A 59,072-nucleotide genomic window follows, 5' to 3' on the forward strand; every position below is an offset into this window, starting at 1 on the left:
CGGTCCTCCTAATGAAATTCTCAGAATAGAACTCCCTGGGGATTGGCCAAATCCCCGCCGTGGCCCAAATGGAACACTCAAGTTCCTCCAAATGAGGGTCTTGGATCCCCTCCCAATGCCTAGGACTTGGGATCGCCCCTGCTTTCTCGCGGGCAAGTTCTGTCTCTCGAGAAAATGGAATATCGGTGGGACCTCCAAATGTTAGGAACAGGAATCCTATTCCCCCAAGAGACAGAGAGCCAGGCGTGAATGCAATCAACAAAGCAGAGTTTATTGGGCTGGCTAGCCAGGGTCGAGCTCCCACACGGACACGCAGGACCGGTTAGGAAAACACGACCCTGAGCCTCTTTAGGGGAAATCTTATATAGACCACTACCTGCCGTTACAGCAAAAGCCCGCGCAGCACTTAACCAATGATTTTGTAACACAGAGTAAAAGGTCAGCAGTTGCGCGCGTATTTTCGTTATCAACATTGAGCAAGCAGGCAGAGCACATCTTGCACGTACATCCTGTCACCTTTCGCAACCTTCTCACATTCCTCACATTCTATATCCCCGAGCCGAGCCCTGCTGCCCTGCTTATCTTATCTACATGGGGCATCTGGTACCGGTTTCTCCAACAAGGGGGTGGGGTCTGTTGAGACATCTCATTCCTTCTTATCCCTTTCAGAAATACTTAGGATCAAGTTGAAAAGTCTGATTTATTCCCCCAGAGAGACTCCTTTGGCAGCCTTGTCTGTGAGTCTGTTCCCAGAGTCTCACTTAGGTCTGGTGTCTGTTTATATGGACAACGGCCACTTCTGTTGGGAGTAAAAGACTTTTGTGTGTGTGTGTGTGTGTGTGTGTGTGACTGGGATTTGAACCCAGGGCCTACACGTTCAGCCACTCCACCAGTCCTATTTTTGTGAAGGATGTGTTTGAGATAGGATCTCACGAACTATTTGCCTGAGTCTGGCTTTGAACTGTGAGCCTCCTGATCTCTACCTCCTGAGTAGCTGGATTACAGGCATGAGCCACCAGCACCCAAGGGAGAGAAATACTTTCTAAGATTTGCTTGACTAATTCTCCATGGACCAATTCCTTTCTCTTGATTTTTACGAGACCCTGTTCTGTCCATATTTTTCTAAAAGTTTGCACTACTCCATAAACATCTTTAGAATCGGTGTCTTCTTGGCCTTCAGGCAAATTTAAGGCATGGTTAAGAGCATGTAACTCACAGGTCTGAGTCAGCCAGCCATTAGGTAATCTACCTTCCTCACATAAGGAGCGTTTGGCTCCATCAGTAATCGCACACCATTATGTCTGTTTCCCTCTATTATCCAGGATGATCCATCAACAAACAGCTTGGACCCATCATACAGTGGGACCTCACTTAGGTCTGGCCTGACCCTAGTTTGGTATTCTATGGTGTCTAGGCAGTTGTGTTCAGATGCATCCTGGCTTTCTTCTCCCTTCCAGGGAAAACTGGTGGGATTCAGGCAGGTATCAGTGGTCAAAACCAAATCATCCCTTTCAAATAATATGACCTCATACTTTAGAATTTGGGAATCTGTGAGCACCTCCTGGCTTTTTGATGTACTCCCCTGACCAGATGTGGAGTGCTTACTATTCAGACTCCTCCAAAAGTTAATTCAACAAACAACATTTGATTGACCTAACAGTCACATATAGAAAAAATGAACTTCCACTCTCAGACCACACACAAAAGTAATTTGTGAGGGTTCCACAATATGAGTCCTAGATCTAAAAACAAGATTTAAAATTATGAAACTGCTAGGGAAAAAACCCTACAGAAGCTTTTGAGTTAGAGGGAGATTTCTAAAATAGCACACAAAAAACACAAACTCTAAAAGGACAACTAGGAAATTGGACATTACCCAGATTTTAAAATTTTGCTCTTTGCAAATCATACATCAGCCATGTCTAGAGAACAGCTTCTTCGCCTTGTTTTATTCCTCCTGGCCCCAAGGAGCCCTTTTTATTCTTTTTTAATTGCCCCCAAAGAAAATGTACTGAGGCAGATATCGGTTTCTGTATCACACGTAAGCACCATGTTTTACATATAAAAGGAATACAAGTTTTTCACTCTCCAAGAAGCAATCTTCACCCCTTCAAGGCAATCTTCCCCCACTGAAGAAGCGTGCCGTAGAATCTACGAAGATCTATCATCACTGGAGATGAGAAGACAAACAGCCCTTGGCCTGGGATGCACCTCAGTGGTACTGCACACGCCATGAGCCAGACCCCGAGTTACATTTCCTACAACACACATGCACACATACAAACCCAATATTTTGTTTTTAATCAGCAAAAGATTTGAATAAACCAGGCACCGAAAAGGCAAAGGGATGACAAATGTATGGAAAGGAATCCATCATGATGAGTCAGGAGGGAACAGCTGCCACCCACACCAGCGAGCCCACACTTAAGACTGAGCACAGCAGGTGTGGGCACATTAGTCAACTTTCTGTTGCTGTGACAAAATAACTGAGAAAAACAACTCAAAAGGAGGCAAGGTTTGTTTGGCTCTTGATTTTAGAGGTTTCAGTTTGAGGTTGGCCGGCTCCATTGCTGAGATGAGGCAGAACATCATGGTGGCAGGGGTGTGTGACAAGGGAGGCTCACCTCATGGTGGTCAGGAGGCAAAGAGAGCAAGAGGAAAGGGGCCAGGGACAAGATGTAGTCCCAAGGGTATGCCCCAAGGACTCACTCCCTTCACCTAGGTCCCTCCGCCCAAGTTTCCATCACCTCCCAATGGCGCACCATCCCCTAATGAGGTCACTCTTCACGGTCCAATCTCTTCCAAACCCCCATCTCTGAGCGTTGCTGCATTGGGAACCAAGCTTTCAACACATGAGCCTGTGGGGGCATTCCAGATCCCAACCATAACAGTGGGTGAGGTATGGCAGAACGGAATCCTCACCCACTGCTGGTGGGAATGTAAATGTTCACCCACTTTGGAAAACAGTTTGACAATTTCTTAAAAAGTTAAACGCATGCCTACCCCATGACCCAGCCATTCTACTCTGAGATACTTACCCAAGAGATATGAAAGCATACATCCACACAGACTGGACCAGGAATAGTCAGAGTAACTTTCTTAATAATAGCTAAAACAAATAGTGTCTGTCAACAGACAAATGGATCAACAAATTGCATAACCTTACAATGCAGCACTAGGACTTACAATGCAGCACTAGGACTTACAATGCAGCTGGATTAAAGGACCCAGGTCCCCTCTAAACCAAATACAGCTCCCCATTTCCAGAGCCCGACTCTCCTGGTTTCTGTCCGCTGGTGCACTGTACTCACAGCATCACCTGCTTTGCTCCATGGCAGGTGCATTGGTGGCCTGACTGTAAAGCCAGCAGACACAATAGAAGCTGGCAGGGGGTCAGAGTGTGTCAGGGGTGGCACAGATTTGTCCCTGTAGACCCTTGTCAGGGGGCCCAGCCCCTAGTGTTGTCAACACAGCCCTGAGACTGTGCCAGGGGCAGCTAAGGACAGCCTTCAAGTCCAAAAGCTCCTAGAACAGCCACGGCTGAGTCGGTTCACAGCAGACTCTGTGCTGTACACTACCACATAGAGGAGTGCCAGCATCCCTGTTTTGAGGGGGTGGTAGGGGGCTGTCTGAGGGTAGGATGGGATGTGGTGGTGAAGAGGACACCGGGAATTGTCTCAGGACCCCTTTTAATATGACCCCAGGGTTGGGGCATTCAGCCTGTGGTGCAAAGCCAGAGCTGGAGGGGACCCCCTCTTCTTGGGAGGGGAACACACAGGAGAGCTGGCCTTGTCCATGGCTATAGCACAGTGCTTCAATCACGCTGGCCAATGAGATTATTTGAAAAACTGACCTGGCTTGTGTCTTAAGCTGGAGCCCTAATGCCTCAGTTTCCCCAGCTCTCAGTGGGGGGAGGGGCTTGATGCTCTTCAAGGTGGGGCTGTTCCTTGTGATGCACGTCTCCTCTCTGCTAATGAATGAGTCTCTCTAAACACGTTCCATCCTTGTGACCCAGAAGGGCTCTCGTTCAACCAAATCCCCTCCAGGATGACATTGTGCGGCCCTGAGCACTTTCGCCTCCTTGGGACTGTTCCTCCATTATAAAAAGTAACAATACACTAAATGAAATTAAAATTATTTTACCGCTACATTGGCATAAAGACAAACGTATCAAAATTATATGTTAAAATAGCTTCTTTCTACCTAAAAGCTCATTCTTTTCCTAGTAGAAACTGGGTGAGCTTCCCGAGGACGCCGCCAGGGGGCGCCCGGCACCGGCGCTGGGCTGCGCGTGGAGGGCGCGCTGGGCAGGCGGAGGGCGCCCGGGACCGGGCCCCCCGCGAGCCCCTCTGGGCATTTGCCCATGCCGTTCCCTCTGATAGGAACAGTATAACGTAAGAACTAGAAATCAGAAATAGTAATACAGAATCATGGATCATCCTGGCTTTCATATTTTAGATAATTTTATTTAAATAAGTTATTTGCCTTAAATTTATTTGTATTTTACTACAAATTCAATGCGATCTCCATAAAATTTAAGTGATATTTTCCACAGAAATAGAAAAAACTATTCTAAAATTCATATAGAAACCCCCAAAAAATGAACATCCGAAGCAATCCTGAGCAAAAAGAGCGATGCTGGAGGGGAGGGAGGAAGCAATTCTGGAGGTGTCAGTGCCTCACTTCAAACTACCCTAGACAGCCACAGTTACAAAACTAGCATAGCACAGCACAAAAACACACAGAGAGACCAATGGAGGAGAACACCCAGAAATAAACCCGTGCAGCTGCTGCCTGGTTGGCCACAAAGTTGTCAAAATATACACTGGAAAGAAAGACAGGCTATTTTAACAAGTGCTGCTGGGAAACTGGATATCCACAAGCAGATGACTGAAACCAGGTTGCTATTGCTCACCCTGTACAAAACTCAACTCAAGCTGAGCATGGCAGCCCATGCTTGTAACCCAAGCTTCTTGGGTAGGCTGAGATCATTAAGATCACAATTTGAGGCCAACCTGGGCAAAAAGTTTGTGAGACCCCATGTTAACCAATAGCTGGGTGTGATGGCATGAACCTATCACTCCAGCAATAGCAGGAGGCATGACAGTCCAGGATGGCTGGGTAAAAAGCAGGACCCTATCTGCAAAGTAACTAGAACAAAAAGAGCTGGTGGTGTGGCTAGCAGAAGAGCACAAAGCCCTGACTTCAAGCCCCAGAACTGCAAAACACAAAACAAATAAACAAAAAACCCAATGGGCATGGTGGCTCATGCCTGCAATCCCAGTTACTTGGGAGGGTAGCCTGGGCAAAAAATTAGGGAGACCCAGCTCAACAAGCCGGGTGTGGTGGTACAAACCTGTGAACCCAGCTGTCATCCGAGGCAAGCCCCAGGCAAAATGCAAGACGCTATCCTGAAAAAATAACTAAAGCAAAAAAAAGGGGAGGGGGGCTGGGGATGGCTCAAGTGGTAGAGCCCTGAGTTCAAACCCCCAGTACTTTAAAAAAAAAATCAAAAGAAATTTCAAAACAAAAGTTTTGGCTGGGGGCGTGGCTCAAGCAGAAGAGTGCCTTTAGTTCAATCCCCAGTACTGTCAACAACAACAAAAAAAGGATCGAAGCCCTTAATATAAGATCTGAAACTTTGAACCTGCTAGAGGAAAACACAGGGGAAACACTTGCAGATCTAGACATAGGCAAGAACTTTCTAGAGAGGACTCCACAACTCAGGAGACATAGAACTGATAAATGGAACTGCATCAGATTACAAAGCTTCTGCATAGCAAGAGAAATAGTCAACAGAGCAAAGGACAGCCTAGGGAATGGGGAAGACTCTTTGCCAGCTATTCATCTGACAGGGGACTAATATTAGTATATGAAGAACTCAGAAATTAAACAGCAAAAGAACAAATCATTTATTGAAATGGGCAAATGAACTGAACGGATGCTTTTCAAATGAAAAAGGACAAGCAGTCGATAACATTTAACTTCTGTAGCCATTAGGGAAATGCAAGTCAAAACTACATTGAGATTCCTTCTCACCCCAGTAGAAATGCTGTCACCAAGAAAACAAAAAATGACAAATGCCAACAAGGATGGGGGTGGGCAGGGAGAAAGGAACCCTTATACACTGCTGATGGGAATGTAAATTAGTCCAGCCTCTATGGAAATCAGTATGGAGGTTCCTCGGAAAACTAAAACCAGAACTATGATATGATCCTGCTATACCACCTCCTGGTATATACCCCAAAGCATCGAAGTCAACCTACAGCAGACACTGGCACACCTGTCACAATAGCCAAGTTATGGAATCAACCTTGGTTCCCATCTGCAGATGAATAGATACAGGAGTGCCAGAGGCTCACGCCTGTAACCCTAGCTACTTTGGGAGTCTGAGATAGGGAGGATGGAGGTTAGAGGCCAGCCCAGGCAAAGAGTTCTAGGGACTCCATCTCTAAAATAACCAGAGCAAAATGGACTGGAGGTGTGGCTCAAGTGGTAGAGCACCTACTTTGCAAGGGTGAAGCCCTGAGTTCAAACTCTAGTCCTACCACAAACAAAAACAAAACCCAGTGATCTGTATACACAGGGGAGTATTAGTCAGCTACTGTGTGATTTGCAGGAACATAGATGGAACAGGAGATCAGCACATCACAGGAAATAAGTCAGTCTCACAGACACATGTTTTGTCTCATTGTGGAATTTAGGGAAAACCAAAACTGGACATGAAGTATATGGGAGGGAAAAGGAGGGCAGCAGGATAAGACAGGGCAGCAAGGCTGGGGGTGTAGCTCAGTGGTAGGCCCTGAGTTCGATCCCCAGCACTGCAAAAATAAAAGGAAATAGAAGGAGTGAATATGATCAAAGTGTGTCATGTGTATGTGTGAAAATGTCATAATGAATCCCACTATTTGTGCAATTAATATTTTATATACTTTTAATTATTATTCAAATAACATAATGATTTTAAGCAATTATATTCGTAACTGTCTTTTGTCTATGTATCTCCCCATCTATCTGTAAGACACCCTCCCTATGTTTTGGCCAGGAGCCACCTGGTCATCTGGAACAGCTTGTTGAGCCCCAGGGCCAGCATGGTTTATTTTGTTTTGTTTTTTTCTGTGCTGGGGCTTGAACTCAGGGTCTACACCTTGAGCCACTCCAGCAGCCCTTTTTTGTTATGAAGGATTTTTTCAAGATAGGGTCTCATGAACTACTTGCCTGGGCTGGCTTTGAACAATGATCCACCTGATCTCTGCCTCCTGAGTGGCTAGGATTACAGGTGTGAGCCACTGGCGCCCAGCTGCCAGCATGCTTTTAAGAATAACTGGGACTGGAGGTGTAGCTCAAGTGATAGAGAGCCTGCCTAGCAAGCACAAAGTCCTGAGTTCTAATCAAAGTACTGCCAAAAAAAAAAAAAGTTAACTGGGGCCAGGTCAAATGGATATAAGAATTTACTCAAAGGGATCTCACTGGCCAAATTTTTCACGATGTGAACACCAAAAGAAGAAAGGTAACTGAATTTGATTGAATTTATAATTTATGGCAAACCATGGCTCTTTAATGCGAAGATAAAAAGCGCTGCGAAGGCTGGCATGGTGGCACCCTCCTGAAAGCCCAGCTACTCAGGACAGAGGGAGAAGGATCTCCGTCTGAGGACAGACCCTGGTCAAAGTGAGAGGTCCTGAGTTCAATCCCCAGCACCAGCAAAAAAGAAGGAGGAGGAGGAGGAGAAGGAAGAAGGAACGAACGAATGAACAAACAAAGGAAGGAAGGAAAGAAGGAAGGAAGGAAGAGAAAGAAATGAGGCATGAACACAAGAGAGGCCAGGGCCCTACTTAGTGGCTGCACTTGCTCTTCCCTGTGAGCCTTGGTCTCTCCACCCAGACCACTACGGGGTGGATCTGGATGTCTGTGGAGGACCCTTGCAGCCTGCTGGGCAAGGCCTAGGGTGGACAAGAGTGGGGGCAACAGTTCAAAGCCAAGGAGGCCTGGAGCCCAGGCTCCCAGTGCCAGTCACTGCCCCACCCATCCTCTGCACCCACAGTGTGCCCAGCAACCCCTAAAACTGCATTCAGGGGATCAGAACTCACAGAACCATCCAGCAGCCCAGTCCCGGGTTCAGGGTCTGGCAGGACTCTGTTTTTCTCCTTGACAGGTGGGGTTGACGGGGTGAAGCAGGACTGCTTTGGGAACTGAGGAGTGCTCCTCCCCCAACCCAGGACCTGCACTAATTTTCCTGGCTCAGAGTGAGGGATCTGTGGAAGGGGAGCCCCTGCACCACCCGTGGCTCTGTGCAGAGGGAAAGGCTGGGGTCGGGGCTCTGTGCAGGAAAGCCCTCAGGCTTCCAGACCTCACAAATAAAGAAGAATTAATGTCTGACCTGGGCTTCATTCCAGACATGGACAAACCAGTTTTGTGCTGTTTTCCCAGAAAGGCAGTGGCCCAGCCAGCTAGCCCTGCCCCCCACCGCCCCATGCTCTTTGGCCTTGACTGAGGTGTTTCCAGGACTCCTGGAGGTCTGATTGCCCTCAGGTCCCTGTTCTCATCATGGGATAGGACAGCAGGTAGTACTGGGTTAAAATCAGGTTGAACACTCGTTCAGTCACCTACAGTCACCCCTCAGGTGTCCCTGAGTGGGACAAAACATAAACCCCAAGCAACCTATGGTGGTATTATAGTTGTGTAATAATGAAGGAAATTTCATCATGTGTGTATCTATGAATCACAGTGATGAGATGTTAAGATTCTGGAGTGTGAGGGTGGTAGTGTGGTTATGTAAGAGGGGACATCTGCTGGAGTCACATGGGTGACATGTCACACTGAGTAAGGAACAAGAGCGAGTGTGGCAAAATGTTAGCAGTGCGAGTAAGTGTGTGTGTGCATTGTTCCATTCTTGAAATGTTCCTATAGGTTTGAAGCTTCCCAAAGTGTTGGGAAAAGTCACTAGAGAGAGCGCTCATCTAATAGATCTGGTGTTCTCCTAAGAAGAGATTAGAACAGAGACACACACAGAGGGAACAAGTGTGTAAAGACACAGGAGGAAGACAGCTGTCTACACACCCAGGAGAGAGGAACCAACCCTGCTGAAACCTTGATCTCAGACTTCTGGCCTCCAGAATGGTGAGGAAATGAACTTCTGTTGTTCAGGACGCCTGGAGCGTGATGTTTGTAACAGCACACTTGCACACTGATACACTGTGCCAGGTGGTGGTAGCAGGACCAGAAAGGAAGAGATGATTCCAGAGCCATTAGGGGATTCTAAAAGGTGGGATTCTAGTAGGAGGGGACTGAAAGGGAGGAGATGGGACCAACCTGACAGAACCCAGGCAGAGGGTGACCGCTGGCCTGCGAGACTCTGGGTCTGCCCAACACCCAGTCACAGCATGCCCACCTGTGCACTTCACCCTCCACTCTGCAAGGGGCACTTAAGTACTTGTATTTTACTGAGGAAAGTCCCAGGCTGTGGAGAGGAGTAGGAGCTGACAGGGGTGGAAGTGACTCTTGAGTCCTGTCGTGTGAGCCCTGAGGTCTCCCAGAGGTCTTGCTCTGCAGACCAGGAAGGCTGGAAATGCAGGTCTGGGGCTTGGGAGAGAAACAGGGACGTGAGAATCAGGGCCACAGACTAAGAGCAAGATGTGTTCATGCCTGAGGGCTGGGGACTTGGATTTTGTTGTTTCCTATCATTAGAAAGTGGCAGAGTCTCAAAGCTCCCAGGACACCTGGGACAGAGCTCTAGCAACAAAAGCCAAGCCTTGCTGCTGCAAGAATTTTCACTTCTCTGACTTTAAAGAAAGACCTCGTAGAAAGTGACCGGGTCAGGTCTCTCTGATGCTTGAAGAACATTCCAGGGTCATGAATTTCCAACCCATAAACTCTCATGTTTCAAGTTCACTGGAGGCCTGTGAAGGGCAGGGCACTGCTTGACCTTTCACAGCACGAAACTTCCTGCTCTTGACTCTTGACAGGCATGTCCTGTCTTCCAGGCCAGGGTTCAGAAAGGCGGCCTGATGGTCCAGATATGTAAATGGAACTAAAGTCAGGTGGATGCTGGGTGCCTTGGAAGTTGTCTAATCAAAGGGAAAAATGTTTTAAATTTTTTTTTTCGGAAAACTTTTGGGAGTGTCTACATGGAGGTTGGACTGGGCACATTGGCAGGCATGAAGTTTGTATGCTTTTTAATTTTTTTAATTTAATTTATTTTTACTTTATTTTATTACTTTTTCCGGTGCTGGGGATGGAACCCATGGCTTCGTGCCTTGTAGGCAAGCCCTCTCCCATGGAGCCATGGCCCAGCCATGGTCCTTTCTTTACCCCAGCTTTCTGTCCGCTGACAGCAGCCTTGGTCCTTGCCTCAGAGTCATTTCTCCTGGGAGTCTCGCCTCTTCAGGACACGCCCTGCAAAACTCAGCAAGCTTTGAAGTGGAGGCTTGCTATGTTCTGGGGTTTTTTTCAGAACATTTTTGAGGCCTTACAAGTTATTGTTTTAACATTTTCCCCCCAAACATTCTCTGCATATTTGGGCAAATCAAAAGCTGAGAAGACTTTGTGTTTGTTTTTCTCATACGAAACAGGAGCATCTTGGAGAAGACCATGTTTCCGGGCCTCACCCCTCTCAGGAGTGACTCCAACCAAGGCTGCGCTCATAAACAATCTTGAACCTGAAATGTCAGCCCATAAAAATTCTTGGAGGAAAGCCCCACCCTTGCTCAGGAGCTCCTATCTGTGGGGCATTTTCTGTATCCAAGGTAAGCTTCTGACCCCACTCCGCAGGTTACAGCTGACAGGCTATGAACTGTGGCTCCATTTTACATGAGGGGAAACAGGCCCAGGGAAGGTAGAGCACAGAATTTTCACCCCAAAACTTTTTTTTTCAATGCTGGCAATGGAACCTAAAGCTTTAAGAATGCTAGGCAAGGACTGGGAGCATGGCTTAAGTGGTAGAGCACCTGCCTCGTAAGCACAAGGCTCTGAGTTCAAACCCCAGTACCACCATAAGGCTCTGAGTTCAAACCCCAGTACTGCCACACAAAAAGATAGTTGCTTGGCAAGTGCTCTATCACTGAGCTTTACCCTTGGGCCTTATAATTCTTAGAAGTTAGCACTTTGATCTAGAAGCTGGATCAGAAAAGGGAGGAAGATACGCTTATTTTAGCAATAGCTTTTTTTTTTTGGCAGTGCTAGGGTTGGAACGCAAGGCTTCACACTTGCTGGCAGGTGCTCTTATCACTTGAGTCACTTCACCAGTCCTTTTTTGTGATGGATTTTTTTTGAGGGTCTTGCAAACTATTTTCCCAGGCTGGCTTTGAACTGCCATCCTCCTGATCTCTGCCTCCTGAGTAGCTAGGATTACAGGCGTAAGCCACGGCACCAGCTTTTTGTTTGTTTGTTTGTTTGTTTGTTTGTTTTCAGTGCTGGGGATCAAACCCTGAGCCTTGAGCATACTAAGCAAGCACTCTAACACTGGATCCTCACACCGGCCTTTCCCCATAGCACCTTTATTTTGAAAAACTTCAAACCTATAGGAATGTTTCACAAACAGCACACTGCACATGCAGACTTACTGACCACTAACATTATGCCACACTCACTCTTGTTCCTTACTCAGTGTGACATGTCACCCATGTGACTCCAGCAGGATCCCCTCTTATATAACCACACCACCACCCTCACACTCCAGAAACTTAACATCTCATCACTGTGCTCATTAGATACACACATGCCATAGCTCGAATTTCCTTCATTATTACACTAACTATAATATCATTTTTTGTTTGTGCTTTTTTTTCCTGTACTGGGGATTAAACCCCAGGCCCACCACCTCCAGGGTCTTGCTAACTTTGTCCAGACTGTGATCCTCTTGTCTTTACATCCTGAGTCTGTGGGATTACAGCTGTGTCACCATGTCCAGCAGATTGCTTGTTTTTAGAGAATGAAAGCCGTTGACTAATAGGGGAACAAGATGGCAGAGAAAGAGTGAGTAACAGAGGTGTTACTGATTAAAGTTCAATGTATGTGTGACATGCCATGACACAACTCCATTTAACAATCGATTTACACGTTAAACAATGAAGGGCAGGGAAAGTGAAACACGTCCAGTCAGAGGTGGACACCAGTGGTAGGGGTAGGAAACAGGAGAGGGTGAAGATGGGTGAATATGGTAGATGTATTCTGTATACTCATATGAAAATAGAAGAATGAAACCTGTTGAAATTGTTCTAAAAGGGAGAACACAGAGGGGGTGAATCTAAGATACTTTGTAAGCACATATGTAAATGTCACAATGGAACTCCCTTTACAATTAACATATACTAATAAAAATGTTTAAAAAAGTAAAATGGACCGGAGGTGTGGCTCAAGTGTTAGAGTGCCTTCTTTGCAAGCTCGAAGCCCGGAGTTCAAACCCCAGTGCCACTCAAAACAAACAAATAAATAAAAAAATTTTAAAAGTGAATCAAGAGTTACTTGCTACATTTATTGCTTTATCTCCTTAGTGGTCACCTGCTAGCCTTCTCAGCTTTTGTTTTGTCATATTCTTGCTTTTGTCCTTCATAGCACTGACATCTTCAAAGTCCTCAGGCAAGACATTTGCAGACAGTCTCGGTTTCCTGTTGATGAGGCCCAGATATAAACTGGTACCCTGGAGTACTTCCTGCCTCTGTGCCCCCAGAAGCACCCGAGGTCGGTCTGTCCTGGTAATGGTGCTGCCAGCCTTGATCACTGGGTTAGCTATCTCCAGATCTCTGCACAAGTTCTTCCTAAAACTCCTTCGCCCTATAGCATCATGGAGATGACTTTTTCACCTATTCACTAGCCATTACAATGGTAGTTGTAAAATGGTGACTTATGTTTTTGGTTTTAGTTGGTGGTCTTTCATTCCCCGAGTGGGATGCTGGGGTAGAACCTAGAACCATGTGCATGCTACACAACCATAGGGTCCCACTGAGCTACATCCCCAGCCCTGGTGGGGATGTATTTTTGTTTTGGGGGTTTTTTGAGACAGAGTTTTGATGTGTACCTCAGGCTGGCCTCAAACTCTTGGTCTTCCTGCCTCAACCTCCCGAGTGCTGTGATAACAGGAGTGTGTCACCATACCAGGCTCCCAGTGGTCTTCTTTTTAGAAGAATTTTCCCGTATCACTTCTCTTTCTTTCTTTTTTTTTTTTTTTCTGGTAGTACCGGGCCTTGAACTCAGGGCCTCATGCTTGCTAGGCAGGCGCTCTACCACTTGAGCCACTCCACCAGTTCTCCTATCTCACTTCTCTTTTAAAATATTTTTTATAAAATATTTTTTATCAGCACTGACTAATAGATTTTAATTTTATCCAATGGGCTAAATGTATTACTTCCGTTATTAATTTTGTGCTCCAAGTTTCCCAAATCTGCTCTTTGGGAGCCCTTTCTGGAGCTCTGGGAAGCTCCTCTGATACTCCCTGGGATCCTTTGAGCACTGCTTTACTTTCTGGCTCCCCTGGAGTTAGGGCAACAACCCTGGGGGTTATTACTTCCAGGCTCATTTAGTGGTGAGAAGTAAAAGTTGTTTTTTTCTTAAAGATGTCACTAATTGAAAATAAAAACAAAAATACTACAGCGTTCTCATTCCTCCATTCCAAATCTCCCTCACCCTATAGTGAGAAACTGGGTCCCAACCACTCCAGTCCCGGGGTACCCAGTACCCCAGTAGTTCAAAATTGCCCACTCTCCCCACTGCCAATAATTCACCAGTTACGGATCTGGTTTTATTTTGGGTCCCTTTGTCTTTATAATTTTCTCCACCAAGGGAGTCAGCCAGAAACCATTCCAAAGTCACTCGGATAGATAGTCTTTTCCCGCAAGTGGCTATGTCAACCTTGGCAAACCATTACTTCGTTGCTTTTTCATTTTACCCTCCCCCATCCTTATTGACTTGCTTTTACGTGTTAAATGTAAAATAAATCAATTAAGGTGCTGAAAGAAGCCATCTAGTTCAGACAAGCACCCCATCCATCTCTCTCTCTTTCTCTCTCTCTCTCCAAGCGTTCTGTCACCTAGCTACACCCTCAGTCCCCTTCATTACTATTTTCAAACGCCCCTTCAGGAAGCCAGCTTTAACACCCGGTTCCATTTCCTTCTGATGCATCCCTGGCCTGGTCCCTACCGCTCCTTGGCTTCCCTAAGTTTTGGTTTTGCACCATGAACCAAAAAAGTCACACAAATCACTCGCACTCCATAGTTGTAGGAATTAGCGCACCCCTCTCCCCCCGCAAAACAAAAACTGAAGCCCTAAAGGGGATGGAGTGTCCCAAGATCCCATTAATTGCGACGCCCTGAGAGCGCCAGCTGGGGCTCAGCACGCAGCAGGCGCTTTGGAGAGCGCGCAGGGAGGGACCGGGGATGGGTTGGCGCTCAGCGCTCGGCGCAGGCGGTGGGAGCCGGGGGCGGGGCCGTATGCAAATAGCCCGCGAGGAGGCCGCGGATTGGCCGGCGCGGCGGGGACGCAGGCGGGGGCGGGGCGCGCCGAGGGCCGCAGGTGGCAGGTGCGCGGGGCGGGGGAGGGAGCACGGGTGCCCGCGCTCGCCGGCCGCTCTGCGCCCAGGCGGCTGATCCCGGGCGATGCCTCAGCTCTGGGCCCTGCTGGCCCTCGGCTGCCTGCGGTTTTGCTTGAGTAAGCGGGGGAGGAGGGGGATGAGAGAGTGGGGTCGTGCCCAGGGCGGGCGTGTGCAGATTGGACCCTCACCCTCCCAGGGAGGCCGAGAGCAGCCTGGGTGGGGAGGGCGCTGTGAACTTCATTTGTTCATTCCAGGAATAGGCACCCATCCCTGTGCTGGGGACTCAGATACTATTGTTAGTAGTAGTAATAATAGCAATAGCCAACATCTGTGAGCGTCCTCTGGCGGGAATCCGAGGGCCCACCCGTGACTACAGCCCTGCGATGGATGGCGCAAGTGAGCAACCAACACAGGGCAGGTGGGGGACGGGGGAGGCGCTGCGGGAGAGCAGAGACGGAGCCAGACCCAGACTCACGCTGACTCCTGGACTGGGGGACAGGGAAGGACATTTCCTGCTGAGGGAGTCAGTCCTGAGGTGGGGGTGGGGGTGGCCCATCCTGGGATCTGCCGTTCATCCTCGTGGGGAGAGCATGGGTGAGGGAGCGTGCTCAGGGGTCGGTCTGGAGACTCAACGAAGCGAAGTCCGGACTTTCGGACCTTGCTGCCATTCTAGAGACTGGACTGCAAGAAGGGCAATGGGGCGCCAGGAAGAGCCAAGTGGGAGAGCTGGGGCTCAGACTTCCATGTTAGAGGGTCCTATTACTAGAGCCCAAGTGGGAGCAGGAGGGATGGAGGACAGATGGAGTGGATAGACTTGGGAGGGGCAGTGGGGTTCTTGGCTATGCAAGGAGAGGGAGAACAGCAGTTTGGTAGACCTCCAGGTTTCCAGCCAGAGTGACTGGCAGGGTGGGGGGGCAGGGGTACTGCCCTTGTCTGAGACGCGTTCCTGCGATGGCTCATAGGGAGGAGGAACGTTCAGTAACACACATGGGGTGGGGGGCAGAGAGTGCCGTGGGTCAGCTCCTATCCTCATTGTCTTCCCTAGCCGTGAACATCCAGCCCCAACTGGCTAGCATAACCTTTGCCACCAACAACCCCACGCTCACAACTGTAGCCTTGGAAAAGCCTCTCTGTATATTTGACAGCTCAGAGCTGCTCACTGGCACCTACGAGGTCTACCTCTATGTCATGGCTGACTCAGGTAAAGGTCCTGCTTTCCTGTGAAAGGGGCTTTGACTGCCCACAGGGAGAGGGAGGAGGGAGATAGAGGAGCGCTCCATCCCTGTAGTAGTTCAGGTAAACTTCATCAGCCCTGGGTGGCTGCATTCCCAGACCTGCCCTTGTCCTGGCATCCAGGCTAATGGGGGAAGTAGCTACCAGTCAGCAACTGCTTACCTAGTACCAGGTGCTTTGCACACCATAGAACTTCTTTTTCCAGCAGCTCATGGGGCAGAAAATGGAGGCTGGGGTGGGCAGGAAAGGTAGAATAGTTCTGGTCCTCCCAGAACCGGACAGCAAATCCAGAACTGGACAGCAAATCCAGAAATGGACTGCAATACAGGTCTGTCTGGCCCTCAGGCCCAAGTCCTCCCAGAGGCTTCCCAAGCTGGTTCAAGATTGGCTGTGTGCTAATAAAGCCAGGCATTGGTCCCTGCTTGGACCTGCTCCCTCTAGCCAGCCCTCAGTCCTTTGCTGGCAGGAATCCTAGGCTTCCAGGCCAAGGAACCCAATGACAACCTCTCACTTGTCCAGCATTTTAGTCTTCAGCAAATACTTCCTGACTGCCTGCCTTTGCCCAATCTGTGGGCACAATATGGTATTTTTCTCCCATTTCTCAGAAGTCTGGGGTCCATAGAGGTAGAATAAGTTATTGTCCAAGGTCACCTAGTTAGTAAGGAAGAGACCCAGGACCCAACAAGGTCTATCTGCCTCCACATCATCCCCCAGAACCATGTGACTCTCCTTTCTCATTTTACCAAGAGAGAGTTAGGGCTCTCAGTGATAGGTGTCAACGGCCTGTTGGAGTGGGATTACAGTAATGTTATAAGGTGGGTGAGAGACAGACACAGCACCCAAAGCCAGGGAGGTGCTCCTTAGCCGTCTCCCCCATTGCACTGGAGGAGTAGGGACTGAGCTTGCCCCATGTCTGTGACCCCAGTGCCCAGAGAAGAGGGGCAGAGAACAGGGCTCAGGGGCGTTTGATGAATGACCGAGTGAGTGTTGCTGAACTAGAGCGGCCAGGATCCTCATTCAGCACTGCCTCTGCAGCCAGCTCCAGGAATGCCTCTGTGCAAGATGGTGCCAAGAACCCACTGAGCTCCACGTTCCAGCAAACCCGGGGCGGGAGGACAGGCCCCTACAAAGCTATGGCCTTTGACCTGACCCCTTGCAGTGACCTGCCAAGCCTGGATGCTATCGGGGATGTGACCCAGGCCTCAGAGATCTTGAATGCATACCTGGTCAGGGTGGGCAAGAACAGTACCTGTCTGTGGGACCCCAACTTCCAGGACCTCTGCAACCCACCCTTGTCTGCAGCGACAGCGTACAGGTGGGTGTGAGCAGCTGAGGAGGGAAGGCAGCAGCCACATTTTGGCTAGAAGACCCAAGGGGGAGGGGACAAAATGATAGAAGCCACATTCAGAGCTCGGGAGCTGGCACCATCCCCGACCTCAGGCAGTGCTGGCTTCCTAGACGTGCAGCAGCACACAGAGCTGAAAGGGGCCCTGCCTGCCTTACTGCTCTGCAGTCACCTTCCTGGAATTCTTGATTTTAAATATTTTGACATTTTGCACCCCAAATTATGCAGCTGGTCCTGGCCCAGCACATTTGGGGAGTCCCCCCCCCAAAACCCCTTTGGTTTTTGTTTTGTTTTATTCTTTTAGGACAGGGTCTCACTACATAGCCAAGGCTGACCTTGAACTCTCTTTGTAACCCGGGTTGGCCTCAAATTTTCTGCCCTCTGCCTCGGCCTCCCAAGTGCTGGGGTTCGGGCACACCTCTGTGCCTGGTTTAAGGGTTGATTTGTGTATGAGTGTGTGTGGTACTGGGGCCTAGCATGTACCCTTCCACTGATTTATACCCCCAACCCCCTAGGATCTTTTTAAAAAAGTGTTAAAAAGTTACATGATGTAGACATCTCAGTCCTCAGATCATCTGCCATTTTAAACTGGCTATTTAGGAGACCTTAAGAAGATGTGGATAGTTTTATGTCACCCCACCTTTTTTTCTGATGACAACACTTTGGAAGTTCTTGTACCTAAAATGTAGCCTTGACCCAACAGCAGCTGGTTGATGATGGATGTTATCCTTTGCTTTTTATAAGTCCCTTCATGATCCCAGGGACTAGGCTTGGAACAGCAGAAGGCAGAATTGCCAGGAGGACAAGTGCACTACGTGTGCTACATAGAATAAGCAGGGGTCTCCCAGAGGGACCGCCTAGAAGAACAGCCCCCAACCCTGAAGGCTTCCCAAAGGCGGTGCATCCAATCTGGGGAAGGGCCCGGGGGTAATATATGGCCACATCCAGCATCCTTCTATTGTCCAGAGCCCACTCAGTGGCCATCTCCTGAAAGTGCCCCCTCGCTGGCTCTCCAACACCTGCCTTCTTCTGCTCCCTGAGGCTGGGTGTTTGCAGAATGGATGGAAGTCAGCCTTTCTCCTTCTCCTTCCAGGTTCAAGTATGTCCTGGTCAACATGTCCACAGGCTTGGTACAGGACCAGACCCTATGGTCAGACCCCATCCGCACCAACTGGCGTAAGTGGGGGCGATTCTCCAGGGGCCCCCGGAAGGTAGGGCTAGGCACAGATCATGCAGAGAGTCAGGCTGTCACTTGAAAAAGCCTCCTGGGTACACCAGCCATTGGGCTGTTGAGTAAAACACCTCTTAAAATAGTTTTAACATGCCAGGCACTGGTGGCTCTTGCCTGTAATCCTAGCTGCTCAGAAGCCAGAGATCAGGAGGATTGTGGTTTGAAGCCAGCCTGGGCAAATAGTTCATGAGACCCTGTCGTGGAAAAACCCGTCACAAAAAAAGGGCTGGTGGAGTGGCTCAAGGTATTGGCCCTGAGTTCAAGCCCCAGTACAAAAAAAAAAAATAGTTTTAACCTGAACTGTCCCCTCCCTGTCTGTCCCCTTCCCATCATCCATCCATGAAGGTTTTAACCTGAACTGTCCCCTCCCTGTTGTCCATCCATGAGGGCCAGAGCAAGGTGGAAAGTTAGCTGGGATGAGTGGGTAGTGGGTGTGCCAAAGTCAAGGTCAAGGGCTTCTCCAGCCTGCAGTGCATTCCCTCAAAGGACGGTAGCTGTCCTGGGCTTGCAGCTTGTCAGCCTGTCGGCCTTGTCAGCTTTGTCAGCTTGTCAGCCTCTTAGCTGGATCCTCACAGGTCCATCACCATGGGAGTGGACCAGAGGCTGAGAACTAAGCAGAGGTGGGTTAGAGGAACCCAGCCTGTCCTCCAGCCTGTCCTCCATACCCATTCCCTCTGGGGCCACGGTGCTCCTGACAGCAACACAGTAAGGACTGAGGTGCTGCCAATTCCTCTGTGGGTTTCACCTGGGTTCTCAGCAGAGAGCCCAGAGTCACACAGACTTTTATTTATTTAATTTTGGAGGTACTGGGTTTTGAACTTGTAGCTTTACACCTTACGCTTACTAGGCAGGCACTCTATAGCTTAAGTCACTCCACCAATCCACACAGACTCATCTACAGAAAGGGATGTCAGCACCACGCAGGGGTTTCCTTCCATAGGCAGTTGTGACTCCAATATAGGAACTTCCCTGGCCCCATAACTTGGCCCCACGACAGAACCGCTCGCTAGTTCTGTGGTTCAAGTACATGTGATGCGGTGTGTGAGTGTACTCGGTCACCCATGCCACCCCAAGGGGCGGGCACACACTCGGGAGGGATGTGCAGGTGTGTGGTGTTTGAGGGGGTGTGAGCCTATGTGACTGTGCGAGTATGTCTGACTGAATGTATATGCGAGCCTGAATGTGTGTGGTGTGTGCCTGTGGTTTGTGTGTTGTGTATGAACTTGTGACTGTGTAACGATGTGTGTGTATAACTGAATGAATGTGTAGGCGTATGTGTGTCTGTTATGCACAGGAGTCTGGGCGTGTGTTGTGTGTGATGTGTGGTTTGGGTGGCATGTAGGTATGAATCTGTGGGGGGTGTGTGCAGGAGTGTGTGTGGCTGAGTCACCCCTCCTGTCCTCTTCCCTACTGCCCCTCCGGAGACTTCCCACTCATCCCGGTGCCACTGAAAGAGCCTTGAGATCCTTAGGGCGGAGGCTCCTGGACCAGGCCTAGGCCCGGTCTCTGCCCCTCACTCCAGGACCTCAGTCTCCTGTTCTGAGCCATGGGAGGCTCAGAACAGTGAGGTTCCTTTGGGAATCCTGCTGGAAGCCCAGGTCCAGCCCTGGTGAGGCAGGACTTAAGGGCCAGTCTCTGGGGACAGCGTGCACCTGGGACCACAGTAAGTGATCTGCAGAACAGGGACTCCTGCATTGCATGTGGACAATGCCACAAAGTGGCAGCTCACTTTAGGACCTGTACATTGTCCCCAAAGGGTGATGTGAGCTAGAAAAGAGTGAAAGTCACAGTCGGCCTGGCCTGCTAGACCCTCCTTTTCCCAGCCCCTTACTTGACTTTAATTGCTTATGATATGTGTCCTACCCATGTCACCCGGAGACTCAAGTCAGTTAGAATTTAACACTATACAAAAAGAAGGGGCCAGAAACACTTGAAAGCTGGGAGTGAGAGGTAGGACAAGCAAACCCGGGAGGAGACGTGGCTGCCACTGCCTGGGGCCCCTGGCTCGTCCCTGGATTCTAGGCAGCCAGGGCAGGAGGGCCACCTGCCCGCCCAAGGGCAGGACATTGTCTGTGAGTAACTGGCCTGTGGTCCTCTGCAGCCACCCCCTACTCTGTCATCGACACATGGCCAGGCCGGCGCAGCGGGAGTATGATTGTCATCACGTCCATCCTGGGTTCCCTGTCCTCCTTCCTGCTTGTGGGCTTTGCTGGCGCCATCATCCTCAGCTTTGTGTGAGTGCCTGCCAGCTGGAAGGGCTGGACCCCAGGGACACACGAGACACAGGAAGAGACTCAGCATCTGGGTCCTTGAGGCAGAGCTGGGGTGGGAGCAGGAGCCGCCTTTCACCCTGGGTACCCTTGGACTTCAAGGTCCTATCTTTCAGCCTGGGAGGGAGGGGCTCGGGAAAGAGGGGCTCAGCCCCGGCTCTGAGCAGATGGCCCTTTCAGAGCTCAGCTTTGGACAGGGTTATGGCTCAGTGGCGAGGTATTTGTGTAGCATGAAGGAGGCCCTGGGTTTGACCTGAAGCACTGCAGTAAGGAGACGAATCTGAGCTCTGACATGTACAGTTGTGCAACCTTGGACATAGCAGGCTATCCTTGTAGACCTCAGTTTCCCCTCTGGAAAACAGATGATAAATGTTACTCACCCCTAGAGTTATGTGGAATTACCTCCACAAAGCCCTCAGGGCAGGGCCTGGGATCTCAACCATCATCTTTTGTTGTCATAATTCATCTACTTCAGTTCAGGTGGTGAGATGGTAAGGGATGGCGGGGGGAGAGCCCTAAGGTCACAGCCTGGAACTAGAGCCTGACCTGGTCTAGAACCCAGGTCTCCTGACTCCACTAACCTGGGAGAATAGAGCAGAGCATGAATCAAGGCAGGCCCTGCCTGGAGCTTCAGGGTGGGCTTCCTAGAGGAGGGGTTGACAAGAGCAGAATTATCTGGTGCTAGGCTTTGGGAGCCCCATGGGTTTCCAAGATGGAGACCAGTCCCCAAGAGGGTGAGGGGAGAAGGTAGGAAAACTTCTCTGAGAATGTAAAATTAACTGGGAACACGAAACTAGCCATGTGGGAAAGAGGGCACAGCATGGAGCTGGGGAGGGGAGCAGTGAAATCAGGTTGTCTTCTGACATTCACGTTGACAAAACACCAATAATAGATGACAGCAGCCTCCAAAAACACACTACCTGGCTGGACCTGCAAGCAGAGCAGTCAGTCCCTCCCTCAGGGCAGCAGCACAGTGTGTCACCGCAGGCCCCATCCTCCCAGCTCTCCCATGCATCCCTCCCACCTCCTCACCTGTGCTCCCCACCCTGCTTGGCTGCACTGAACACCCCATCTCACACCCCATGAGCTCTCTCTGCCCTGCCCCTGCTCCAGGACCAGATTACTGTCACCTCGCCCCAGAAAGCCTTCCTGGGGCTCCCACGTGGACTTGTCCATCCTGTTCTTGAGGCAACATCTGTGAAAGCAATGTCTAAGTGTTAGACCAACCAGCTGGAGGGGGGAATTTGGGTTTGCTCTGCTCCCCTAACCCAGGCTCTCTCTATCCCCTTGGCCAGGGACACGGGCAATTCTGATGGTGAAACAACGCATGACTCTCAGGTCATACAGGAGACTGTCCCCAACCCCCTGGGGACCTCAGAGCCTTCCTACACATCTGTGAACCGGGGGCCACCTCTGGACAGGGCTGAGGTGTAATCCAGCAAGCTCCGGGGCTAAGATGAGCCCCACCCCTAGGCAGCAGTCTCTTCCCCCTGGCTGGCCCTGGGGTCTGCAGTGGTCAGTGTTCACATCCCGGCTGAGCGGCAGGAGAAGCAGGGTGGGTTGTCCCAACAACAAGAAAACTTAATAAAATCTTCCCAAATTTCACATTCAGTAAGAATGTTCAGAACGAATGGGTGCGCAGGGAATGCACGGATGGGTCACGCTATATTGGCAGTTCTCTACAAGGTGGAGACGCCACAGTCAAACCACGGTGGTGAGGACTGAGTGAGAACATGAAGTCCCTCTGCCCCCAGCCCCAGCCTTGGTCTCCTCATCTGCAGGTCATTGTCAAGACCATGCTGGCTGTTTTTTTTTTTTTGACGACACTGGGGTTTGAACTCAGGGCCTCACACTTGCTAGGCAGGCGCTCTACCACTTGAGCCACTCCACCAGCCCCCAAAAGTTGTTTTTTGTTGTTGTTGTTTTTGGTGAGACTAGGGTTTGAACTCAGGGCTTCATGCTTACAAAGCAAGTGCTCTTCTGCTTGAACCATACCTCTAGCCCTGGCCTCCCTTCCTTCACATCTTTCCCCCAGGACCCCTCTGGTGAGCTCCCAGCCCAAAAGGAATATGAAGAATGGTGAATCAGACTGTCACTATGTGAGCAAAGGAGGCTGTAGGACACCTTGAGGCAGGGCGAGTCTGGGGTTGTAGTGAAGGGATTGTTCCAGGCCGGAGTCTGGGTTCAAAAGACTCAAGTTTCTCAGCTAGGTGCTGGTGGCTCATGCCTGTAATCCTAGCTACTCAGGAGGCAGAGATCAGGATCCCAGTTCGAAGTCAGCCTGGGCAACTAGTTTGCAAGACCCTATCTTGAAAAAACCCATCACAAAGAAAAGGATTGGTGGAGTGGCTCAAGTGGTAGATTGCACTGAGTTCAAACCCCAGAGCCATCAAAAAACAAAAAACAAAACAAAAAAACCTCTCCTGTGAACAATATAGCTAGACCTTTTGGGGTGTGCAAAACACCAGTCCCAGTCCACTCCATCACTGAAGGAAGAAAATATTTGTCAAAGTAGTGTTGGTTAAAGCAGGAAAGTTATCCAGCAGCTGCCTGCAGGCAGCCCCAGCAGGCTGATGAACAGCTGAAGTGATCCATCCTTCCTCTAGGGGCATGTTCACTTAATTCCTACCCCCTCCCAGCCTAACGGAATCCTATATTAAGAGATGGGGCCTGAGTCAGGCATGATAACACATACCTGTAATCCCAACTACTTGGGAAGTAAAGATCAGGAGGATCCAGGTGTGAGGCCATCCTGGGAAAAATGTTAGCAAGAACCCATCTCAACCAATAAAGCCAGGTGTAGTGACTGTCACTTGTCATCTCTGCTATGAGGGAGGCATAATTAGGAGAATCAAGATCCAGCCTGGCCCTAGACAAAAATGCAACTCTATCTGAGAAATAACCAAAATAAAAAGGGCTGGGTCACAACCAAGTGGTAGAGCACTTGCCTAGTGAGCATGAAGCCCTGAGTTCAAATCCCATTACTGCCTCCCTTAAAAGAAGTGGGGATTTTAGGAGGTGACTAGGTCCTGAGGGTGGAGCCCTCATGAATAGGATTGGTGTCCTTATAAAGACACCCCAGAGAGCTCTCTTGCCCTCTTTCTGCCATGGGAGGCAGGCAACTAGACATTAGCAGTCTGCAGCTTGGGGTGGGGGGCCCTCACCAGATCCTCAGAGCAGGAGAAATACATTTCTGTTGTATGGTGCTTTGTTAGAGCAGCTGAGTCTGACCAAGAGAGGCCTGGATGCTGAGACAGGCAGCAGGTCCATGAGAAGGATGCAAGGCTGGGCAGGCAGGGGTGGATGCAGTAGGAAGGGCAGTCCAAGTGCAGGCAAGGGCCAGCAGAAAAGAAAGCAGAGGCCAGTTAGGGCGCAGAAGCAGGACGGAGCAAAGGACACTGGCCCCAAAAGGCCCCAGGCTCAGTGCAGCCTGGGCACTGGAACCCTCAAGACCATCTTCCGTGCCCAGGAGGCTGACCTGGGCAGCCACTGGAGTTTCCACCTCCTCCTGTCTCTGTGTATCCCTCAGCCTCCTCAGCCAAGAGTTCCAGCTGCATTAGGGGAGGGCAGAGCCCTGGAAGTCTGCCACTGGTAAAAGCTCAGGCAAGTCCTCCATTCTGTTTTATAACATGTCTGTGTTGGTTTTATTTTGTATTTGAGGTGAAATTCATATAACATAAAATTAACTTTTTCTTTTTGTTTTTTTGGGACAGGGTCTCCCCTAAGTAGCCCAGGCTGGTCTCAAACTAGAGATTCTTCTGTCTCAATCTCTCAAATGCTGAGATTATAGGTGTTGGCAACCACACCTGGCCTTTAAAATTTTTTTTACATGTCACTGAGGGCCAGGTGTGGTGGCACAGTCTTATAATCCCAGCACTCAGGGGGTGGCAGCAGGAGGATTTTGAGTTCCAGACCTGGGCTACATATTGAGGCCTTGTCTTAAAAAGCAAATAAGCAAATCAACATATCAAAAAACAAATAAATAAGGTGATGCTTGAGATTGAACCCAGTGCTCAAACATACTAAGGCACACACTCTACCACTGAGCTATACTCACAGCTTCAAGTTAAGTTTTTTTTGTGTGTGTGTAGGACTGAGGTTTGAACTCAGGGCTTCACTCTTGGAAAGCAGGAGCTCTACTACTTGAGCCACACCTCTAGTCCATTTTCCTCTGGTAATTTTGGAGATGGAGTCTCAAAAACTATTTTCCTGGACTGGCCTCGAACTGTGATCCCCCTGATCTCAGTCTCCCAAGGAGCTAGGATTACAGGCATGAGCCACTGGCTCCGGACTCTATGTGTAATTGGAGGAGCTGCCAAACTGCTTTCCACAGCAGCTGCCCCACTCCCATTAGCCGTGTTTAGACTCATTTAGGCTGGAGACCAGTGGTTGACCATGGAGAGAGGAGAATGAGAAGAATATGAGAATGTCAAATAATTTACAGGCTGACTTGGCACAGCCCCAGCTGCAGAAGGAGGCGAGGGCAAAATGCAGCACAGCTGCGTTTCCTAAGATGTTTACGTTTAGAGAGTAGCTATTGCAGGTTTCTCCTGTTACAGTGTCACGCCCCCCCCCAATCCTTGTTTGCTGCATATGAAAGCAGTGGGCTGCTTTCGAGGCTGGCTGGCTGCTGAGTGTCTGTGAGTCTAAGGACTGAGACTTTAAGAGTTATGCTAGAGATTAGAGGAAACATGGGACAGTCTAAGGAAAGAGACTTTAAAGAATAGAAAAGAAGACTTTAGAAGTAAGGTTTTAAAGAATAGAGAAAAGAAGCAAAGATAAGTAGAAAAGAAGTAACGAGGCTGTTGTGTGTCTCCATCTGAGCGCCCAGCACACCTGACCCCAGCTTCCTGCATGTTTGTCTTCTATCTTTTGTCCTTTCTGCATCTCCAGTCGCCCCCAGTTAGGTTTCTAGGACAAGAGCTCACACAGGTCACGAGAGTCGACATGGAGAAGGGCCCAAATTTATTCCATCGGTTTGAGTGCGCCTTGGTTTGGATCCATTTCCCCAGGACTTCCCTGTAACCTGGGTCCCTCCTTTAGCAGCAACCATTCATCATTTCAGTAGTTGGTTGGAGACCTTCCTCTTTCCACTGGCCTGGTAGTCAAGGACCCAGGGAACGTGAGCGTCTGGCTGCCGAGAGACCTTCGACAGAGCTGTAGAACAGGCCTTGAAAATGCACAAGCAAAGGGACCAAAGTGTGCCAACTCAGACGAGCAGGCATGTTCCAGGGCCAGGAGTAAGTGCGCAAGCGCACAGTCCCTCCATCCCTTTGCTCAGCAGGTCCAGCTCTCTGGTGACTAGTCTGTGTCTCCCCAGAGAGTTTATACCCCATTTTGTATCCCGGGGAGGGGCTGCTGTTCTCCTGAGAAAAGCACAGCCTGCAGTCAGAAGATCTGACCAGGAGGCCTAGGTGAGCTACGTCACGCTTGGCAGCCTTTTCCTTGTTGGGAAGTAGGGGGCCATGGATAGAACCCATACACCATGTGGTCATGAGGGCAAAATGGACCTTCCTTTCTCCCTCATAGCCTGCCTTTCTCTGACTTGAGGTGACCCAAAGCAGATCTAGACTGAGCTCCTGGAGGGAAGCAAACTGTTGGATCCAATTCCGTGACTCCCCACCCCACTGGCACAAATTAGGGAGGAAGGAGGTTGGCAATAAGTCACTTGTGTTGATGGGACATCAGCTGTGCACGTGGTGCTTCATGGAGGGAATGATGCACTTGGTGGCAGGAATACTTGCCAGTGTTTGGTGCCTTCAAGGTCAGCAAGAGGGAGCAACCTGGGGACCAAGAAGAGAGTCGAGGGAGATGAAGTCCTTATGGGAGAGGCCCCTGGGGCCACTGCAGGAAGTCTGTTTTTTATTCTGGACATAATGGGAGGCCTTGAAATGGTTCCACTGGGAAAAAAGACCTCTGTAAAGCCTGGTTGGCTGCTGTGTGAAGGATGGTGTGTTAGCTTTCCACCACTGTGACAAAATAACTGAGGGAATCAAATGAAAGGAGGAAAGGTTTATTTTGGCTCACAGTTTCAGAGGTTTCAGTCCACAATCACTTGGCTCTGTGTTTCTGGGCCTGTGGGGAGGCAGAGCATCAGGACAGGAAGGGCGTAGTGGGGCAGAGCTACTCATCCCCCGGCAGCCAGGAAGCAGAGGCCAGGGACAAGATATGGTCCCCAAGAACCGGCTCCCTTCATCGAGCATCCTCCTCCTAAGTTTCCACCACTTCTCAATAGCCCATCAAATTATGAATCCATCAGTGGATTAATCCACTCATTAAGTCAGAGCCATCAGGGTTCAATCACTTCCCAAAGCCCCACCTCTGAACATGGCTGCATTGGGATCCAAGCCTACAACACATGAGCCTGTGGGGACAGGGCCAGTGCTGAAACCCAGGGCCTCGTGCATGCTAGGCAAGTATTCTACACAGACGAACAGACATGACTCGGGACCGGGAGTGAGCAACCAAGTGCATGGTCACTTTATCCCTTCGCTCAGCAGACTCAGCTCCCTAGTGCTGAGTTTTGGTGTCCCCAGAGAGAGCTGAGCTCTACTCCAGCCCCTCCTGTAGACTTCAGATCACCTGTAGATTACTTATGATACACAGTGCAATGTTGTGTTGTTTTGTTTGTTTGTATTTTGAGACAGGGTCTTGCTGTGTTTTCCAGGCTGGTCTCGAACTCCTAGGTTCAAGTGAACCTCCCACCTCAGGGAGCCTCCCAGGTAGCTGGGAATACAATGCAAATGCTACTTAAATGGTTGTTATATTGTGTTGTTTAGAGAATAATAATAAGAAAAAAATGTCTGCAGTGTCCCATACATAGTTTTTCTTTTCCTGAATGTTTTCAACGTACATTTAGTAAAATCTGAGGTTGCAGAATTCACAGATATGGAGTGCCGACTGTATACTTCTCCCCAGGCATTCAGGCTGTCCCTGTGACACACTGGGTAAGTACATAAGAGCTGTGGATTGTTCCACTGTCCCCCATGTGTCACTTCCTTCCCCACCCCCTGCTGCTGAGACTCAAATCCAGAGCCTGAAGCATGTTATATCCTCTCAAAGGAAGTAAGCTTTGTGTTCTAAGCCCCTGAGATTTGTGGGCTGCTTGTCACTCCCAGGGCAGCTCTGGCATGCTCCACATAGGGTTCCCCTGGACACTGTGCTCTCCCAGAAGAGGGGAGGATGGGAGGTTTGGAGTCGCTGCCACAAAGCCCTGTGCCACTGGCCTCACATCTTCCTGGGAGACTGCCATGGCTGTGTCTTACCATCTGGGTTCTTATGAGGTCTGAGGCTGGCTCCCTGCATTGCTTTGGTGTGCCCGCTGTGCAGTAGGTGGCCCTTTTATTTCACTGTGATTTTGTGGGATCTGGAATGCAGGGACCTAGGATCTTTATCAATCTTTTCTTTGCTGTCTGATTCCATCAAGGACCCTGTTTTTGCTTTTTTTTCCCAGCTGAATTCATTCACCTTGTTTTTTTTTTTTAAAGGTGTGCATGAGATTTTTTTATTAATTGTAGTAAAATATATATGTAAAACTGGCCATCTTTATAATTTGTTTTTGGTGGGACTGGGTTTTGAACTCAGGGCTCTGTGCTTGCAAAGCAGGAACTCTACTGCTTGAGCCACACCTTCATTGCCTTTAGTCCTGGTTATTTTGGAGATGGGGGTCTTGAAAACTATTTGCCAGAACCTCGATCCTCCCAATCTCAGCCTCCCAAATAGCTAGGATTACAGGCTCAAGCCACCAGCGCCTGGCTCTTCTTTGCCATTTTTAGGCATACAGTTTAGTAGTGTTATTCACATTGTTGTCAGCCAATCTCAACTGTTTTCATGGTGCAAAACTGAAACATTAAACATTAGCTATTCCTCGTTGCCCTGGCTCCTGGCAAACACCATTCCACATCCTGTCTATGAGTTCGACAATTCTGAGTAACTCATGTGAGCGGAATCACACAGTGTTTGTGTTTTGAGATTTTCCACTTGGCATAGTGTCCCAAGTTTCATGCAGGTTGTAGCAAATCAGAATCACTTTCCCTTTCGAAACTGGTTGATTCCATCATTCGTGATATCACATTTTGTTTCCCTAGTCCTCTGTCCATGGATGCCTGGGTTGCATCCACCTTTTGGCATTTGAATGGACATGGTGTGCAAGTGTCTCTTCAAGTTCTCGCCTTCAGCGATTTGGGGTATATAAGCAGAAGCAGAATTTCTTGGTCATATGGTGACTCTTTTTAATTTTTTGAGTGAGTACCATACAGTTTTCCACAGTGGCCGTCCACTCCCCCTGACAGTGCACAAGCATTCCAGCTTCTCCCCATCACCACCCACCCTTGCTTGTCTTATGACAGTAGCCATCCTAGTGGGTGTGAGGTGATGAGAGCACTTCAGGTGGGCAGTTGCATCTGGAGGTCTGCAGCTCAGGAAGTGTGGATCTGATGCACAACATACACGTTCAGATTTAGGCCATCTTCTGTCCTTTCACTGAGGGTTTGGGTTTTATTTATTTAACTTCAATAATCAGTTTTGTACTTATTTAATCTGACATACATGGTTGAAACTATATATAAATTAATTTAGAAATATTCCTTCTTTCCACTTTCTATATTCTGTGAAGCAATGCTTTTCTTTACAAACTTCAGCTACCTCATTTTTTGGGGTCATCCAAATCATTTGCCAGAGTGTATCTTGGTGCCCATGTGAGTTGTTGAGGTTTTGAACCTATGTTTGACGCTACAACCAGAACATTTGATTTTTGGTAGTACTGGATTTGAACTTGAGGCATTGTGCTTGGTAGGCACATGCTTTACCAATTGAGCCATACCCTCAGCCCTTTGTATTTTGAAGCATTTTTTCAGATAGGGTCTTGTGGTTTTGTCTATGGTGGCCTCAGACCTGTCATTCACCTTGTCTTGACAGTCATATTACAGCAAAAATCTATCAAAGGCTTTTTAATACACTGAACAAAGATGATACTTGGAGTCCTGGGACTGGCAGATACGGGTCGAGAAGCATGGCTAGGGACACAATGAAGGCAATGACCGTGGGACCCTAGTAACGTGAGCAGGCCTGAGGGATGACCAAAGAAGAAGGGAGAAACTCTTCGAAATGGCCATGCCCCCAGCAGCCTTCCGAGGCTCCAGCTCTGTCTCTGGCATCTGTTCTTTCCCTCAGCATCAGAACTTCCCTGTCACCAGGCAGCCACAGAGTTGTTCAAGCTCACCGTGTCCCAAAACAACTCCTCCCTGCCCCTGTCACTCCTGCAGACAAAACTGTCCCTCTTCCTCCGTCAGTCTTGGAGGACAGGCTGCAGCTCCTCCTGCACAGCACAGAAGAGAGAGAGGAGTCTGGATTCTGAAGTTGATCAAACCTTTCCCAACTTCCAGCCAACTCTACTGAGCCACATCTCTCTGAGCAAAGCGGCCCAGGCTGGTGGGCAGGAGGAGTGGCATTGCTGCATTTAGCTTAGGGTTCTGGGTTGGACTGGGGCTTCCCAGAAACTCCTGGTTATCAGTTTCCATGAGGCGATTGCTTCAGCTCGCTCTCCTGATTCTGAAGGCTTCTTCCCCAAGGCCACATCCTTCAGAGCTGAGCATTCAGACTCAATGTGTAGATGCCCTTCACTTTCCTCCCATCTCAACCATGGCTCACCAATTAGCTGACAGCCGTAGTCCTGTTGTTCTACCTGGGGCAGGAGGTAACCTCTCTGTCTAGGTTCCCCTACTGCATCTGTGCAAAGGGTATTGAAAGTAGCTATTTCTCCCACCATTATTAGATCAGATACAAGGGATGTCATTTGGTTCAACCCAGCTGCTCCCTGACTCCAGGCTTTGGAAAGCTTGGAGTCACCCATCTAGGGGAAAAGTAGATGTCACAGAAGAGTTTTCAGAGCAGAATCTGGAGTGCACAGTCTTGGGCATCAGTGCACAGGCCAGGCTGGAGGTGCCATAGGCCTCCAGAGGTAGGATGCATGCATTGTGCCAAGGCTGAGGGTCAGGAGGGCTTCTGCTGGAGGCTGTCCTTTTCTCCATCTCTGACCGTGAGTTCAGAGGCCAGAGGTTGTGTTCCACAACCCTGTCACCTGTATATAGCTCAGTAAATAGTTGTAAGTTCATAAAATGTCACCTATCTTTCCTGTTCTTCCCTTCTTTTATTATTATTAATATTGGCAGTACTGGAGCTTGAACTCAGGGCCTCTGTCTTGAGTCACTCCACCAGCCCTTTTCTTGTGATGGACATTTTTGAGATAGGGTTGCTCAAACTATCTGCCTGGGCTGGCTTTTAAGCACGATCCTCCTGATCCTGCCTACTGAATAGCTAGGATTACAGGCATGAGCCACCAGTGCCCAGCTCCTTCCTTATTATTAATTCCGAATTTCCTAAGCAATACGTGCATACAGGCTGCCTGAAAGGAAAAGAGGAGGCAAAGTTCTTGCGGAGGCCTCCATCCCAGGAGGCCTCCCTCCTCAGGCTGGAGAGGCACCCACCACTGCCCACTGCCCCACCTCATGGTCATGTGATAATCCAGACACCTCCTTCAGAGAAGACTTTGCCTGCCACCTGTTTGAAATAGTACGTGTTGCTCTCCCCATGCTGCCACCTCACCCAACTTCATTTTTTCACTTTATTGATGTACAATAAGGTGCACCTGCTTAAAGGACACAGTGGCTGAATTTTGGCATATGTACACACCTGTGAAACCATTGCCTCAGTGGGATAACACACATATCCATCTCTCCCTCCTCCTGCTCCCTGGTAATCACCCCCTCCTGTTTCTCTCCACCCCAATGCTCTAATATCCATTTGCATTTTCTACAGTTTTATGCAAATGGAACCACATCACACCTTTTATCTTTTACTGACTTCTTTTACTCAGCACAATTATTTTGGGATTCACTGTGCTATTGTATATATCTATATTTGCTCCTTTTTATTATTGGCAAACATTGCAGTTGGCTGACTGTCTCCAATTTGGGGATCCATTGCTGACCTCTTGAGCATTTGGGTTCTTTCCTCTTTGGCTATTTTAACTAAAGGTGGTGTGAATGTTCACATGCAAGTCCCTGTGGACATCTCCTTCAGTTCTCTTGGGAAAGTACTGAGAGTGGAACAGCTGGGTCATATGGCATATGGTGGGTGTATGAGTAATTTCTGAGGAAACTGTCAAACTGTTTTCAAGTGGAAAATACTTTTTATTTTGAAATCATAGATTCAGAGAAAATTGCAAGAAAGAAATGTGTGGGTCTTTTGCATTATTATATCAAAACCAGCTGTGTGTGTGTGTGTGTGTGTGTGTGTGTGTGTGTGTGTGTGTGCAGCCATATGCTATCCCACACATAGCTTTGTGTGGCTGCACCACCACAATCAAGATATGGAACTGGCTGGATGCCGGTGGCTGGTGTCTGTAATCCTATATACTTGGGATCAGGAGGATTGCAGTTCTGGGCCAGCCTGGGCAAATGGTTCAAGAGACCCCATGTCCAAAATAGCCAGAGCAAAATGGACTGGAGGTGTGGTTCAGAGGTAAAGTACCTGCTCTGCAAGCTCAAAGCCCTGAGTTCAAACCACAGTTCCACCAAAAAAAAAAAAAAAAAGATCCAGAACTATTCTTTCCTCCCATGGCCCTTTTCCCGTCACTCCCACGGCTCCACCATACCCTAACCCCTGGCAATCACAGACATGGTGTGTGGTTTGGATTTGCATTCCCTAATGAGTAACAAAGCTGAGCACCTTTAATATGCCATCACATACCTTCTTTAGAAAACTTGCTCAGCTTTTAGAAATTTAATTTTTTTTCTGCTTCCTGTTGCTTTACCTTTTTTCTTTATTCAGTGCTGGGGTGGAATGCATCCAGGGTCTAAGCACATGCTAGGCAAGTGCTCTACCACCTCTGAGCTATGACCCCAGTCTCTTCCTTTTGATTTAATTTTCTTTCATGCATATATTGTGATCAGCTTTTTAAATTTGAGTTATCCTTTTATTACTGAACTGTGAGAATTCTTTATATATTCTGGATTGGGTCATTGGTCAGATGTTTTGTAAGTTTCTTACAGTCTAAGTCTTGCCTCACATGACTTTTTTTTTTTTTTTTGGTGGTACTGGGTTTGAACTCAGTGCCTTCACCTTGAGCCACTCCACTAGCCCTTTTCTGTGATGGGTTTTTTCAAGATAGGGTAAACAATTTGCCTAGGCTGGCTAGAAGAAAATCCTCCTGATCTCTATCTCCTGAGTAGCTATGATTACAGGTGTGAGCACCACTTCTCAGTGACTTTTTTTTTCTTTATGGGCTTATCAGACCTGAACCCTGTTGTCAATTGTCATTTCTGTCTCCACTCTTCAGCTCAGCAAGGGCAGGACTGGTATTCCTGCTCTGATCTCAGCTCCTGGCGCAGAAGGTACTGCACAAACTTGTTCAGTGCCCAGCACACCCCAACCACATCATGGTTGCTGGGGGGTCAGGAAACCTGGACCAGTCAGGGGAGAAATGATGCCAACTTCCAGGCCAGCAGTAAAGGAGCCTGAACTGGGGACAGTGACATCTGGGGTGAGGTGGGCAGAGTTAATAGTGGAGGAGGGCCAGAGAGACTTTTCCAAGGTACTAGGCTCCCTCTCCCTCCACCTTTGACCTGCAGCCATACCCCCTCCCAGGCTACCCAGTGCAGGCTTCGCACTCCTTCCTCTCAGCCTGCCCAGAGGCAGGGAGCTGCAGGCAGAATTTCTGTAGGAAATTAACATGGGCTTGGGTGGGGTGTGGAAGGTTCCAAAACTCTTAATAGGCTTTTTCACTGGTGCCCACAGCCTATATGTGTAATGAGCCTGGTCTGCGTTATCTAGGTAGGGTGTGGTCCAGGGATTCACCACTGTGGGGCATGGTGTGTTGTGGTGGGGTTCTCTGCATGCCATAAAGCAACAACTTCCTCTGAGGGAGGATACTGTTGAGGGAAGTTCTGTTGTGTGGTCCTGTGGTGAACACATATAAGATTGTTGTATTGATGGATTGTATTGTGTTAAAGTATGAAAAATTGTTGAAGTGAGAAGTATTAGCTAGTGTGTGTTAGGACTTAGATACCAGCCAGAGAGTGACAGGCTGATATGCTAATAAGCCAACCCTAAGGTGGTGGCTGATATGCAAACAAGCCAACCCTAAGGTGACAGTGTGGATAACAGGGTGGTGAGGTCACCACCGGTATATAAACTCAGGCCAGAACCCAAATCCTTGCTCGCCTCCTTGCCATCAGAGACCATTCTGTCAGGAGTCCCCCCGAGACCCTGACATAGAGGCAGCCACCACTTGTGAGCGTGCCCCTTCTCCCGACGACCAGTGGGAGTCGCCGGTGAATCGTGAACTGGACCTGCACTGAAGGCGACTGTGAGGATCCCTTGGAGCGCAGATACGCCCCCCCCTCATTGGCTGAGAAGACGTGGCATGGTGAGCGAGAATTGTGGGAAGGTCTGAGTAACTCCTGGCTGGCTAGGGTAGCAGAGACAGGCATTAGGATCCATAGGAATGTGCCATGTGAATTAGTTTGAATAAAAACCCTGTTCTCTGAAATAAGAGTCTCCTGAGTACTGCCTCTCTGTACTTGATTGAACCAATAAGCTCTCGCGACAGGTCTCTAGTCCTTTCTGTCTACCCTGGGCATCCAACCAGTGACCCCCACCTGCAGATCTATCGGTTCTCTCCTTTTTGTTGGTGTGAAGCCCCTTTTGTAGCCAGAAGGCCCCCAGCAGCAATTCCAAGCAGATACTCATGCTCCAGCTTGGACTGGTTACTTCAAGTCCTCTAAGTCTGTTTTTCAGTCTGTAAAAGCAGAATAACAATGCATAGGACCGTCATGAGGGTGAAGAAAGACATACCCAAGAGTTTAGCAGAGCTCCTGGCATGTAGTAGGGTAACTGGAGCCCTAGGCCAGAGCCCCAACTCTGGGGGTTCCAACATGTCAGGTCTGGCCACTCACTCCCTTATGCCAATTAAAGAGGTGAATAGTGGCAAGGGTCAAAGGAAGATTTATTAACTAACTGGCTGCAGGAGGGAAGAGGGCAGAAAGCATTTCAACCCATCTTCAGGGTACAGATGTGAGCTTTAGGTTCTATAAATGAAAAATTGGGGCAGGAGGAGGGAGATATGTGTAATTAAACAGTCCTAGTCTCAGGTGTGGCCCAGTTGGTCACTAGCTCAGCTCCGGTTCTGTAGGGTTCTGGAGAAGCTGTTATCACTGTCATCACTGGGGGAGATGGTCACTCCTTCTCCAGGGTGCAGGCTCCTCATCACAGGTAATTGTCCTCATTTGGGGCATGGTTTGTCCTGCGAGGTTCTGCTGTTCCTTGGACAGTTACTGTCCCTTGTCATAAAGATGTTGATCATTGCTGTCTTTCCTGGTATCCAGGGAGACTAAATGAGAGACTCAGAACAACGGAGACAGATGCTAAAATGGAAGTATTGCAGGAGGTTGCTAGCCGAGATAGGAGACTCTGAGGCAATTAGCAGGAAGCAACATTTTGTTGTGTCAGCACAGACCCAGCAGACTCATATCCAAAGGCTGAGCCCTGAGAACAAAGGGGTCTCACCTTATATACCCTTGCAAGCAGGTTACAGAGGGAATGAAATTAAAAAACAACAACAACGTTTAGCCCATATCTGGTTACATGCAATTCTATAGGCTACTTCAGCCTAGTGCTAAGTGCACTTCTACCCCTAGGGCTATGTGACCTTCTTCACCTTTGAATTCTTTAGGTTTTATCTCTCTGTTATGACATCTCTTCCCCACTGCTACTTTATCAGGACTCAGGACTAGTCTGTTTTCTTCTGATCCTCTTCCCTGCTACATTATTCCCTCTTTGATGCTTGGACCCACCCAGGGTCAAAGAGAATCATCTTGATCTAGGGGTTTGTATTTCCATAGCATCATTACATGTGAGGCCGTTTTCCTTTCCATAATGGCCTCCATAGTAGTCCTGATAGACTGTAGCACCAGAGGAACCAGGCAGGGCAGTATTAAGCATGCTCCTAGGATTAGGCCCACCCATTGCCCCTATCAAAGTTTTGAATCCACCTAAGGCAGAAAATCACCCTCCAAACAGGTCATTGGGATCCTGTCCTTTCCAAGTCTGGATGGGGACATGGGCAAGCTTTCTCATTCTGTCTGTGATCTCGTCTATGACCTTTACTTCATCATCAATCTGTAAGCAGCAGTTGCTCAGGTTAAATTTTTCACAAACTCCTCCCTCAGAGGCAAGCAGATAGTCTAAAGCCAAGCGGTTCTGATAGATGGCATTGCACATCTTAGTGCTTTGTTTTGCCAGCAGATTGAGAGCTCTTGCAGTTTCATTAGTTGATAATTTCAACAACAGCCTGCAGCCTGATGATGCAATTGAGCATATATATAGGGGTGCGATAGCTCCAAGACCCATCTTCTGCCCAGGTGGCAGGACCATAGTACTGGATGAATCTCTCAGGAGGCCATTTGCCATCTTTTTCCTAAGTCCAATGGTCTCCCATGTTGGCCACCCCACAATCATAGCACAAAGTGACATTCAGTGTCTGGGCTATAGACTCAGCCAGAGAGAGGAACAAGTTTTTAGCTTTGGCAGAGATGGAAAATTTACTCCTCATTTCCTTATAAAAGGAGTGAAAAACTTGGTAGGAGGAACTCTCATGAGGTGTATCAGACTCCCATGGTCAAGGCCCTTTCCATCTATCCTTATGCTAATTACTTGTCCCCGTGTCCAATCAGATAGCTTAAGTATGGTAAAATTTACAGGGTTACAGGTGCCATGGTTGCAGTTAGGGGCAACTTTCCCCTTGTGAAGGAGGGCTGCTTGCTTCACCCTCTGCCATGTAGCCCATGAAACACAACCCCAATAAGGACAGTAATAAGAACCCATATCATCACATGGCTAAGAGGTGTCTCCCCAGCACATATACCTGTCACTTGACATATGGGCTCTTTCCCAATCTAGGCCCCCACAGCCACAACCTGTACCTCCACATCCACCTTTGTCCATGGCCACTATGGTGAACACATATAAGAACATACATATAAGATTGTTGTTGTATTGAAGGATTATTGTGGTGAACACATAAGATTGTTGTTGTGGAGAATTCCAAGATGGCAGCTAGAGGGAGGAAGGCAGAAAGCGAGCCTCCTAAAGTAAAATCTTGGAGAGATGCTGGAGACACACCTTACAGGAAAAACCACCCAGAAGAGGCAAAATTTTGACTCCTGCACATCTCCAGCCTGCGCAGAGCATCTCCACTCCACGTTAAATGGAGAAACCAGGAGGTCTCCCATGCCGCCGCCAGATGGCAGTGCCCAGACAGCTTGGGAAGATGCAGACCACAAGGTGAGCTAAGTGGTACATGGTATTCCCACAGACAACCCTGGGCTAGATCAGCATAGTGCCCTGGACAGACCAACCCCCACCCAGGGAAAAAAGAAAAACTGAATAATAAGAAATAACAACATAAAAGACCTGTAGCAAAGAGTGTGGGACGCCCTGAGCGTAGAAAAGTGGGGGAGGGGAATCCCTCACAGAACTGTAAATAAACAAGCCGGGCCAAAGAAGGCAGGAGCAGCAGCACATGCCCAGCAACCAGGAGTAGGAAAGCTTGTAAAAGTGGCGGTGGGAGGAAAACTCCACAGGAGAGGGGAGAAGGCCCATTTCCCACGTGAACTGTAAATAAACATGCCAGCCTGAGAAAGCGGGTGCAGTGTCACCTCCCCCAGTGTGCTTGGAAAGGGGAAAGCTTGTACCAGTGGCGGTCACGCCCAGGAGAACTCTAAGTAAACAATGCCTGCAGGGCCAGGTGAGTGTTCAGCTCACTCCTGAGATCTGCATGAATAAAGCCTCCAGCAACAGCAGGCTGACAGCAGCAGGCAGGCGAGCCACAGCCATAGATAGCAATTCACAGAACTGTCTCCAGACTCTTTTTTTTTTCTCTCCTTTCCTTTGATGAGACAACAACCGACCTACACCTGCATGCTGAAAAACTTACTGAAACTGTATTGCATTTGAACTTGGGACATTTTGTGGTGTTTTTTTGTTTTTGTTGTTTTGTGCTTTTTTTTTTTTTTTTCAGATTTTTTCCCCTTCGATGAGATAATGACAGAACTACTTCTGAGACACCATCTCCAGGATTGGAGGCTGAGGGACAAACACCAAAATTATTAAGACTGAAACTTTATTGCATTTGAACTTGGAGATTTAAAAAATATATATATTTATCCATTTCTCTACATTTACTTATTCATTTTTATTTATTTTTTATTTTCAATCCTCTGTCTCTCTAATGCCTGTTCAGCTTACTGTTGATTAGTACACTATCTCTCCCTGTTTATATCTTTGAAACTTGTTTGATTTTTTCTACTTGTTTACTTGTTTTTCCCTTTTTCTTTAACTTCTTTGCTTCCATCTCCTCTCACCCTTCCATTCTAAATATCACCACTGTTATTATTACAATCTAGAAAATACTTAATTGCACACAGTACAGGGACAATAACAACACCAAGGGCAATGACGGGAAGACAGAAAAAACAGGGAAACCAGTTTCCCCAAAGCAAAAAATTACTACAGGAACCAGAGGGAAATGAAGAAAACAGATACTCAGATCCAGACTCCAACAAAATGAACATAAACTATGCCAAAGAACCCAATGAAGCCCACAAGAATAATCTAACAGAAGAAATAGGTACTCAATAGGTACTCAATGAGAATTTTATAGAGATGATACTGGATATGGTCAACCAAAATGTACAGGAGACACTCAAGAAATTCCAAGACATCAAAAATAGAGAATTTGAAAAAGCAAAAGAAGAAATAAAAGAAACCATAGAAACACTGTATAAACACCAAAGTGAAATAAAGAACATGATTAATAAACAGATAAATGAACTCAGGACAAACATAGACAACATTAAAGAGGAAACAACTCAGGATATGGAAAACCTCAGAAAAAAGAATGAAACAGAACTGCAAAACAAAATGGAAGGCCAATGCAGCAGAATAGAACAAACAGAAGACAGAATCTCAGAACTTGAACATGAAATGGTAATTAAAGAAAAAACCAAAGAACTATTAGTTAAACAACTCAAGACCTGTGAAAAGAAAATTCAAGAACTCACCGACTCCATCAAAAGACCAAACCTGAGAATCATAGGCATTGAAGAAGAAGAGGTGCAAGCGAAGGGAATGTGTAATATATTCAACAAAATAATAAGAGAAAATTTCCGAAATCTAGAGAAAGATATTCCCATACAGATGCAAGAGGCCTCCAGAACACCAAACAGACCAGATCAAAATAGAACTACCCCACAACATATCATCATTAAAACAACAAGTTCAGAAACTAGGGAAAGAATATTGAAGGCTGTAAGAGAGAAAAAACAACATACAAAGGTAAACCCATCAAAATCACAGCAGACTTCTCAACAGAAACATTAAAAGCAAGAAGAATTTGGGGTGAGATCTTTCAGGCACTGAATGAAAATAACTTCAACCCCAGGATACTCTACCCAGCAAAACTATCATTCAAAATAGATGGAGCAATAAAAGTCTTCAATGATAAGCAGAAACTAAAACAATACGTGACCACAAAGCCACCACTACAAAGGATTCTTCAAGGGATTCTGCACATAGAAAGTGAAACCCAACATAACCATGAAAGGACAGGCAACACCAAACTACAGGAAAAGGAAAAGCAAGAAAGTAGAGAGTAACATCAAGTTAGATACACACAATCAAACCTTCAAACAACTAAGACAACTAAATGACAGGAATCACCACATACCTATCAGTACTAACACTTAATGTTAACGGACTTAATTCACCCATCAAATAGCACCATTTGATGAAATGGATTAAAAAGGAAGACCCAACAATTTGTTGCTTACAGGAGACCCATCTCACCAACAGAAATAAGCATAGGCTTAGGATGAAAGGCTGGAAGAAGATTTACTAAGCCAATGGCCCCCGAAAACAGGCAGGAGTAGCAATACTTATCTCTGACAAAGTAGACTTCAAACCTACATTGATCAAATGAGATAAAGAAGGACATTCCATACTAATAAAAGGGGAAATAGACCAAAAGGAAATAATAATTATCAACCTATATGCACCCAATGTCAACACACCCAATTTCATTAAACATACTCTGAAGGACCTAAAAGCATATATTAACTCCAACACAGTGGTTGTGGGAGACTTTAACACCCCATTATCATCAATAGATAGGTCATCCAAACAAAAAATCAATAAAGAAATCCAAGATCTAAAATATGCAATAGATCAAATGGACCTACTTGATGTCTACAGAACATTTCATCCAACTTCTACACAAAATACATTCTTCTCAGCAGCCCATGGAACCTTCTCCAAAATAGATCATATCCTAGGGCACAAAGCAAGTCTCAGCAAATATAAGAAAATAGAAATTATACCGTACATACTATCTGATCACAATGCAGTAAAAGTAGAACTCAACAACAAAAGACAAAAAACATGCAAAGAGCAGGAAACTGAATAGCTCATTACTTAATGAACAATGGGTCATTGATGAAATAAAAGAGGAAATTAAAAAGTTTCTGGAAGTCAATGAAAATGAAAACACAACCTACCAGAACCTATGGGACACAGCAAAGGCAGTCCTGAGAGGAAAGTTTAAAGCCATGAGTGCATATATTAAAAAGAATGAAAGATCCCAAATCAATGACCTAATGATACATCTCAAACTCCTAGAAAAACAAGAACAAGCAAATCCCAAAACAAATAGAAGCAGAGAAATAATAAAAATAAGAGCTGAAATCAACAAAATAGAAACCAAAAAAACCATACAAAGAATTAATGAAACAAAAAGTTGGTTCCTTGAAAAAATAAACAAGATCAACAGGCCCCTGGCAAACCTGACTAAAATGAGGAGAAAAAAAACCCAAATTAGTAGAATCAGCAATGCAAAAGGGGAGATAACAACAAACACCATAGAAGTCCAGGAAATCATCAGAGACTACTTTGAGAACCTATATTCAAATAAATTTGAAAATCTTAAAGAAATGGACAGATTTCTAGATACATATGACCATCCAAAACTGAACCAAGAGTAAATTAATCACCTGAATAGATCTATAACACAAAATGAAATTGAAGCAGCAATCAAGAGTCTCCCCAAAAAGAAAAGTCCAGGACCTGATGGATTCTCTGCTGAATTCTATCAGACCTTTAAAGAAGAACTGATACCAACCCTCCTTAAACTGTTCCACGAAATAGAAAGGGAAGGAAAACTGCCTAACACATTTTATGAAGCCAGTATTACACTTATCCCAAAACCAGGCAAAGACACCTCCAAAAAGGAGAACTATAGGCCAATCTCCTTAATGAACATTGATGCAAAAATCCTCAACAAAATAATGGCAATCCGAATTCAACAACACATCAAAAAGATCATTCACCACGACCAAGTAGGCTTCATCCCAGGAATGCAGGGATGGTTCAACATACGAAAATCAATAAACGTAATAAACCACATTAACAGAAGCAAAGACAAAAACCACTTGATCATCTCAATAGATGCAGAAAAAGCCTTTGATAAGATCCAACACCTTTTCATGATAAAAGCTCTAAGAAAACTAGGAATAGAAGGAAAGTACCTCAACATTATAAAAGCTATATATGACAAACCTACAGCCAGCAGTATACTTAATGGAGAAAACTGAAACCATTCCCTCTAAAATCAGGAACCAGACAAGGATGCCCACTACCTCCACTCCTATTCAACACAGTACTGGAATTCCTAGCCAGAGCAATTAGGCAAGAAGAAGGAATAAAAGGAATACAAATAGGTAAAGAAACTGTCAAAATATCCCTATTTGCAGACGACATGATCCTATACCTTAAAGACCCAAAAAACTCTACCCAAAAGCTCCTAGACACCGTCAATAGCTACAACAAGGTAGCAGGATATAAAATCAACATAGAAAAATCATTAGCATTTCTATACACTAATAATGAACAAACTGAGAAAGAATATATGGAAACAATTCCATTTACAATAGCCTCAAAAAAAAATCAAATACCTAGGTGTAAACCTAACAAAGGATGTGAATGACCTCTACAAGGAAAACTATACACTTCTGAAGAAAGAGATTGAGGAAGACTAAAGACAGTGGAGAGATCTCCCATGCTCATGGATTGGTAGACTCAACATAGTAAAAATGTCTATTCTCCCAAAAGTAATCTACATGTTTAATGCAATTCCCATCAAAATTCCAATGACATTCATTAAAGAGACTGAAAATTCTACCATTAAATTTATATGGAAACACAAGAGGCCACGAATAGCCAAGGCAATACTCAGGCAAAAGAACAATGGTGGAGGTATCACGATATCTGACTTCAAACTATATTACAAAGCAATAATAATAAAAACAGCATGGTACTGGCACAAAAGCAGACATGAAGACCAGTGGAACAGAATAGAGGACCCAGATATGAAGCCACACAACTATAACCAACTTGTCTTTGACAAAGGAGCTAAAAATATACGATGGAGAAATAGCAGCCTCTTCAACAAAACTGCTGGGAAAACTGGTTAGCAGTCTGCAAAAAACTGAAACTAGATCCATGTATATCACCCTATACCAATATAACTCAAAATGGATCAGGATCTTAATATCAGACCCCAAACTCTAAAGATGATACAGGAAAGAGTAGGAAATACTCTGGAGTTACTAGGTATAGGTAAGAACTTTCTCAATGGAACCCCAGTAGCACAGCAACTAAGAGATAGCATAGATAAATGGGACAACACAGAGAAACTAAAGAAGATACCTTAAAAGCAACTGAGGCCAATAGAAGGGGACCAGGAACTAGAGAAAAGGTTAGTTCAAGAAGAATTAGTTTAGAAGGTAACACACATGTACAGGAAATCAAAGTCAGTCAACTCCCTGTGTAGCTATCCTTATCTCAACTAGCAAAAACCCTTGTTCCTTCCTATTATTGCTTATACTCTCTCTTCAACAAAATTAGAGTTAAGGGCAACATAGTTTCTGCCGGGTATCGAGGGGGTGGGGGGCAGAGGGAAGGGGTGGGGAGGTAAGGGGAGGGGGGAGAAATGACCCAAACATTGCATGCACATATGAATAAAAAAAAAAAAAGGAAAAAAATTGTTGTTGTATTGAAAGATTGTTGTGGTGAACACGTAAGATTGTTGTTGTATTGATGGATTGTATTGTGTTAAAGTATGAAAAACGGTTGAAGTGAGAAGTATTAGCTAGTGTGTGTTAGGACTTAGATACCAGCCAGAGAGTGACAGGCTGATATGCTAATCAGCCAACCCTAAGGTGGTGGCTGATATGCAAACAAGCCAACCCTAAGGTGACAGTGCAGATAACAGGGTGGTGAGGTCACCACTGGTATATAAACTCAGGCCAGAACCCAAAGTCTTGCTCACCTCCCCGCCCATTGGAGACCATGCTGTCTGAATCCGTCCCAAGACCCTGACATAGAGGCAGCCACCATTTGTGAGCGTGCCCCTTCTCCCGACCACCAGTGGGTGTCGCTGGTGAACTGTGAACTGGACCTGCACTGAGGTGACTGTGAGGATCCCCTGGGGTGCAGCTATGCCTCCCTCATCAGCTGAGAAGACTGTGGCATGGTGAGTGAGACTTGGGGGAAGGTCTGAGTAACTCCTGGCTGGCTAGGGTAGCAGAGACAGGCATTAGGATCCATAGGAATGTGCTGTGTGAATTAGTTTGAATAAAAACCCTGTTCTCTGAAATAAGAGTCTCCTGAGTACTGCCTCTCTGTATTTGATTGAACCAATAAGCCCTCACGACAGCCACACATGCGTCAAATAGCATTTGTAAGGAAATATAGGCCCCAAAAGTGACCACGTGGAGATGAGTGATCTGGCCAAGAGATTCTTTATTGCTGGGTGGGAGAGGGAGAGAGCTGAGGGAGAGAGAGAGAGAGAGAGAGAGAGAGAGAGAGAGAGAGAGAGAGAGAGAGGCAGGGGCTTAAATACCCCTCAGTGGGACTCAGCATGATCTGATTGGTTAGGCTCTTATGGTTCATGCTGATTGGAGGTTGGGGCAGAAGGAGGGTTCAAGCTAGACTTGAGGCAGGACTGTGACCCTGGAAAGTGGAGGCTTAAGGGTGCAGTAAGAACCAAAACCTATCGGCGCCATTATTGCCAACAGCATTGACACCGGCTTATCAGGACTTAACACCTGGGTGTGGCTGATGAGGTTCCCAGGATGACAGATGCTCCTGATCTCTAAGCATTGCTCCCGAGGGCAGTAATGGGGTTGAAGCAGATATGCTGAGTACCACGGGAGCACACTGAAGAGATGGTATAGTTGTGAGTGCATGACCCAGTGACAGAGCCTGCACAGGAATAGTAAGTATGGAAAGTAAAGTCTTAGTAACACTTCCTGCCTGAGTAGTATGCACACACAGGTCACAGGAGGGCTCTGGGGCCACAAAGGGAAACCAGATCAGTAACAATAAATAGTAAATATGCATCCTGCCCAGAAGAGACAGAAGAGAGCAAATAAAAACTTTTTACCATGAGACCAGTCAGTGGGGGTGGTTTCTGCCAAGCCTATGGTGAAGACTAGGGTGAGAACTACAGCAGCAGATACAGACAAGGGGTGACAATGGATTGCAGTGAGATAACTGGTGTAAAAAACAACCCATTTGTCCCATTGGAGAGTTGACTCCTCAAGCTTCTACCATAAGTAGACTAGTCAGCTTCTGGAGTGACTAGCACAGGGCTGTCGTCCTGTTATTCTTGGTCCGCTGCTGTTTCCTGGGAAGCAGAGTCCTGCTGAGGGAGGGAGCTCAGGTTCCAGAGGGTGATCCTGCATGTTGAAGCTGGATCAGGGATGCACTCCCACTAGAGAGAAGCTGGCTTGACTTGACTGTGGTGGATCCAAGGAGCAATTTCTGCTACTTTAACTGCAGTGGGAGTAGACAAAATAAAACAAAAAGACCCCTTCCGGTTGGGTTTTAATGGGTGGACATTTTATTTATTTTATCTGTTTTTTTTTAACTGAGTAGAATTCCCATGGCAACAATATATTATCAGTATATATGTCCGAGAAAATGCATTGTTTTAAAAAAAGTTTAAACCACCATCTTTTAGTATCAAAGGACATGTTTAGAGCCAGTAAAAATAGTCCTTTTGTTTCTATTTTAGTAGAAGTCCCTGTCTAAAAATATGAATTTGTGTCTGGAAGGGCTTTAATGCCAGATAGCTACACATGCATAAGAACCATTTCTTTAATCCTCTCCGCCTTGGTTATTTTTGAGAAGTCTGGCACCAGTGACTCCATTTGAACTTTGATGGCATTCCCCCTTTGTCTCTAAACTGCTTGTCTCTTTCTAAAGATCTGTCTTCTATCCAAGTATTAACCAGGCCCAACCCTGCTTAGCTCTGAGACCAGACGAGATTGGGCGCACTCAGGGTGATATGGCCTTAGACTGAAGAGCTTTCTTGATTGGTTGCTCTTTTCTGGATTTTGTCTGTTTGATTTTGGTACCAGGTGGGGTGGGGGGAGATCAGGTGGGAGTCAGTGCCAAATAGATGCTTTTGGCCAAATTTAAACAACAAAGAGGTTTAGAAGGAGTGGCCCTTAGGCAATGAGCTTTTAGGAAAGGACAGTATAAAACAAAATCTAACAAAAGCATATGTCTAAAAAGCTAACCTAGTTGACACATAAGCACTTATTAGAGTCATTTCTTTTATGGACTTGATTGTAAATGCCCCAGAAGGATCAGAACTATAACGACAAAAACTTAAGAGTCATGGTTAAAATTCTCATGGACAATTTAGCAACTAACAGAACAGTATATCAGTATCATTAACCTTTTGTTACCATGTTTATCTATATTTTGTATTTTAGAAGGCTTGATATACTTGAAAAACATAAATATATTTAATATATAGGAACCAACAACAGCATCACAACTCTATAGAGGTTACCTATACATCTTAGTTTAGTTGTTCTTGAAGTAAAACCTTAGATTTTTATCAGTTGTAGGGGGAAAGAACAGTTTTAGTAAACCCAAATAGCCCAGTCACAGACACATATAGGATACCAACTGTATTAGAATCACCCAAGACAACAGTTGTTTAACCATGAGGTCATCTAGAAAGTTTTATATAAAGTGGTAGAAAATAAGAGGCATGGAAGAGGCAGAGAGATGGCTCAAACACCAGTACAGGGTTTATTATTTAGGCAGAAGCCCTGGGGAGAGAGACCCCATCAAGAGAGCTAGAGCCTATTGCCATACACAGGTTTGGTCTAGATATAGGGGGCTAGTGGAAAAGTACCAGGAAAGTCACTAAGGTATATTGTTGCTGGGCAACCAAGAAGAGTAAATTGTAGTTAGGTCACTGTCTGTCCAACTGGCCTTGGCATCTATCCAGGGAGATAAAGGTAAGCCATCTGCAAGGGGAAGGGGGTCTAGTCCTAACATGGTTATCCTTACTGCTAACCCCATCGTAAACCAACTCCTAAGTGAGCATGACTCAGTTACCTTAGTAATTAAAACCCCGACAAAAATCACCAGAGAACACAGGTAAATATTTATGGGTACTAAGTGTGGAGTTAGGAAACAGTGGGCAAGAACCATGGCTCAGATGTTGATAAGGGATCACATCCCAGATTGTTGACATTAACAGATGGCTCATGACATACAGCAGGATCCCACCACCCTGTAGTCAATGGAGCCCCCCCCTAAAATAACAGGCCCAATCTGGACATCCCAGTCCAAAAATTCCCTCCATCCAACATGTGGAAGGAGTAGGAATAACATCTCCACTCTGTTGAGTCCAATAAAAACTGGAGGTCTTGACTTCCAGTGCAGTGCCTTTTGAGTTTTTATTAACTTTTATCATATCTGGAGGGTGTACTTTGGCTTTACATAAGTAAATCTGTCTCAACCCTCATATCAGTGCAGCAGTACTCCCTGGGCTCAGCTGCCTCTTGTCTCTCTGTATTTTAATAAACTCTTGTTGTCTTGACAAATTTGTGGATTAACCTGTAGCATCAAAAATTCCTGACAATTATATTAACAAAAAAACATTTTTAAGACAATTCTTTTTGTAAATGTTATCAAGAACAATATATTTTAAAGATAGTCTTGTTGTTATGAGCTTAGAGAATGAAGTTTTAGTTTAACATCAGTACATTAAATTTTGACTGTACAAAACCTTTAATGTAACTCTTAGATTTTAGTCAACTTAATCACTTACATAGCATCTATAAGCTCCATTTTTTTATGACAACTTACTCTGTACTTTTATGACAACTTATTTTGTATCCCCTGGGGGAGCTTGTCTTTATCTTTTTTTGTAAGTATTTTTTATCGTTTTATTTAAAAACTGTATCTTTAATATCATATATACATTTGTTACTAGTTGAAATTAACTCATAAAATCTTTTAACTTAAACCTTATATTTGTATGAAAAAAACCAAGAAAGCAACCTTGAAATTATTTTTGTATAAAAATGATTTATAGAAAGCCCACTTGTTAATAGAACCATGTATTATACAAGAGAATTAAATTCCAGATTGTATTTATGGCAGAATAAAATATGCTAAGGTCATTTTTTTACCGAAATGTTAAGATTCCTGCTGCAGGGCAGGCTGTTGCCCCCCCTTTCTTTTTTTCCCTCTCCGGTCTGAGCTGGAGTGTTAACCCCTGAATGCCTGCATCCCAGTGAGACCTGATTGAAATAAGTTTAAAAACTGGTTTTCTTAAAAAGTAGCAGTAGAACAAGAGTAATAATTTTTTAAATTGACTCTATAATAAGAACTGTTCTCAAGATGTTTACATATTTATGTGTAAAAAGCCTAAGAAGTTTATAATAGGGTTCTTTAAAGTACTTGTCACCTTGAGTATCGTATTAACCTTATAGCAGCATTTTAAGAACCATTTTGAAGATGCTTACGCGCACACACACACACTGTGAGCGCACCATTAGCTGGATCACAATCTGACCAGCCATCAGCAAGGGAAACATAAGCATCTCATGACTGCCTCAATATCAGACCAAGCTCACTACACCAACCTTTTGGAACAGTTTTTTTTTACTAGCAACTGTCAAAGTTGCTTTTTTTTTTTTTTTCCTTTTCATCCTTTTAGGTGGGTTCTCCCTGTTTATACTCCCTAGAAGTAAAGCTAGCAAGTTTAATATTAATTAGTTATTTAATATTAATTAATAGTAATATTTTAATCCTAAATTGTTTTCTATTTACTTTTTATTTTCAAGACAAAAACTCAACTGAAGGAGTGTATTAAACCTTTCATCTTTTTCTGTCTCCATTTTGACATTTCACTTTTTCTCTCTCGCTTCCCCCTCTCTCTCTCTCCTCACTTCATTCATGAAGACCTCATCCCAATTTGTTTCCATTTCTCCATTTACCTCTCCACATTCACAGTCCTTCTGCAGGATTCCTTTTCTTTCAAGTCACACCAGATCTTATGTATCAGTGAAAGTCCACCTTTCATGTGTTAATTTTTGTAAGAGGTCACTTAGTGCTGAGCTTCAGCCCTCCTTCAGGATGTCCATTTTTGATGAAGATGTGCAAACTGGGGCACCAAAGCTATCCATCAAGACTGAAAGACTCTGATTTCTCCTTAGTTTGCCCAATAAATTGCTACCTGAATTTAAATAAACAACAGAGTGCAGTTTTTGAAGACCAATTTTAGCCTCTGGGCGTTTCCCATTCTCCTGGATGATACTTTTTTTTTTTTTTTAACAATTGCTCTGTAAACTTCATTAACTACAGTTTTATTTAGTGACCCTTCCGGAGGGGGAATCCTACACCAAGCAGGACAATCTACTTCACAAAGGACCTTTAGCTTGTTAGGAGTTAACTCCATAATCCCCATTAAATCCCTTTTAAAAGTTTTTAACCATACACTGTAAGGGAGTGTTCTTACTCTGGCTCTGCCCATCTCCTCCCGTTACCAGCCTGCCAGACAGACACAAAGGGGGAGGGGTTTTGGAAAAGCAGCCGCTTTCTCTGTCTCCTGCTTCTCCCCTTGTAGGGACTTAGGTGTCTCTCTGGCTGTAGTGCGTCAGTCCGTATAAGCCCCGGACTGGAGGCCCTGTTGGGGCTCACCCTTGACCTTAAGAGTTCACCACTGAACTGAGGATTGGGATTCCTCACTCACTTTGCAGCTGGGCTGCGTCTCAGGCTCACGCTTTCACACACTCACACAGCAGAGTACTTCCATCCCACTCCCCAAACCTGAGAGACACGGTTTTCACCCGCCAAAAGGCGGTTACTAGGATGTCTCACTGGGAGGTGATCAGTCTCCCCTTCTGCCTCCTGGGGCAGGCCTGAATTTGAACCTGGGTTCTTACCAGTCTGATGAGCAGTGCTCCCCTTCCCTCGCAGGTTCCTGTGCTGGGTTCCCTTGTGCATCTGAGGCCCTCACCTCAACCCCCAGGAGGGGGAATCCCCCCTTCAGATCAAGCTGTCTGTTGATGCTGGGTGGGGTCTCCTCCTGGCTGTCCAGGGGGAAACACCCTGGTGACAAGGGAGGTGGTAACTCACCATGGCTGCAATCCCAGACGAGGCCCCAAGATATGGTGCAGGAGTTTGCTAGCTGATAGGAGACTCTGAGGCAGTTTAGCAGGAAGCAACATTTTATTGTGCCAGCACAGACCCAGCAGACTCATGTTCAAAGGCTGAGCCCGAAGAACAAAGGGGTCTCACCTTATACACCCTTCAAGCAGGTTACAGAGGGAATGAAATTAAAAAAACAAACAAATAATGTTTAGCCCATATCTGGTTACATGCAATTCTACAGGCTACTTCAGCCTAGTGCTAAGTGCACTTCTACCCCTAGTGCTATGTGACCTTCTTCACCTTTGAATTCTTTAGGTTTTATCTCTGCGCTATACCATCCCTTCCCCACTGCTGCTTTATCAGGACTCAGTGCTAATTTGTTTTCTTCTGATCCTCCTCCCTGCTACAGAAGCAGGGATGTCAGTTTTTCATCCTGTTATTGAACTTGTGGGCCCATGTAAGAAATCAGTACTTTTTAGCAAAAGCAGTTTCTAAGTACCCAATATAGTAGTACTCAATAAACACAAAAACCCATGTATTTCAAATGCACTAACACCACCACATGGGGGGCCTTTGCTGCATTCCCTCAAAGGCACCTTTGGTACAAAAATTAAATTGGGTCTGGTCTCTGGGATCTGAGAGCCAACACTTGTTTCCTGCACACAAGCATGACTCATTTGTTCAACACACCTGTTTGGGAGTACTCACTCATGCCAGCTGAGTGGAGGCTTGGACACAGATACAGATGCCCTGCAGTGCCCAGTGGTGTGTTACATACACACCAGCCCCTTGTCATGTCCACCCCTTATCTACTCAGAATGTATATAGTGACCAGAGACAGTGCCTCTTAGTGGTTTTTCCATAGCCTCCTCCTTTTAAATAAGGGTGATTCTAGTACCTGCTTCTGGGTAGAGTTGCTGAGCTGCCTCTCACTTGGATATGTGGGGGAGGGAGAAGTCCTTGTTCCTAAGGTGTCTTTTCTGCCACTCTTGTTCTTGTAGGGCTGCTTGGCTGAGACTTCCAAGCTGTGTCTTATTAGGGTGAACATAAGGAAGCCATATTAGGATTGGAACTCACCCCCCTTACCCTTGCACATGCCAGAGGATGGAGTCTGTGATCAGAAGACTTCCAAATTCTTTAGAGTCCTGCAGGGAAGAATCCATGGCAGGACACATGGGTGTACATGGAGTTTATTAAATTAGGGAAGGGAAAAAGAAATGGAGCATGGTGGGCGCAGGTGAAAGATGCAGGCAGAGTGTGTGCTTCTGCTCTCCAGGTGCTTTGAAAATTTACTAATCTATGGCAAGGGAGGAACCAGGTGATTCCCATCCAATAGTCAATGAGTGGGGATAGGCGTGGGTGGGTCCCTGGCCAGGTGAAGTGGTCCCTGAGCCAAAACATGGTTAATCTGAGATGTGATGCTTTTCTATGAGTCCCAAACTACCCCTGCTTTTGGCCTGCCTCACAGGCACCCCACCACTTACTAGAAGGAGCACACCTGGTCTCAAGGGATTGAGAAACTCTCATGAGGGAGGGTAGATGGTTGAGCAACCAATCTAATTGCCACTATCTCCTCTAGCTTCCCCTAGCAACTGTTAACCCCTGAAAAAATTTCCCGGCCAGGTAAACTTGCCCTCCCCTATATCTACCCCAAGTCTGTAAGCAGCAGTGGGGTTCTGGCTTTGGCTAGATACTCCCCTCTGTTCCTGAATAAACCTGTGCTGGCGTCTGAGCCATCTCCCAGCTGTCTGTCCTGTGCCTCTTTGGTGTAACATGCTTCCTCCATGTGGCTGCTCTTGACCTGGGGGCAGGATATGATCACCCCCGTTCCATCACCCTGGGTCTTGAAGGACACTCTACAGGGGGCCCTCTGCACTTCCAGCCTGGCCTCTACAGCACCTAGCCACAGCATCCTGTTCAGCCAGGTTCTTGCCCGGGTCTGGGAGCTCCTCCAGGCAGGGGCCATGTCTCCCACAGGTCCAGGTCCTTGATGCCCAACATAGGAACAGGGGCTCATAAACTGAAATGTATATTTAAACTGTACACCTTGGAGATGGGGAACCATATACCTCGGTGGTTGAATGCATGGGCTGGTACTGCCCAGACTATCTCCAGAGACCTCAGTTTCCCTTTCTTTCAAATTGGACTAATAGTTATGTGCCTTCCTCATAGAGTTGTTCTGAGGACTTAGATGAAGGAACACACAAAGTGCTCAGGTGGACCCCAGCTGGCTGGAAATAAACCTCACTTTGTGGCTTACATTATCGTGAGTGTCTTTTGTTCCTCTGAGGGGTGGTCAATTTCGGACCCCAACATCTGGAGGTCCCACCGAGATCTCAGCCCCTCCCTGAGAGGAACAAATGGCCTCCGATACCGAGGTTTAGTTGAGAAAGACCGTGGAAGGAGGACTGGCCACCTCCGTTTGGAGGGACTTAGAGTCCCCACCTGAATTTGGTTGAGAATTCTCATTGAGTGGAAGGAAAGGGTTACAGCCCTGGAGGCTTCACTATCGGAAGTCGTGGGAGACATCCCCGACGGTCAGGAACCGCGCTGGCATCCTCAGTGGACACCATTTGGGCGGTTTTGGGTAAGGATCCTGAATCTGGTGTGAATGGAAGTGCACCTGTGAGAGTAGTCTGGTTGACCGGCCGGTACTTGTGCATGTTAGAGAGTCCTGTGCGAATTTGTTTGTCTGATGGAATTGTCTCTTTTGTTCTTTGTTGTCTCCTCTGTCCCTCTCTCCTGATCATCATGGGACAGGCTCAGGTAACTCCTAAGACCCTTCTTCTCAGTTATTTTTCAGAAATCTGCGCTAAGGGACACAATTATGGGGTGAAATTAAGAAAGGTAAGTTTGATGCCCTTTGCTCAGCGGAATGGCCAACCTTTAATGTAGGCTGGCCTTCTCAAGGTACCTTCTCCTTGGACACAATTAAGAAGGTCCTAGATGTCATTAATAGACCCGGTCTTCATGGCCATCCTGATCAATATTCCTACGTCCTTATTTGGCAGACTTTAGTAGAAGGCCCCCCTTCCTGGCTCTGGCCATTTATCCACGGGGCACCTACAGACTGGCCTGCAATACTGACCGTGTCGGGGAACACCCCCACTCCCGTTAATTCCCCTAAGAAGCCTATTCTGCAGGAAGACCCAACTCTCCATCCATCCTTGATAGACAGATTGTGAAGTAAATCCCCTGCCATATGCCACTGCCGTGCCACTCCAGCCAGAGGCAGCTGGCCCCGCTGAGTCTCCCCACTTGTCAGCCTCCCCGTCTGCACCCCCTGCCCCGGTCTCCGGACCGGTGAGGGGACTCAGGCCCCGTAGGCAGTGAGAAGAAACCCCAGAGGAGGAGCCCTCCTCCACTTCCACCGGGCCCCCCATCCTCCCAGTGCGGGCCCTGGGTGGTGCTGGTCCCGATGGGGGACGCACCTATCAATATTGGCCTTTTTCAAGTAGTGACCTGTACAACTGGAAAGCCCAGAATCCTCCTTTTTCTGAGGACCCTAGAGGCCTGACTGATCTGTTCGAGTCCATTTTGCATACTCACAGTCCCACATGGGATGACTGTCAGCAGCTCCTTAAGACTCTATTCACCACCGAGGAACGGGAGCGGATTCTCACTGAAGCCAGAAAGAATGTCCCCGGCGACAGTGGGCGACCGACCACCCTGCCAAACCTGATTGATGATCATTTTCCTTTAAACAGACCTGACTGGGACTATGGGACTGCAGAAGGTAGGAGGCGTCTCTGGGTCTACCGCCAGACTCTTATGGTAGGTCTCCGGGCGGCAGCCCGCCACCCTACCAATTTGGCTAAGGTAAAGGCAATAATGCAGGGGGAAAATGAAAGCCCGGCCACGTTCCTTGAGCATCTTTATGATGCATACAGACAGTATACCCCCCTAGACCCACTAGCGGAGGTGAATCAGTCAGCCGTGATAATGTCCTTCATAAATCAGGCTGCCCCTGATATTAGGAAGAAACTATGTAAGCAGGAAGGGCTTGGGGAGATGACTACCCGGGATCTGATGAAAGTAGCTGAAAGGGTTTTTAACACCCGAGAAACCCCAGAAGAACGAGAGGATAGAATCAGGAAGGAGAATCAGGAACTACAAGAAAGGATTCGGGAGGAGAACAGGGAACACCAGAGTAAGGAAAACAAGAAACAGCAAAAAGAGATGGCTAAGAGATTGCTAGCAGGAGTCCAGGGTCTGGCCGGACTGAGTTCTGGACGGACCGGCCCCACACGTCCCTGAAGAGATCGACCCAGGCTAGACCAGGGACAATGTGCCTATTGTAAGGAATATGGGCACTGGAAGAAGGAATGTCCCAAACTCCAGGGTCACTCGGGACCAAATAGCAGGCCCAATAATGACGCCCTGGTCCTGTTAGCTGGAATGGACAGTGACTAGAGGGCACGGGACTCGGACCCCCTCCCCAAGTCTTGGGTAACCATATATGTGGAGGGGAAGCCCATGAGATGCATGGTGGACACAGGGGCCCAATATTCAGTCCTTAATAAACCTACTGAGCCACTGTCCCAGAAAATTAGCCTCGTGCAGGGAGCCACTGGATCCAAGGCATATCAATGGACTAGCAAACATCAGGTGGATTTGGGCCAACATCAGGTGACCCATTCCTTTCTGGTCATTCCTGAGTGCCCTGCCCCCCTTCTGGGATGCGATCTGCTAACTAAGGTGAGGGCTCACATTCACTTTGAGCCAGACGGTATCAAAGTGACAGATGGACAAGGACAGCCCCTCCAAGTCTTGACCATGTCTCTCGAGGATGAACATCGCTTGTTCTCCTTGCGGGACCCTCCCCCGAAACCTATTGAGTGGTGCCCTGAAATGGCTTATTGGATTCAAACCTACCCCTAGGCTTGGGCAGAAACAGCAGGTGTGGGGCTGGCGGAACATCGAGCCCCGGTAATAGTAGAGATCAAGGCTTCGGCTCAGCCCATCCGAGTCTGTCAGTATCCCATGTCTTCCGAGGCATGGAGGGGGATTGCCCCTCACATTAACCATCTCCCGGAGGCCGGACTATTACGGCCCTGCCGTTCTGCTTGGAATACTCCACTTCTCCCCATTAAGAAACCCGGGGGAAAAAGACTATCAGCCAGTCCAAGATTTAAGGGAAGTAAACAAGAGGGTCGAGGACATCCACCCCACAGTCCCCAACCCCTATACCTTGCTGAGCCATTTGCCCCCCTCCCATGTTTGGTATACCACTTTGGACTTGAAAGATGCTTTTTTTAGCATAGCCCTGGCATCCAATAGTCAACACATTTTTGCCTTCGAATGGCATGATGAAAATACGGGAACCCCCGGACAGCTAACATGGACTAGACTTCCACAAGGTTTCAAAAACTCCCCTACTCTGTTCAACGAGGCTCTTAATCAGGATCTGGACTCATATTGCTGGAGCCACAGTTCCGTCACACTTTTGCAGTATGTAGATGACTTGCTTCTGGCAGCTGCATCTGAAGCTGAGTGCTGGAAGCCACTGGAGACCTCCTCCAGGAGCTGGGGAAGTTGGGCTATCGGGCCAGTGCAAAGAGGGCTCAAATTTGTAGACAAACAGTCACCTACCTGGGGTATGAACTAAAAGAGGGAACCAGATGGTTAACGAATGCTATGAAAGAAACTATTCTCAGACTCCCCGTCCCCACCTCGGCTTGAGAAGTCCGCAAGTTCCTGGGGATGGCGGGCTACTGCCTGCTGTGGATATTGGGGTATGCTGAACTGGCAAAACCCTTATACGAGGCAACTAAGGACAAGGCCCCTTGGGCCTGGGGGCCAGATCAGCAAAAGGCCTTTGAGGAGCTCAAGACCGCCGTCGTGAGAGCTCCGGCCCTGGCGCTGCCAGACCCTCTAAAGCCCTTCACCCTCTTTGTAGACGAAAGAAGGGGGATAGCGAAAGGGGTACTAATGCAGCACCTAGGGCTCTGGAAGTGGCCAGTTGCTTATCTATCCAAAAGGTTAGACCCAGTTGCAGCGGGCTGGCCCCCATGCCTGCGGATCATAGCGGCAGTTGCCCTAATGGTAAAGGACGCAGATAAGCTCACTTTTGGGCAAAATCTGAAGGTGGTAACTCCCCATGCAGTAGAGGGGGTCCTAAAGCAGCCTCCACGTAGATGGATGACCAACGTCCGACTGACTCATTACCAAAGGCTCTTGCTGGATGCTCCCTGCATCCTCTTCTCCGAACCAGTTTCTCTAAATCCGGCCACATTGCTGCCAAATCCAGACCTGGAAGCCACTCTACATGACTGTCAGGAGATTATAGCTGAAACCACCCAAGTGCATCCCAATCTCCAGGACTCAGCCCTACCCAACAGTGAGCTGGTATGGTATACAGATGGGAGTAGCTTCATCTCGGATGGGGTGCATAAGGCAGGCGCAGTGGTGGTGGACCAAGGTAGGAACATAATTTGGAGTGCCCTGCTGCCCCCGGGGACCTCAGCCCAGAAGGCCGACTGATCGCACTGGCAGAGGCACTTGAGCGGGCTGAGGGAAAACGAGTGACTGTTTATACCGACAGCTGTTATGCTTTCGGCACCGTCCATGTACATGGTGCCATCTACCGGGAAAGGGGTTTCATTACAGCGGAAGGAAAGGAGCTACGTAACCTCCCAGAGATCCAGAGACTACTGACTGCGGTGCAGAAGCCCCAAGCTGTTGCGGTAGTACATGTTCCTGGTCACCAATCTGCCCAGACTCCGGAAGCTACAGGGAACCGGCGTGCGGACAAAGCGGCCCGAAATGCTGCTTTGGCCTCCACGACCCTAGCGCTGACCTTACCTGTGCCCGAGCTTCCACACTTGCCACCGTGACCCAAGTACACCCTGGAAGACAAACAGTGGATCCAAGATCACCAATGCCCAGAGCCCAATCAGCAAGGCTGGCTGATCTTTCCTGAAAAGTTAGGACTGTTTCTCTTCTCCAATTTAAATCGAGCCAACCATTTAGGCAAGAAGAAACTACTTGCCCTCCTCGAGTCGCCCGCTTCCAGTTCCCACATCAAACAGCCCAGATTCAAAAGATTGTGGACCAATGTGCTGGGTGCCAGGCTATGAAACCCAGCAAAAGGGGACTCCTACATACAGGTACACGGGTACGGGGGAGGGCGCCAGGACAGAGCTGGGAAGTGGATTTTACTGAAGTGAAGCCGGGAAGGTATGGGTAAAGGTATTTGTTGGTTCTGATAGACACCTTCTCAGGCTGAGTGGAAGCCTTTCCTACAAAACGAGAGACTGCTCAGGTTGTAGTTAAGGTTTTGCTGGAGGAAATCATACCCAGATATGGCATCCCCGAAACTCTAGGCTCTGATAACGGTCTGGCTTTCATCAGTAACGTCCTACAAGGACTGGCCCGGGCAGTGGGGACTAACTGGAAACTGCATTGTGAATATAACCCCCAGAGCTCAGGGCAGGTAGAAAGAATGAATCGGACCCTGAAGGAGACCTTATCTAAATTAGCCATCGAGACTGGTGGAAACTGGGTGGCCCTCCTACCCTATGCCATCTTCCAGGTTCGAAATTCACCATATGTACATGGATTGACACCTTTTGAAATTCTATACGGGGCTCCGCCCCCCAATGTTGTCTGAACCCTACTGGACCAAGACCCCAGTACGGCCCCAAATTACTTGGCCAGCTTAAAAGCCCTACAGGAGGTCCAACGTGAAATCTGGCCCATAATGCGTGCCTTGTATGAGACAAAGGACACATCGAACCCGGAACATGGCATCGTCCCAGGGGATTGGGTATGGGTAAAGAGGCACAAAGCCCGCACTCTAGAAGAAAGATGGAAAGTCCCTTACCTGGTCATTCTGGTTACCCCCACTGCTCTTAAGGTTGACGGCATCGGGCCTTGGGTCCATCACTCCCACGTGCGTCAAGCCAATCAGCAGGAACAGAAAGAGGCTAGAGAGTGGACCGCGCGGTGGCACCCAGATAACCCATTGAAGCTGAAGCTTTTGCGACCCCAGGAACATGCAGAGTCTTCAGGAGCAGCCACGGATGGGTTGGCTGGTCGCTCTGATCTTGCTCAACACCCAGAGCAGGAGCCTCGCAGAAACCAACCCTCACCAGCCCTATAAGCAAACCTGGATACTCACTGATGGGGAGACTCATACCACCCTTAACAAGACTACTCGCACTGCCCCCATAGGAACTTGATGGCCGGAGCTTCAATTCTGCTTTAGAGACATCAATCCTGCCTACAAGTCTACTGCCCCAGAGTCAGCCCGACGTTATGGTTTTTATGCTTGCCCCGGTCACAAAAAGAACAAGGACTGTGGGGGTTACAATACTCCTTCTGTAAGTCATGGGCATGTGTCACATCCAATGATGGTGAATGGAAGTGGGGGATATCGAAACCGGACCTAGTCAAATTTGCCTTTGTAAACGGGGTACCCTGGGGGCGCAGAATTCTGTCACCCACCCATGAATGCCAGCCCACAGATACAGATAGAATCAAGGTCACCTTCACTGACAGTGGCAAAGAGGACACCCCCAGGTGGATACAAGGCAAGGTATGGGGACTTGTGTTTTATAAATATGGTGGACATTCTGGCTCGACCGTAGTAATCAGATTAAAAGTTGAGCCCATGGGGCCACCGTCCAAAATGGTAGGCCCCAACAAAGTACTCAAGCCGCCCTATGTAGAGCCACCTCTCGGACCTCGCACAACCCCAGTCCCTACCCGGCCTCACACAAAGGCTAGTATTAAAACTCCAGGACCATTAGGCACCGGTCCTCCCTTGGTGAAGCCCAGTCTCATGACCGGGTCCACAGACCCCCTCTGGAATCTGGTAAATGCTGCATTCCTAACATTGAACCACACCAACCCTAATATGACTACCTCCTGCTGGCTGTGCTATGATGTGAGGCCCCCATTCTATGAGGCAATAGGGCTAAATGTCACCTACGATATCTTGACTAGTGAAAACCCCACTCAATATTCCTGGGGAGACCATAAGAGAGGTCTGACCACACAACAAGTGAGCAGCCAAGGAACCTGCTTAGGGAAGGTGCCGGTGGGAAAACAGGACCTATGTGCTGTTGTAGAAAACAACCCCACCTGGGGTGATGGCATTAAGTGGGTAATTCCAAAAGGCAATGGATGGTGGATATGCTCACAGTCCGGGCTCACCCCCTGCCTATCAACTAATATGTTTAACGGCTCTAAAGAATTCTGTGTCCTAGTGACTGTGCTGCCCCGCATCATCTATCATTCTGAGGAGAGCCTATATTCATTCATACTGGAATACAGGAACAGGTGAGAGAAAGAAGAGAGAGCCTATTTCTGCATTAACCATTACTACCCTACTTAGCCTAGTGGTGGCTGGGGCAGGAACTGGCATAGCCTCCCTGGCTACTCAACATAAAGGGATGTCCTCGCTGTGTGCAGCCATAGACAAGAATATAGAGAGGATAGAAGCCTCCATTAGTCACCTAGAAAAATCCCTTACCTCTCTATCTGAGGTAGTGCTTCAGAACCGACGGGGCCTAGACTTATTGTTCCTTCAGCAGGGGGGAATATGTGCCGCCTTAGGGGAGGAATGTTGTTTTTATGCTGACCATTCAGGGGTAGTTAGGGAGTCTATGTCTAAAGTGAGGGAAGGACTGGCAAAAAGGAAATGGGAAAGGGAAGCCCAAGAAAATTGGTTCGAAGCCTGGTTCAATAGGTCCCCCTGGTTCACTACCTTGGTCTCTACCCTGGTGGGCCCTCTGGTCATACTACTGTTTATCTTAACCTTTGGTCCTTGTATTCTGAATAAGCTAGTGACCTTCGTGAAAGATCGAGTTAGTACAGTCCAACTAATGGTCCTGAGGCAGCAATACGAACAATTACCTAGCCCTGAGGATGTTTACGCTCCTTACG

The 59,072-nt window shown here is 47.4% G+C and overlaps 1 protein-coding gene and 1 long non-coding RNA gene across 2 annotated transcripts; both read left to right on the forward strand.

The window, feature by feature from the left end:
- The first annotated feature begins 8,831 nt into the window (after nt 1-8,831).
- On the forward strand, nt 8,832-12,425 carry LOC141425587 (uncharacterized). Its single transcript, XR_012450566.1, has 3 exons — nt 8,832-9,120; nt 10,572-10,745; nt 11,810-12,425. It is a non-coding gene; the product is annotated as an uncharacterized lncRNA (long non-coding RNA).
- Nucleotides 12,426-14,512: 2,087 nt separating this feature from the next.
- Nucleotides 14,513-22,208, forward strand: Upk3a (uroplakin 3A). Its single transcript, XM_020167413.2, has 6 exons — nt 14,513-14,640; nt 15,570-15,725; nt 16,793-17,072; nt 18,196-18,278; nt 20,435-20,567; nt 21,899-22,208. Exons 1-6 carry the CDS (start codon nt 14,589-14,591, stop codon nt 22,035-22,037), a joined length of 843 nt encoding a protein of 280 aa, XP_020023002.1. The 5' UTR covers nt 14,513-14,588; the 3' UTR covers nt 22,038-22,208.
- Nucleotides 22,209-59,072: the final 36,864 nt, after the last annotated feature.

Source organism: Castor canadensis, chromosome 8, assembly GCF_047511655.1.
Source record: "Castor canadensis chromosome 8, mCasCan1.hap1v2, whole genome shotgun sequence".
Taxonomy (NCBI): Eukaryota; Metazoa; Chordata; class Mammalia; order Rodentia; family Castoridae; genus Castor; species Castor canadensis.

Coding starts and splice junctions, on each gene's coding strand:
- Upk3a (XM_020167413.2), top strand. CDS start 14,589: ATGCCTCAGCTCTGGGCCCTGCTGGCCCTCGGCTGCCTGCGGTTTTGC. Junction 18,279..20,434: donor CCCCATCCGCACCAACTGGC/GTAAGTGGGGGC, acceptor GGTCCTCTGCAG/CCACCCCCTACTCTGTCATC. Junction 20,568..21,898: donor GCCATCATCCTCAGCTTTGT/GTGAGTGCCTGC, acceptor CCCCTTGGCCAG/GGACACGGGCAATTCTGATG.